Here is a 71,331-nt window from a genome sequence, read left to right as displayed (position 1 = left end):
GGGGGCCCTTGGGCGGAAGCTGTCCCCGGCCTTTCTCTGCTGTCATTTCTCCAGTCTCTCCAGAGTCACTGATAGCTCTGCTTAGCCTCAGGCTGGAACTTGGAAGTTCCTAGATATTAAAAATTAACATCGGCCACACGGGCTTTTCTTAAAGCAAGAACAAGCTGAAACAAAATTCAAAACCCAGCTCTGGCCTGATCTTTCCTCCTGCCCCACGCTCCTTGCCTTCTGACACCGCACAGGTGCTTCCAGAGCATCTGCTACCTGCCTGGCTCAGGTTTGAGGGTGATGGCACCATTTAAACCAGTGTGTGTTTCCCTGTTAACATGTGTACACCTGCCACCACCCTGCAGTGCAACCCGCAGCTGTCATCTCAGGAGAAAAACCAAAAGCATGAAATTAATATGAAACACCTGAGCAGAGCCAGCCTGGCAGCAGGAGAGGAGGCGGCTTTGGCCCCGACGGCTCCTACCCTTGAGTCCTGGGACCAGGGGGCAGGGGCTAGGGTGTGGGGAGGGCGATTAAGGAGCCCACAGTAAGCCAGCCTTCATGCCTGCCCAGCCCACCGGTCACAAGGCAAAGAGACAGCACTCCTGCTTCCCAGCAAGGAACTTGGTGGCCCCAGAAGGTTCTGTTCTAGGGCAGGAGGGCGCCTAGGAGCCTTCTAGAAGCCCCGGGGGAGCTTGGCTTCAAGAGGCGATGGCCACCATCTCCATCCTGCCACCTGGGCATCTTCAAGGCCCCGTGCAGGTAAAGGTGAGTTCTGAAGCAGCATGTGATCAGTGTGTCCAGAACTTGAGGAAACTGGCAGAGAAGGTCACTCGGGCACTGCCTGGCCATGAAGAGACACAGACCTGCCCAGTTACTACCAGACACAGACACTGTTTTGATGACACATCAAAGGAGAACATTTTTCTCCCTATCCAAGTGCAAATCAACCCACGGCCCTATCAAAGGCCCCGAGAGAAGGTGGCCAGGGCTGAAGTGAATTAAATGGCTGCCCCAGGAGGGCCCGTGGCGCACCCGCAGCGACGGAATGTGCTGGAAGCAGGGTTCCCTGCCCGGACCACCTCGTGGTCGCTGTCTTCTCCATTGTTTATACCTTTGAGTTACAATTTAGAAGTTTTAATGTCTCCAGTCTTTGAGAGACAAAAGGAATTGAGTATTCAGGAGACAAAGGTCAACAACTGAGAGAGGCGAGCGTGTGGTGACTGACAGCAGAACCCCGTAAGGGCCCCGTGGCCCCAACCAGAAAGGAGACTTTGCCTCTAACAGGAGTCCAGGGCCAAGAGTCAATATTTTCAAGGCTCCCTCCCCCCCTCTGGGAAACCCCTTTATTCTCTGTAGTTTCAGTTTCCAGCGGGCCTTGGAGCTGAGCTCCAATTGGGGGCTTCCCTGGTGGCGCAGCGGGTTGAGCGCAGCGCTGGGAAGCTGTCCGCATGGTTGTTGCAGCAAGCAGGCTCAGAGGGAAAGTCAGGTAAGGGTTTTCCTTTCGTGCTCTCTAACTTCTAAAAGCAACTTAACTATCTAGTCCCAGTTGCACAGACGCTCGTCATCCCTGTCTAAATATCGTCACAGAAATGACAAAGCACCAGATTCAGCATCGTGGTACCCAGGGGAAGGGAGGGAGAGAGAGGGGATTAGGATTAGGAAGGGGCATCGAGAACTTTGACACCTTAAACTTGGTAGGGTCTTTACCTCTTTTGGTGCCAAATATTGTTTTTAAAAGTTGGGAGGGGCGAAGGATTAGGTTGGCATCAGGTGAAGAAGAAACGAGAGGGTGCTCGAGGAGGAAGATCCATGAGCAAAGATGCTGAGGGGTAATCAAGCAGGCAGAGTAAGGAAACCAGGGGAAACATGGCATTAAAGATTGCATGGAGGGGCAGTGGTGAGAGAAGGCTGGAGAGGCAGCAGGTGGGCGCAGACCATGGGTAGTGTTGAGTGCCCTGCTAAGGGGCCAGGGGCGGCTGAAGAAGGGCATTCTGGAAGCAGGAAGCCTGCAGGAAGCTGGGGAGAGTTCAGAGCAGCAGCGAGGGGGCTCTGAGATCGAGGAGGGGCCAATGGGCGGGAGGAGCTGCCCAAATGCTAAGTGTCCAAAGTAGATTTCAAAGGATCTCCACGCCTGTGTTGGGTCCACATGGAAATAGATGACTGCTCCGAGTGTCCTTCAAGCTCGCAACACAAAGGCTCCAGCCATCCCAAGAGTCTGGAGCATTCCGACGGCAGGTTCCAGCGAGCTGGGCGGCGTGCTGCCAGCCCCGCCTCCTTGGCTCTGTGTTGATTGGTATTTGGACGGCATGAGGTGCCCACATGTCAGGTGGCTGCTGAGGCCGAGCGACAGCCGTGCTGAACCAGTTTTCCTAATCAGCACACACACTTGAGCACCTTGAGCGGTGGGACCCCGGGACAAATGCCCTTCCAGCAAAACAAAGCACTCCAAGGAATTCCTGGTTTCTGATTTTCACTAACAGGGCTGATGACTCTGGCAAGGGGATGTGAAATTTTTGTTTCCAAATGGCTGAATTCTTTTTTTTAAAAAAAGATTTATTTATTTTTACACAAGAGCTGGGGATAGGCCAGAGGCGTGGGAGGGTGAGAGGATTCACCAGAGACAGAGTAGGGAGCAGAACAGGCCGACAACTGATATATACACTGCTGAGAGAAGCTGTGGGTGTGACAGGAGAGGTCTGCTGCGCCATGTGGGAATCTCCCTGGCCGGCTGGGAATCGAACCCATGCTGCAGAAGCTGCGGACAGCTTCACAGCGCTGCGCTCAACCCGCTGCGCCACCGGGGAAGCCCCCAATTGGCTGAACTCTAAACAGTGATGACAAGGCAAAGACAGAGAACCCCTGACACTCAACACTAAATATTTAACATCAAGCCCAATTCCCTTTGACAGATGAGAACAAAAGACAGATTAACTGACCTGCCACAGGCTCCTCATTGGATTCGTGGCATTCAGTGACAGGCCACAGCCTTCTCTGGGCGCCAACTATGTGATCTCAGCTAGGAGCTGGGGCTCTGGAAGACAAGTCCATGACTCATGATTATACTTGCCCCCCATTTACTGGGTGTTCATCCTGTGCCAAAGACTTCAAGTTCATTACATCATCTATTTCTTACAACAGCCCTGTCAGTGAGGTATTGTTCCCCCATCTGACAGATGAGGAAGGCAAAACTCAGATTCGTGATAACTTGCTCAAAGGTGTATATAGCCAATAGCAAGGTGCTGGTTTCTTTCACTCATTCAATTTGCAAATATTTAATGAACAACCATCCTGGGCCAGACCATAGGGATAAATGGTAAACAAAGTGTAAAATATATAGTGTCATAGGGAAGATAGATAATAAACAAATAAACACACAATTACTAAGTAATTGCATTCACAATATATTTACTGAAGAAATTATTTGTCAATAAAAATGTGTAATAAAGATCCTTTTGTTTTCTATTTTATTAATGACTCCTTTATATTTATCATTTTCTTCCTTTCTATAATTGTATGTTTAGCCTCAAACCTTTTTCCTAGATGCTTGTGTTGAACACTGAACTCATTTATAGCCAAGGCTATAAATTTTCCTCTGAATGCTGCTTTTCCTATACCCCACCAGTTGTTATATATCCTTCTGTTATTCTTGCTCAGTTCTAAATATTTTTTAATTACCATTTTTTTCTTCAATGTATGAGTTATGTTGCAGAATATTTTAAAGCTCCCAAGCACACTTCTATCTTTTCACTGTTGTTTTTTAGCTTGATTGTTTATACTTAGGGACACAATTAGGGTGATGTTCATTTTTTGAGACTTTATTCAAAGATTACTACTTGATAACATTTTTTACTATGCATATACATTTAAAATAACATATATGACTGAAAGGTTAAATATATATTCTCTCATGAAACAAAATAAATCAATATCTGTACTAACTTTTGGGTCTACTTGATTAATAGAGCTGTGCTAATCTTCCACTTCTTATATATTTCAAGACTATTTTTAGCTTTCAATTTCAATATGCATCATACTGTAGCATCTTCCTGACTCATTATACCTTTTTATAATTTAGACCCCTAATAATTTTTTTTTTACTTCAATTCTCTGAACATTTCTACTGCTGACAAGCTTTCTTTGGTTGGCTTTTTGGGATATATGTTTTTCCACTTTTTAACATTTGACCTTTCTAAGTTTGTGATTATTTTACTTACAGCTAATGGATAATATAATGGCTAGAGTTTATATTTTTGGTAAATGTGACACTTTTAATAAATTATCAATAGCTTAATTCATTTAACTTACACAGACTACTAGTGTGATCAAACTAATACTAGTATTTTTGCATGGTTTTCCTTCTTTTCCCCTCACCCTGACTTCTGATGCGGTCATATTCTATAGTTACCCCATCTTTTTGAACTCGTTATTTAATAACTTTAAATTATTATAATTTTGATGCCTGTCCTTAAGTCTTAAACAAACTTACTCATCTATATACTTTTCTGACAAAGTAAAAATATGTATAGATTTCTACCCTCCCCAGAATACATCTCAAATACAAAGATGCTTTCTTAACTTTACCTTATTTTTTTTCACACAAAAAATAGAAGCTTTTTCCCACAGTGAAAACTTAACCAGATTAATAAACTGTTGTCTATTTGTTTTTACATTTTTTCTTATATTCCATTTGTCCCATGTCCTGTCTCTTACATTTACCTTTCTTCTTGCTGAAATACATCATGTGTCTGCTCCTGGTTTTAGTCTTTATGTCTTAAGATGTCTTTATTTTCCTCAGCTCTAGGTTACTGCTTAGCTGAGGATAGAATTCCACACTTGCAATGACTCTCTCTCAACTCTTGTGAGTTATTACTCCATTGTCTTCTGACAACTATTGATACTAAGAATCCTTCTGCCAATCTAATGATATTCTAAATTTACCTTCTTTGGGGGAGATTTTTCAATGTTCTGTTCAGCGTTAGTGTTCTGCTATTTTCTGTAGTGTGTTTAGATGGGGATTTATTTTTATTTCAACTAGTTCTCACAGTTCACTGAGTCTCCTCTGGGGACATATAGCTTTGCTCATTTTAGGGAAGGTATCTGCTACTATCTAGTAAATATTTCTTCCCTGTTCTATTCTTCTGTGACGCCGATAGTCAACATTGGAGCTTCTAAATGCATCCTCCATTTTTCTCACAGTTAACTCTTTGCTTCTGAATACTGTATTTCAGATAAATTCCTTAGTAGTAGTGTTACAGGGCAGGGAGAGGGGCACCCCAGACCCCGCAAACCTGCCTGCACTAGATAGGGTCTGCCATCTGCCGCATCAACACAAAATATGTGATACTTTAATGGGAAGGAATTTTAATGCAATTAGGAAACAATACAGGAAAGGCAAAGAATATAGTTTCTAAATCAAGCACCCAAAGTGACCCGTCCCCTCGTGGGTAAAAGTCCACCCAAGCAGGATTGACCCAGAACAAGGCCTGAAAGCTTCCCCAAGTCTAAAGCATCTTCCAGTGGGGACCCACAGAAAAGGGTCAGAAACAATCAGACAAGTCTGGGAGGAAAAGAGCAAAATCAACATCAAGATAAAAGCTGCCATTGTCACCTCCCCACGAGTCTCACCCACATCTGTGTCACCCAGTCCACGACCAAAAGGCAAGTGCAGTTTCTTCACGTGTCTCTCTGCTCCACGGGCCTCCTCCAGGTCTCCTTCTGGCTCCATCCTGCTTCCTTCCTTCCTCAGTCTCCTCTGCAGCTTCTCTCTCTGCTCAGCTCCACCCTCCCTTGGGTGGGGCAGGGAACCTGGAAACTCCCCTTTTTCTGGGGCCCACCCTGTTACAGTAGCTTCTCATCTCAAATTCTCACCCTAGAGCTTTTCTTTTCAACTGCCTAATTTTTTGTATTTCCATGATTTCTAATAGGTACTTTGTCATATTCTCTAGCTTCTTTATTTTTACCTGTTTTTGTTAAAGAGTTTCTTCTTGAGCTTCTTAAACATATTCATTGTAAAGTTTTTGTTAGACTCTTTTATAAAATGTATTTGATTTGTAATAGTTTCATACTTCTGATTACCAAAATTACTGATTGGTATACCTTAACCTCCGATCCCTTCATGATTTTTAAAATTCATTTTTTAAAAAGCTTGTGCTACATTCTTATTTTGAGGGGTGTCTCCTCATCTTTTCTTTCATCTTTGTTCTCTCTCCTCTGTCTGGGGTTTCCAAGTTGCTTCCAGCAGCAATTCATGTTCCCAGTGCAGGATCCCATTTTCTGGTGGCTGTCAAGAGCCCTGCCCCATGGTGGCACCTCAGGGTCATCACAGAGTCATCTGACTAAGGGGCCCTTGGTGCAGGCCCTGGCCAGAGGCAGGCCCTGAGTGCTCTCTCCAAGGCTTCTACAGCTCAGCACACACCACAGCCCCATAGACGCACTCACGTTCTTGCCTCAGCCTCCTCCACAGGGCGTGGTCAGTGTCCCTCCGCACAGAGGCTCCTGCCTTCCAATCTGGGCGTCCAGACCCAGGTCCCAGCGGGATGCACGGTCGCTGGCTTACAGGGCTGTTCTCTTTTTGGTCCTGGGAGATACTTGCCTAAGTTTGGAGTCTGGATGTGCATTTGTTTTCTCTTTTATAGTGACTGCTGTTGCTGCAGAAGTGAAACCTTCAGGGTATTTAAAGTAGAATCGTACTTGGCCAAAGTCTTTTTCTTTTGTTGGGCACATGAAATGAAACAATAGCAGTGACTGGCAGTGGGAGAGGGTAACTTCACAAAGTGAAACGGTTAACCAGAAGAGAGAGGCCCTAGGCCCAGCCCCCTCCGTCCAGGTAACACCCAAGAGTGAAGAGTGTCCCGGCCCCTCTGAGACCCCCACCCACAGCAGCACCGCCACCTCTCTGTGAATCTTCCCTTTTGTAGACCCCAGTGTAGACTTTTCTCTGAGTGCTGAGAGCCACTCAAAATCACTGACAAGATCTCACCTCTTGCAAAGGAGCTTAGAGAAACACATTTTTGAGGCTACTTCTGTTCGGAAGTTTAAAAGCAGGCCCCTCGGAAGTTGTTCAACAGGAAGGCTTTGAGAAACGGAGCAAAATGCAGAGAGCCCAGCTCCAATGTCGCAGATTAATTTTTCTGCTTGGCTAGACACAGCGCTCCCAGACAGCGCTTGGATGCTGTGAGGGATAAGCTTGGGCCCCAGGTGGACCCTTGGGGTATTTTCAGATGTCATCTCTGTTCATCGCCAAGACATGCATCATCTTAGAGGAAAGGGCAGGGAGAAGCTTTAGATGAGTAAGCTCTGGGCTGTGTAGACAGTGAGTGATGGGGTAGGAATTCACACTCAAAACTGCGGGTCAAAACCCGTGCACTTCCATTCTGCTGCATGACTGTGTCTGCGCGGGCCAGCTTCCCCTGGGAGCTAACGGAGGGCACCCCGGTATCAGTCACAGACACAACCACAGACCACTCTGGTCACTCGGTGGAAGGGTCCTCTGCGCCCCTCCACATGCGCAGAACCAGACAGCACTGTCCCCAGGCCCAGGCCCACTATGACCTTTAGGTCAACTCCAGTAAAGAAACCAGCGAGAGGCAAGGATGCCTCAGGGGACAGGACGACTCCTGCCCAGTGCTGCCTCCTCGCCAAGAAATTGACTAAGAAAAGCCAGAGAGAGGAAATGAAGTAGCTGGACATGGCCTTCTCCACCGCACGCCTGCAGTTCATTTCCCACTCCGAGCTGTGCAGCGGTGAGAATCCTCCCACAGGCTTCCTTGGCGTGACCTTGACAGCGTCTTTATGGCCCTTGCACCAGGACAGGGTGGCTGGGCCCAGAGGAGGGGAGCAGAGCAAACTTCTCCAGACTCTGCCAGCGGCTTCCTGAAGCAGTTGTAGCCCCTGCTCTCTCACCAGCGCTGTGCTCCTTCCCCTACGTCCTTGCTTGTGTGAAACCATCAGGCGTTACCATCTTTTGCCCATCTGATGGGTAAAAAGCAATCTCATTTTAATTTGTATGACCCCAATTATTATATGAGAGTGTCTTTTCGTATTTTTAGTCATTTTTATTTTTTCTGTGCACTGTATTTGCTCCTTGCCCACTTTTTTCTACTTTCTTGAATTTGTAGGATTCCTCCATATACTCTGAATGATGTTGATTTAGTGTCCTGAGAATATTTTCTCCCAGACAGCTGCTTGTTTTTAACCTTGTCGGTGATTGCTTTGCCACACCAAAGTTTTACTTTAACATAATCAAATGTAAAACTTTTCTAGTTACAGTTCAGGTCGAAGCAATCTTTCCCAATCCTGCAGGCATAACTCCATTCTTCAAAGCTATGTTTCCAGAATTTCATTAGCATATTCTGGAAATTCAGCAATTCAAACAGTTAGATGAGGGTTGGCAAACTTTTTTGGGAAAAGACCAGATGGAAAATATTTTAGGCTTTGCTGATCCTACCATCCCTTGCAACTTCTCAGCTCCGCCATTGTGGTCAGAAAGCAGTCATGGGCGATGTGCACGTGAGAGTTTCGATAAAACTTTATAAAAACAGGTAGCATGCAGATTTGGGCCCCTGGGCACTGGAGCACATTTCCTACGCTCTTTGTGGGTGCCCACCACATTTGTTTAAGTTTGGATGATTAGATTTAGAATTACACATGAGAGCAGTTACAGAGAAGACACACCTACTTTTACTTCTCTGAGCCAGGGGCCCATCTTTCATAGGCACTTGACATCTGCTCCAGCAGGTCAGTTGGTAAAGCCATGTGCTAACAAGACCAAAGTTAAACAATGAGGTCTTCTGAAAGCTAAATGTCTGAGACCACCAGTTCAGGGCCACCTAGGAAAAGCAATTGTGGCTTCAAACTGGCTGTGCAATTTGCAGGACCCAGTTTATAAGAAAACGCAGAGTCCCTAGTTAAAAAATTATTAAGCCTTTGAAGACAGTGACTGTGGAACATTAACCCAAGCCTGGAGCCTGCGCCCACCCACGAAGCCCGTTCTGCTTGTGCACTTGGGCTGGGGGCTGGTCCAGGGATGCGATGTCAACCACCATCATGACCTTTGGAAAAACCATTCAAAGGTCAGACCAGTCGGCATATCACCAGCAGCAATTTAGCCCATAGATCGGGAGGTTTGGACACCAGCTAGTTCCACTGAGTCATTTCATAAAACCTGCTGCATGTTTATCATGTTAAAATATACATTTCTGAAACTCTCAATTTTCCCATTTCCTTTTGACTGTGGATTTGCTTCAGCTGAAATCTGAGGCCCGGGGATGTCTATTTTAAGCTACAGTCCCAGTTTTGCAGACACATGGTGTGTCCGGCGTGGAAGAGCACCGAGGAGCGTTCAGAGAGAAGTCTCAGCCTGCTGCAGCTGTCTTTGGTTAACACAGAACAGCCTTGAAAAGAAACCTCTCAGGACTGAGGAGTAAATGGTTTCTGCTTCTGGGGTTTTGCTGTGAAACCCAGAAAGGAATAAATAGCATCACTCCAAAAACACTCCTGCTTAGACATCTGATCTCAACCAGGCAGTCCTGGTGGGGTGGGCTCCCCAACCTCCCTTTGTGGGTGCCAGTCATGAGCTCAACAAGCACAGGCTTACTTGCAATTCTTCAGGACTGGAGTGACCATAAAACCAATCAGCACAACTCCCTCAAATGACAGTAGAGGCCCAGAGAGGGCAAACGACTCGCCTGAAGGCACACAGCACATAAGTGGCAGAACAGGGCCTTGTCCCTCCCAACCAGAAACCATCACCTGCTGTGGTGTGTTGTGCCTTTTGGGGACAATTTTATTCCCAGCCACTGATATGAGGGAGGTGCTCACATGAGGCTGCCTCAAGAGGCCAGGTAGCCAGGGCGGGGAAACAAGAAACTGGTACTTCCTCTTACTGATCTTTTTTTTGTAAGAACTGCCCCGTCTAAAACTGAAATCGGCAATTTCTGAGTCATAGAGGAGCAGGCTCTTGTGGAGCATCTCATCCCACACCTGCATATGAAGTCCTCAGAGACCCGTCCAACGGCAGCTCAGCCCTGCTTGGGCACAGCCGCGGGCAGGGAGCTCACTCCCAGGGTGGGGCCGGGGAGGAGGGAGGGGGTCCGCCCAAGGATCACCTCCTGGCCTGCAGGTCTCCTTCAGCATTCACACACCCTGGTGGGCTCTTCCTTCCGATCAGAGGACCTCAGGAAGGCAGCTCCAGGGCTGCCCCTTCACTGCTGTCCTGCCCACCCAGGATAGGTGCCCCTGCAGACTTGCCTTACAAATAATTCTGGTTTCTTTTGAGCCAAAATCTGCTCCTCTGAGATTCCCGCCACTTCCAGTCTTTATTTTTTAGGGCTTGGGGCCTCACAGAACCACTGTCATCCACAGGAAGTTCATGACTGGTGAGGAATGGTCACAGACCCCTCTCCTCCCAGCTGAACTCACACTTCTTCATGGTTTCCTCAGAGGCCCAGGCCCACCCTGGCCTCTGCTGACAAACCAGGCCTCAGTCTGTGTTCATGCTTCCTCACCTGCAATGTCTGTGGGCACAGACAGCCTAGGTGCTGCTGGGTGGGTGTGTTTCTGTGAGTGTAAATGTGCCTGTGGGAGAGCTGAGTGTGTGTGAATGTGTGTCCATGTGAGTGAGTGAGGAAGTGTGTATGTGCGTGTCTCTGTGAGTGTGTGTCTATGAGAGTGTGTCTGTGTGAAAGTGTGTGTATGGAGCATGTGTGTGTGTGTGAGGGAGTACGTGAACGTGTCTGTGTTGTGCGTGTGTGTTATGAGGGTGTCTGTGTGAGCTGTGTGCCTGTGTGTGTGTGTGCTGTGTGTACACAGGCCTCTGAGTCCTTCCCTAGGCATCCCTCAGAGGGCGTGGCCTCCACAGGACAATCGCACTCACGAGCAGAGACTTTGCCTCAGCAGCGTGAAGCGGAGGCCCAGACGCCCGGAAGTGCTCGTCATTACTCGGCCGTCACTGTCACCACAGGCTGGGCCTCCAGGGGACAGCGGTCTCCCTGCTGGAGTATCCATTTCCTGTAGGAAGGGAATCACAAAGTGGGGGTTGGAAATGTCCCTGCTGTGGCTGAATGTTTCTGTCCTGTCCCTCCTCGCTCCCAATTCACATGTGGAAATCCTGCCCCTACAGAGGTGCTCCAGGTGGCCTTTGGGAGGAGATTAGGTGGGATGGAGCCCTCAGGAATAAGATTAGTAGCCCAATAAAAAGGACTCCGTGGATCCCCCTTGGCCCTTCCACCTTGTGAGGACACAGGGAGAAGGCAAGACCCCTCCCTCCTGTGGACACCCTGAGCTCAGACCGCCGGCTCCCAGAACTGTGAGAAATACACTCCTGGTTTGTGTCGTCCTCCCAGGCAGAGGCAGCTGCCCACCATTTTGTAGCAAGTGCGGTTCCTAGAAATTGAGAGACCCAGAGATCTGTTGAGAGAGCCCCAGCAGCGTGGGGACGTGTAGGCCACGGTCCACTCTATAGATGGGGAGAGCAGTGGGAAGATCCCACAGGGATTTCATGGCTGAGGGGTCACTGGCTGGTCCTCTCAGGGGCCTGACACGCCACCACAGAGGCCCGCATTCACAGTGGCCACCTTTTGACTTGTCCCTGAAGGACAGGGCCAGGAGCTGGGAGAGTTAAATGACCCTCCCAGAGCTCAGTCAGCAGTGGGGTGGGCCCCACCCACCTAGACCCTCGTCACTAGGCTGCCCTGAGACTTCCTGACACACCAGCTGTCCCCCATGGGTGACAAGGCTGCGGCTGCCCTGCCTGTTGGGCAAATAGTTGCACAACTTGTGAAATGGGAAGCAAGATCAGCCTGACCCCTTGAACTTCTTCCGCACTGAAGGCAAATTTTCGTTTCCCTTTTTCGGATGTGGTGGGCCCTTAACTGGACGTTTGACAGGGAGCCAGCTCTGCTTGGAGGGTCAAGGTCCCAACACAGGACACCAACAAAATGAAACAAGGCAATGAACTTGGGGGAGTTAGCAGACACCACGCAGCATCGACTTCCCAAAAGTGCAGGTGGGCTCATGAGGTGGGCAACCGCAGAAGAGAGGGGACACCATGAGCTGGCACTTCACAGAAGAGCCACAGCGGGTGGGAAAGCCTGAGGGAGACACCCAGCCCCCCAGCAAACCAAAAAGGTAAATCCAAACTGAAGAGTGTTGCCTTCTCCTCAAAGACTGGCACCCATGCTACCTGGCCCAGGTGAGGGCACAGAGGCCCAGGCCCCCCCATTCTTAGTCTTCCTGAAGACAGCGCGCAGAGGAGACCTTGAAGACGCACTCAGTTTGACCCCATAATATTCTAAGGCCTTATCCTAAGGGAATCAAGATGCAGGCAGAGGTGAGGGATAGTCATGCTGTTACTTCTAACATTGGAAAACCTGGAAAAAGTCCCCTAAATAGCTAATAATAAATAACTGTTCTTGGAAATTAGAGTCAACCCCTACAAAGGGCTATGACGACACTGCTAGAAACTCCACGGCAGGAGGAGCTTTGGCCCCATCCCAGAGGCCTCAGGAGGGGGCCGCCTCCCCCGACTGCTCGGATGTACCTCCTCCTTGCACAACTGCGAATCCACGAGGATGCAGCCCCTGACACCATGGAGTGATGCAAGGTGGCTCGGGTTTGGGAAGAACTGGCCCTGTGGGCCAGAACATTCTGCTGTCAGCCAATTTGCAGCCACAACTTTTCAAGTACGAGGCTAATTAAATAACTCCACCTTGCATTTTCACGCTTGCTTACTTCACCATCAGTTCTGCTCCGCCACCCCCAAGAAGGCATGTGGCCCATATAAAGGAGGGTGCAAAGAGAAGGCCCCAAGGCCTGGTTCTTGGACCCTTCCAGCTGTGTGACCCTGGGGCTCTGGGAGCCCCTGCTCCTCCTCAAGACTGCACCACCCTGGGGCCTGGCCGAGGCGGGCCCTCCGCAAGCAGCCAATCTGCGCTGGCGCTTCTGTCATCTTCCCTGAGCCCCACAGTCCTCTGGAGAAGCATCCTAGGAGGCTGGGAAGAGACCATTTTAAACGCGGATGCTGACTTGAAAGAAGAGGGATATGTGCCTGCCTACTGTACTGCTGCCCACTGTCCACGCCTCATCACTCTCAGTGAGCTGCAGGGGTCTTAGGTCTGCGAAGTGGCAGTGTGGTCAGCCCCCAAGCCCCGCCCCACTTCTCACAGAGGGGCCCAGACAGGCAATTAATGCAGGCCAGGCTTGTCCTCCGGCCTGTGAGGTTCCTCACTTTGAGGGGCCTGAGTACTTGGATACTTTGCTGCATTTGGTGCCCCAGCCAGGCCCCCTCTACCTGTCCACACAGTCAGACCCCAGAGCTGTGAGGGGTGGCTGATCACAGCCTCCCCCTTCTCAAGAAAACTGACCTTTGCCTGGGAGGTCCCCGAGACCCAGGCCGATGTGGGAGGGGATCCCCAGAGTGAAATCCCCAGCCTGGCATCCTCCAGGTGACCCCACACTGACTCACAATCACGCTGCAGAGTTCCCCTCTGTGGGATCAGGGGAGCAAGTGTCTTGCATAGCTCCTTGTCCTGCCCGTGGGCAGCCCCTGGGGCTGCAGCACACGTTAGGCCAGCCTGTCTGCTCCAGGCTCTGTGTAGGAACCAAGACCAGCTTTGTGTAGAACCCCCAACAGTTCCTAGACGCGTCCTCTGAAGGATGCTCTGCCTGGATCCCAGTGAGAAGAAGCCTTGTACCATTCTAGAAAGTTCTATTCACTGCATGTCCTTGGGTCACTGGGTCACCAAGGCAACCTTGGTCAACATCTAGCTCCCGGTGTGTCTACCTAGGAGCTGCAAGCCCCCGCGGGGTGAGAGAACAGAGGGGCTCGGCCTGCAGCTTTACAGATTGCTCTGTCGAGCTCCCTAAGGATCCTATTGGTGATGGAAAGTGGGGAGGGGGGTGTGGAGGGGTGAGAAGGGTGGAAATAAATTACAGGAGACCCTCAGGTCCCTCAGAGCAGGAAGCCACACAGGCTCGAGGAAAAGCCTGTGCTGCCCTTTAGCTGCCTGCCATGGCCCCTTAGGGAGGGACTTGGGGAATGACCACACTGCCCCTTCACCAATCTAAGGCCTTCTGCAGCTCACTGAGAATGACTGAGAGGTGTGGACACATAAATTTTCACATAAGTTTAAGGAATTCTGGTGGAAAACCCCTCGGTCTTTAATATGCAGCTAGATCCAGGACCCCAGGCAGCAGCCTCAGCCTCAGCACTGTGGATCATTCTCCAGGGGGGTCCTGGCCCTTATAGGGTATTTAGCAGCATCCCTGGCCCCCACCTCCCAGAGCTACCCCCTTTATGACAAACAAAAACAAGTCCCCAGACATTGCCACCTACCCCCAGCCTGCAGAGCCAGCTGTGTTGAAGGAAGCGTTTGTCCTCTCGGTCCTTTGGTTGGGGCTTTTAACATCTCTTGGGACTACAATTTTGAAGAACACAGTTTAGAAAATTTCCATCGTAACCAACTTCCGTTTTATAGTTGAGGGAACAGTGGCCAGGAAGAGGGGAAGTTCCACCCACCAAAACCAAGGGACAATCAAACCTAAAACTCAAACCCAAGCTCCCTGCCCCTAGGCCCTGCCTCTGGGCGTGTCTTCCCAGAGAGGGGAGACTTCGGAAGCTGGGCCAGGCAGCCCAGGAAGGCCTGGTGCAGAAAGAGCTGACCCGGGCAACCAGGGCCCCTCCGGCCACACCTTTTCTGTTTTCCCGACAACCTGATTCTTTTATTCCTTTCCAGACTCAAGCGTGGCCGGTTTGCTTTGTGGAGAAGCAGCTTAATAAAACCTTCCCTGAGTTCTGGCACAATCCTGGTGAGTAAAGGGAAGAGAGAGCCACAGGAAAGTTCTGGAAGACAGAGAGGACAGCCAATTGGAGTCCACACCCACTGCTTGCCTCACCTCCACATGGACGGGCTCAGCCAGGCAATGGCCAGCGTGCACCCGTCTATAGTTCTGTTCCCGCATGAGGAACAGCCAACAAGCTTTCAATTATGCGAGAGACTGAGCTCAAACCCCAGGAGGAGAAAACTCATTAATGGACTCAGTCCAGCCGCTGGCTTCTCGCTAGATTTTAAAAATTGTCGTGGGTGTTTGGGTCCCTGTCATCGCCCCCCTGCTCAAGATGGTTTTTACAAAAACAGCGGGGCTTTTCTTCACCTACCTTGGAGCTGAAGTCCCAGGAAGAGCCAGCAGCTCATTCATCTCGCATGCTGAATTATTACAATCGGAAGGCAACGTCTCCACGGTGCGGCTTTAAAAACATCTGTGTTTTTCTTTTGACTTTTGGGGATAATTATCCCAGCTCATATTGTGATTGCTAATTACTAAGCTAAACTAACCTGCTGAAGGGCTGAGGGGAGGGGGCCTCCTTTCAAAGCTTTTTTCCCCAGAGCATTAAATCATCCGAAAACGGAAACAGAAAATGCAGCAGCTCGGGCGGCCCTGCACACACGCTCCCCGGCTGGCAGGTGTCGAGACAGGGAGGACCCTCAGGCTGCAAGGGAGGACTCTTGGGCTGCGGGCCCCCTCCTCTGGGACCTGGGCTTGGGGGACATGTTGAGGGGCTCACATTTAATCAAACTGCTGGGTGCGGGTTTCTTTTTATGAACAAATTACTGGTCTGACTGAGAAGTTTTGCTTTGTGCAGCCTAGACCAGTTGGAATTCCAGAAACTCAGCAAACCATATTTTATAATGAACCAAGAAAGAAAAAACAAAAATGTCTGCTATTTTTATCCAAAGCCAGAGGTAACATTGTTTAAAGGATGAATATCTAGTAAATCTTCTTGAACCAGAAACAAGAATTTCTTTGCTAAAAACACCCATTGGAGCAAAGCAAGAAGCTCCATTCATTCGCTCAGCCAAGTGAGGTATCAGGTACATGATGGAGGCCGGACAGATGAGTCCCTGTCTTCTTGGAGATGGGAGCCTAGTGGGCGAACTCTGAGAAGAAAGTAGGTTTTTCTGAGCCAGGCCAAGAAGTGCCTGATCCGGGGGAACAGGCTGTGGCACTGGGAGGGGCCCTGCTCCTGGCAGAGGGCCATCAGGTGAGCAGGGGCAAAGCCCGCCCAGGGGTAGGGATGAGAGCGGCATGTGCAAAGGGCCTGCGGTAACAGCCAGAGGCCCCTGAGCAGAGAGCATCGCCCACTGGGTGTCATCCCCAAGAACCAGACCTGTGTCTGATGAAAGGGAGCCGGTGAGGGCTCTGGACAAAAGGCGACCAGGTCACAGGCCCACTGGACATCACATATTTTCCAAACGAACTTGAATTCAGACCTGGAATTCAAGTATGGTGAGCCCTGATCGTTGCTGGCTCTTCAGGCACGAGGGAGAGTCAGTCCTATAAAGAACCTCCAGGTGGAGCAGCCTCCAGATCTAGGGGTGTCCACAGGCAGAGGGTAGGGGCTTCGGAAAGCCAGCGCCATCTGAACAGTCCCTGGGGCTCTGACTCCGGAGGCCCCTCCCCAGGGACGGAAGGAGCCACGCAGGCTGGGAGCCAGGAAACACCACTGACTTACTAGCCCAAGGGGCCACGCGCCATTTAGGAACTTCACACGCGGGGCAGCGAGAACCACGCCGCAGTCTGAAGGCCCCCAGCGCCCGGCCCGCCCAGGAGGAGACCCGCATCTGTGTGACCAGGAAGTCGAGCCGAGGCGGGGGAGAAAGGCACGCGGCACAAACCAAGGCCTGACAGGAGTGCTGGACGCAGCGGCAGGGGAGGAGGGAGCAGGCAGCCCCAGGCTGTGCCGAGACAGAGCTGTCTGCGCCAGACAGGTGCGGGTGCGGGGAGGGGGCAGCACAACCTGCTCGAGGGAATCTGGGGCGACATGCTGTGCGCAGTTAGCTGCCTCTTGTGGGGCCCCAAGGAACCCCTGTGAGCACCTTCCTCGGAGAGGGGGAGACTTCCAGCTCCCCTGCCCAGAAGGGAGGCCGCGCCCAGTGCCCTCGGGCCCAGCCGTGCCTCAGCTCTGACCAGTGTCTGCTTCTTCCCCCTCTCTCTCTGTCCTCCCAAGGTTTCATTTTCAAGAGGGGTCCCATAGGAGGTAGCCCCCCTCAGACCCCGGGGTCCTAGGAGAGCAGCAGGCGGATGGGGGTCCCCATCCCCACCACAGTGCCCAGCGGGGACTTCCTCAGTCCCTCCCTGGCATCTCAGGGGTGGGGTCCCCTCCAGAAGCCCCGCATCCCAGAGGCCCCGGCCTGGCCGTCCTCACCCCAGCCCCGTTCCCTGTGCCCCAGTTCCCTTGGCTCAAGCATTTGCTTTTTAGGCAGAAGGTTCTGCGGCAGCCCGGCCCCTGGGCACGAGCTCGTGGGCTTCCTGTGGGGTGTTGATGGGGCTGAAGGCCGAGCGCCGGACTCAGCAGTCTGAACCCCACAGCCGGAGAGACGTCTGCTCAATGCTTTTATTTCTGTGCGGGGATGGCAATGCCTCTGTCCCTGTATCTGCTCCGTGGCCCAACACAGGGCTCGCAAACCACTCCAAAGTAGGGGTGCTTAGACTTGAGCCCCTGGCTACAAAGTGCCGCCCCTGGGGGTACCACCCACCCCACTCTACCAGAGTTAGCCACCTTACAGCAATGGACCGGAAGCTGAGAGGGATGAGGCGCAGCCGGAAGCACACAGGTGGCAAAGACCAGGTGAGGGTCAAAGCCCCATGGGCCCTCGTCCATCCCAGCCCCCTGCCACCCACCCCGGTCCCCCTGGAGAAGGAGCGCTGGCTTTCAGCCCAGGCATCCTGGCCGCAGAGCGCCATGTCCTGATGGGGATAGCGCAACCCTCCCCCGTCCAGGCTGTGAGGAGACCGAGGCTGCCCACTATGGCTCTGGATCACATCCAGGGGGACACATACGTGGCACAGTGACAGGCAAGGGGTGGTCCAAAGGGGGTGGGGTGGTGGTCAAGGACAGGGTGGCAGGGACTGATCCTGCTCATCAGGAGAACGGCAGAAGCTGACCTTCCCCGGGCCTCCCGGGACAGCGCTCCTCCATGGGGACATGGAGTCCTACTACAGGGTGAGTCCTCCCTGGACGGAGAGCCACGGGGGAGCTCCCTGGGGGTGTCGGTGGCCCTGCAAGTCACAGACCACCCAGGCTCAGCCCTGGAGCCAGCAGGGTCCGACTATGGCGCTCAGATGAACAGGGCCCCCCTGCGGCAGGTGGACGGGCTGTGTTTAAGTGTTTAAGGTTTAAGTGTGTGCCCTTAAGCCTCATTTCAGCCGCATCCCCACCAATGCTGGTGCCACCCACCGTCTTCTCAGCCCTGCGGAAACTCCAGACCCTTCACGACACCGCGCAGCTGTGAATGCTGTTTCTAAAAATACAGCTGGGGAGGGCTTCCAGCTCCCGTGGCTGATGTCGCAGTGGGGCGCCCTGTGCTGTCTGACATGGGGGCTGGGAGGGTGTGTGCCAGGGTGTGGCCGTTCCTAGGGAGGGGCTGGGGCTGGGGCGCCAGGGACATGAGCCCTTACGGTGCCACCAGGCGCACCTGCCCACATTCCCACTGGCACCCCGAGGCTGAGCTGCACCCTTGGGGTGGGGACATCTGTGCAGTGCAAACTGGTGTGGCTGTGGGGTCACAGAATAAGGTCCTTCACCTTCCTGCACACCTTGCATGGGGGCAGTGATTTCCCAGCGTCCTGACTTCACACGAATTGCAAAGAATTCTCTAGCAGGTCAGTGTCTCTGTCGCTCTGGTGCACAGGGTGCAGGCTGAGCCTAGGGGGGCATGCTCTTGTGTATCGGGGAGGTAGTCTCTGCTTCCCTCCTGGGGCTGCATTCTTATTGCCCCTCCTGGGTTTTTGACAGTGTAAATAAGTCTGACACCCCAAAATGTCTTTTTGGCAAAAGCTTGATTTGAGGGAGGCGCTCTGGGTGGAGGTTGCCTTTGATATTTATACGCAAGCTTCTCTCTGAAAGTCTCCAGGAAGACCTAATCTATCCTCTTCTCCCAGTGGTGGAGGCAGAACTTAAATGTGCCCGTCTTGGTCTCCTGTGCACCCCCCTCCCCATGAACTCCCGCCCCTTTCTCCCCGTCACTGTCCTGTACCAGCCGAGCTGTTGAAGGTGGCATCTGTCGTCCCACAGATGCAGGAGGTTTTACATGGATTAATCAGAGTTCTTTTCAGCCTTTTTTTTCTCTTGCCAAACTGTCTGATGCTTGATTATTTTCCAGTCCAAAAGAATCCAGAGGAGTATGGGGTGATTTCCTTTGGGCCCCCATAGCAGGTCGTGAACAGCTCCGCCCTGCCTCCCTGGCCCTCCCAGTCAGGACCTGCAGACTGCCAGGGTAGTGGGGTGTGCTCAGAAATAGAGACACCATACGCAGAAAGGACTCTGTTGCCATTGAAAAGACAGCTCTGGGATCAACATAGGAGGTAAAGGGGTGACAGCTGCACCCCAACTTTCTCCCTCTGGGAGGACTGTGTGCACAACAGAAAGGAACCCTCTAAAGGAACCTTCCTGGAGCTCGCCTTCTGCTTGGGAAATAGCCCTGCAGCCCTTGACTTTCCAGAAGCCACCCCTGGTCACCTGGTGAAAGACATTAACAGGTCGACCTGCTAACATTTAAGTCAGCACATTCTTGGCCAAGACGCCCCTCCTGGAGAAGACAGCGGGCGGGGTCTCCAGACGGCCTCTCAGAGAGGAGACCCTGGTGGGGACACGTTATGGAAATGAAGTCGGTCTTTCCACCAGGCTGGGACGTAACTCCATAGCCCGGAAATTCTCCTTTTCCAGCAGAAAATGCAATTAAGCAGATTTTGATTACATATGAAATTCTAAAATGGTCTTGCGGCCTTTTTTCCTCCTTTTTTTTTTAATATATAAGCAAATGAGGGCCCCTCACACCTGGCGGTAGAGCACACAGCAAGGAGAAGGCCCAGAATCTTAACTCATCCAGGCCCACGAAGGGGAAGCCAAGGCGGGGGCCGGAGAATCGGGGTTCTGCAGGTGTCTGCCAGTCGCATCCAAATTTTAATCTGGATACAGTTGGCCTTGAGGTGCTCTCAGGAAGGAAGCAGCACCAACCAGAGACAGGACTCTGTCACCATTAGAAAATAGTTCTGGGGATCCTCGTAGGAGGAACAGGGGGTACACCCCAAGCTCTCCAAGCATTCCTAGAGTTCTTCATGCCTCTGCTTCCCTTGCAGGGGCTTCCAGGAGCCTTTCCCGCCTCTAAACTGCCTCGGACACTGTCAACCCGCTGTGAGGCAAGGCCGGCCCCAGCCCTCCTCCGGAGGCCACACTTTCTCAGCCCCGCTCCCAGGGGCCTGGGCCCTTGGAAGGAAGCACACTGGGACTTTCTCCGTGCCTCATGCCTCCACTCCGGCACCCTCACGCATCACAGCCAGGATGGCTGGGGCACACAGGGGAAGCCGTGCAGCCGGGAGGCCTGCTGGGAGCAGGATGCAAACTCAAGTGTCCAACTCAAGGTTTTGTTGCCAAGCCTCTGTTCCCGCCTCCACACGATGCTGCTTCCTCAGAGAAGACTCAGAGAGGAGAACGCAACAAAGGAATGACTCTCTCATGGTGGAACTTCCGACACAGTGACTCTGGTGCTCACAAAGGTGGTGCGGAGGTCAGCCGTGGGCTCCTCAGATAAATTCAGCTGAGTCCAGGGTGTCTGTGGGAGGCCTCAGTGCTGGCCCAGGCTGTCTCCTCTGCGGGACAGCCTCTGCCAAGAAGATCCCGGGGCCCCCAGAAGAGGGAGGAGTGCAACTCTCCTCCTACATGACCAACTGCCCAGCTGGGCCATTCGCAAAACCAGCTCCTGCCCTTGGGCCCACGGACCCTCCCAAGAGCACTGGGGGCCAACGGTGAGGCCCGCTTTGTAGACGAGAAAAGTCAAGTGGACAAAGAAAAGCGTAGTTTGAGCTGAAAGACCTCAATTCTTCCTGCTCCTACACACCAAAACAAAAACAAAATTCTTTTTGACTAAAGTTATCTCCAGCACCAGCTTCATCAGCTGATTTATGTTTCCTAAAGCATATTCTAATGTTTATAAGACTGACTGATTTTAACTCCCAAGGACTCAGCACCAGACATCAAAAACTGTGTTTTCATAATACAGGAGGAGGGTGCTGGGGGGATCCACTTACATTTTAAGGGTTTGTTGTTTTTCTTCCCCCTGCAGCCAAGCGTAAAAAGTTGAAGGAATCTGTTAACATATTGGTGGCTTTGAGCGCTATTTTAAATTAGCTTTCCGTTCCCCTCCATATGCTTTTCCATTAAATTTAAATAAATTAAAGTTCATGTCTCTGCAAGAGATATTCTGAGGCCTCCCTCAGATGTGAGATGAGTTTATCAGCCAGGCCCGTAGTGTCAGAAGCTCATCAGCAACTATTGTCAGCAGCACCAGAAGGCAATCCCGGCGACCCGCTGCCCTCACACTTTGTGGAGCACCGATGTCGCGGCCCTGGGGACCCACCTCCACACACTGGCCCAGAGAGGCTTCAGGCCCCTCTGGCCAAGAGTTGGGTCCCTGCAGCTGCAGACCCGCTGGCCATCTGACCCTGTCACCAAGGTCACAGCGGCCTCCAGCTGTGGTCAGGTTCCCATCCCCAGTCTGAGGCTACCTCACCCCCCAGAACCCGCGCAATCAAATGAGGGTAGTAATAAATACTCGCTGAACACTGCACGCCTCACTGCTCCTTCCCTGTGCATCAAAACCCTCCTCAATCAGCTTCACAAATAAGCGCCTTGCATGAGACCAGGGCAGAGACAGCGTCTGGCTGGACTGCGTCCAAGGGTCTGTCTGCCTGTGTCCGCCTCTCACCTCTGTCCTCTCTCCTGACAGGCCGTGAGGGTTAGGATCTGCTCTGCTTGTGGAGGGGCCTCCATCAGGCTAGTATGGGACAAAGGCCACGTGGCCGCGAGGTCCCCTCTGTGCCCTGGACAGCCCAGACTCCAGGTCTCGCTCAACACCCGCGTAATGGAGAAATCTCCTTAAAGATGAGAGGTTCCAGGTTCCCTGCCCCACCTCATGAGGGGCAGAGTTGAGCGGCCGGGAGAAGCTATGGAAGGCTTGGAGACACAGGAGGAGGGATGTGAAGAAAAAGGGCGCCCTGCTCCGTCCTGGACTTGCACCAGGGCCTGGGGGCCTTGGAGAAGACGTGTGGAGGAGAGGCAGCAGGGAGGCTGTCAATGCAGCCGAGACCTTGACCTGTACCTGGATTTTGCTCCTTTTGAGACAGTCTAGCCCGGTCCCTTTCACCCTTTCCCAGTAGTCCCTGCCAGAGGTGCCTTAGACTTGTGACAAGATTCTAGGCCTCCACGGCCCTGCTTCGGGCCGACCGTGGGGCTGGGCATTTACCTACAAGGGGGCAGGAAGCTTTGGGTCTTCTATTGGGAAACTATATCCTGTCTCTCCTTTCCTCTCTAGGCGCTATCATTCTCTTAAAGATCTTTCACACCAAGAGGATGCTTTGTATTGATGCAGTAGATGGCAGAAACCATTTAGAGGGTGCAAGTTTGGGGGCCCCAAAGGGCCCCTCATTCTGCCTACTCAGAACACAGAAACAATCACCCAGTCACCTCTGTTGACCATGAACCTGGGAGTGAGAATGTGAACCAAGTCAACAACAGCAGGGACACCTCTGAGGTCTCTATGATAGATGGGGTGGGGGGTCCCCTAAATGGGGTAGCACCCCAGAAGAAAACCATCACAAGACAAGGAGTAGACCTATTGGTCAGCTTGAGCAGAAGCCCAGAGCATGGAGATTTGTGGTTTTACTGTAAACGTGCCTCATTTTTATCAGGTGGTGAGACTTTTTTCAGACATAGCAAAATAGCATTTGGGGCTCATCTGCAGCCTGCAACTAGCCTACCTGATTTTCCAGAGCACAGAGAAAATCATCCTGTATCCCTCTGGCTTCTGCTGGGCTGACAAATAAACAGCATCAGACAGATTGATGAGTGGAAAAAGCCAAGAAGTTTAATAATAACATGTATATCCATGGGAGACAGCCAGTGGGGCTGAGTAACTCGCCACAGGCTCCGGCGCCATCTTAAATAGCTCGGCTGAGACAGGGACGAGGAGACAACCGGGAAGGAAGGAGCCGGCCAGTGAGAGCTTACCAGGAAGGCAGTAAACAAAGATGCAGATTTAGGTTCTGCCCTCTCCCCTGAAAGAGATAAGGGGATTAAGTCTCCCCGGAGAGGCTCTTACAGACAGAAGTTTACCTAAAAATGTCTTTTTCAAAGGCAACCCCCATCAGCCTTTGCAGCCCCTCTCATGAAACCAACCTTTTTCCCAAAAAGACATATTTTGGGGTGGCAGATTTTTACACCCCTGCACTAGAGTGTGTAGCTCATGTTCCAGTCTTTGGCTGCACCCTCATGAGAGTGTGTTTGGCAGATGAAAGGATTCTCCACTCCTCCCAGCGCCCCACATCCAGTGCAGGGTGGGCCGTGCGGTCAGCCGTCTGCAGTCGAGGTTGAGCTCTGGGGTCTCAGCGGGGTCTACTCTGCAGGGGAGAGGGGGGAAGAGCAGGGAGGGAGGCAGGGGACAAGGAGGGAGGGGGCAGGGCTAACCTAAAACTAAAAAGTTGCAATGAGAGGCGATCGCGCATGTATTTGGGACTCAAGAATTGTGATTCAGGGTACACAGTTTCAAGTAGAAGCCTAAAATGTGCCCCACAAAGGTAAAAGTTGTGGGGGCTGATGGGGAGAAAGAGGAAGATGCGGTAAGTGGTTAGAGAAAAGATTTAACTAGTGTTGACAAGTTTCAGCTCTTCCTGGTAGCCCTACTGGTCATAGTCTCGCAAAAGTCCACAACCTTGAAATGCCCTTGTGACGGGGAGGTGGGCTCTCCTGCTGGGGTCCCCAACAAGACTCCTGAGACCCCTGCTGCTGGCCCCTCCAATCAGACAATAGACAGTCCTTCCATGCGGCAACGCTGGCCTGATTTTAAAATCTGCACCAATTACATCTGTTTTCACAGAAGAAAAGATATAGACACGCACCCCCCCCCGCCCGCCCCCGATTATTTAGAGCCTTATCTTTGAGCCCACAACTTTAACACAGCATCGATTTTATTTTTCCAGTTTATTTTTGGTGTTTTCTCCCCCTATGCTGACTTCGCACACAGGTCTGAAGAGTCGCCATTTTCGAGGACACCAGGCTGTGCGTGCTCGGGGAGCGAGCCCAGGCGCTGTGGCCCGTGCGGGGGGGACAGACTCTCTCCTTAGTTTGGGACCTTCCTTTCACTTCCTCACCCCGACTCCTCGCTTTGTGACGAGCGCACTAGGGCGCTGTCCCTTCCCACAGTTTCAGAGGCTGGACTGTCCCGGATCGGGGAGGCTGCAGGGCTCTCGCTTCCCTCAGCGTGTGGCTCTGCCATCCTATGGGCCCCGCCGAGGGCCGATGCTGGCAGCGTGTCATCTTAGCTTCAGCGGACACCAAAGCAGGGTCTTCCAAGGCCGTAGCAGCATCTCCATCAAAGGGGGAGGCACCCTGTTCCCCGCCCACTGCCATGCAGCCCCTTCACGGCTCCTGGGTCGCGGGGGCTGAATGAGCAGCGGGCGAAGCTCTGTAACACGGCGGCAGGTGGGCTCCGGGGCAACGCGTGGAGAAGGACCCACCTGCTTCCCGGCTCACAACCTGCACCAGGGACTTGGGGGAGACCCTTGGAGAAGAGTCACAGATGAGGGGCCCCGGGGGGAGACCGACAGTGGTCGTGACCTTGACTTGTACTTGGATTTTGCTCCTTTCGTCCCAGACTTGCCTGCAACCCTTTCCTACGCTCCCCGCCAGAGTGTCTTAGACTTTGCTGGGCCGACCCCATTTGGGGGAGCATTTACCCATGAATGGGTAACTTTGGGTGCTTTATTAGGAAAATAGTGTCCTTTCTTCTGTCTCTATGCACACTAATTTTATTAAAGTTCTTTCACACTAAGACTGTTTTGTTTTTGTGCACACGGATGGCCGGGACCCATTAGAGCGTGGAGGTTTGGAGGTTGAGGGGTACCCCTTGGTCTGCACACTAGCAGCCCCAAGTGGTATCAGCATCACCACTTTAATTATTAGCAATCTCTTCTCCCACGATGAATGACTTTTGTAGCTTTTGCTTGGTTAGCTTTGGGAGTCTTGCTGTTTTCATAAATTTGAGTGTGTCCTTTAGGTATAATTTAATATAGTCTGTGAATTCTTTGTCATGTCTTGAAAACCATGTTATTTTCATTTTTGGTGTGTTTCCCCAGGTGTTAGCCCCTGAATTTTTTTCTGTTACAGTCATCATTCCATATTCCGTTCAGCCTGCCTCCGTCGAGGCTGCTTCTACCGCTGTGAGATAAGGAAGTCACTCACCACGCTGATAAATATTCTATTTTCTTTTCTGCTCGTTTATCTCAAATGCAGTCTTCCATCTGTATTGCTTGAATCTACCTGGGCTTTGTTGGGTGTGTGGAGTTGCTACGCGTCCCACCTAATCCTTTATTCCAAATGACTGCCTTATTGTCCTACATGATGGAAGCCCACTCCTTGCTGAGGGCTCGCGGAGGAGCATGGACTTCATGTGAGCGGCCTTCTTCGGGCTCGGTTCTGGCTCCCGGGCCCCCCACCTCTCCTTTGCTTTATGTTTCTGGGGGCGGCAGCCTCAGCACACACCCCTGTTTCTCTCCTCACTCTGATGTTCTTAATTTCAAAAACATTCTTTGAGCTTCTTGCCTGCTCCTATTTTTCACCTGGGACTTCAAAGCATATTGATTTTAAAACATCTTTGGGGGGATTTTGATTGGAATTGCACTGAGGCCATACATTAGGAGAGGCAGCCATTCAATGTTTTCTCCTGCTGACCAAGAACATAGCTTATTTGTCTGTCTAATAAACTCCCCTCAAAATTAGCTGGAATAATTCAGCAGGAGGGGCTGTGTTCTTTCCCCAGCTCTACCTCTATCGGGTGGAAGAATTCAGACGAGAACTCCTTTGCCAGCCCCGACAATGAGGGGAGGGAACAATTTAATTGCTTAGAGAAGCAGCAAACGCATGTTTTCTCTCTTACCCCAAGCTTCTGCGGCCACAAATAGGTTGACTTTGTCTTGTCCTGCAGGGAAGCTTGGCTCATGGTCGCCCTCATTTTTGAAACTTGCCCTGGACCATGGGACATGTTCCCTCTGTCGCTGGCGCCCTGAGCCACCATCTACCTCATACCTCAACTCGTTAGGGTCTACCTGGATGATTCACCTGACCCAACATTCCTCGACCCTCTTGTCTGCAGTGATTTGACTCTCAGCCACCGGCTCCCTCACAGCCCTGGGGCTGCGTGGCTCGGACAGCACAGATTTCCACCCTGTGGCGCCCACTGGCTGACAGGGCCTCAGCCAACGGCTCTGCCACCTCGTTGAGATCCCCAGCCCCGGCCACTTCTTGTCTCCATATCCAAGTGGCCCTCCCTGGAGTGACTCCCCTCACTCGAGTGTCGGCAGGGTAGGCTAGAAGCTGCCGAGCCACACTCCGGCCTCAGCCCTCCCTCCCCCATCTGCACACCAAGGGCTTCTTACTACAAGGCCCCCCGGTAAGGCCTCAGTCAGTCTCTTGAGCCCCCTCCTCCATGCTATGGACTGAACAATGTTCTCCCAGAATTCAGGAGTTGCAGCTGTAACCCCTGTGAAAATTAACAAAGGAAACTTCACCTAAAAGTGAGGTAGGGAGGCCTAAAGAGGCGCTCTAGAGCGACACCCTCGTCGTCCTCCCTCACCTGGAAGGAGCGAGCTCTCCGCCTCCACGCAGGGGAAATCCACTCTTCCAGGGAGCCTGACGCTGCCCAGCAAGAGGCCACCGGTCAGTGCTGTAGCCCAGCCAAGGAGAAGCTGCCACTTCCCCAGACTCTGTCTCTCCTCCAGTGGACATTTCTCAGATCAGCCCCCCCAACTCACCCCTGCTTGGACGCTCTGCTTTTGCCTCTGGTCAGGCAAAACCTGCTTTTCCCCAGTTGCAATTCCCCGCCTATTCCCAAATAAACCCATTTCTCTGGTAAAAATGAGTGGCTCTTTCATTTTTTAGATCAACGACCCCCCCATGTGAATACATCTGGAGACAGGCTTTTATGACTTAAATAAGGTTCGCCAAAGTCAGAGGGCGAGGCCTTAATTCTGGAGGATTCAGGGCCGTAAGAGAAGCCCTCTCTCCAGGTGGCACAGGCTGTGTGGGGCCAGGGGAGGGAGGCTGCCTGCGAGACAGGACTGGGACTCATGGGGAACAGGTCAGCTGACACCTCGACCTCGGACTTCCGGGGCTCCAGACCTCTGAGAGACAAATGTCTGCTGTTGGTGCACTCGAGTGTGGTATTTTCTTTATGGCATTCCAACCACACCGAGACACGCTAGAAATATATTTTAAATGACATTTTACAACTGCAGTGGTAGAAAGGCAAATATATTACATGTTAGAACATTTTCTTCAACCTTAAAGTTGACTTTTTCCCTTTCTAATTAAAAAAAGAGGGGGAAAGCTTTTCATGAGCCCTAAAAGTATCTTGGGTTCCAGGCACTGTGCCCATCGGGCCTCACAGGTAAATGGGAGCTGCCTCCAGGCTGAGGTCTCAGCGCAGGCAGGGTGCCCCCTGTGCCCAGCAGTTAGTGCTCCCAAGGGCACCTCCCAAGTAATGATGGGAGGGACTTACAGGTCAGTGGCTCCAGCCTCCTCCAGCAGCTGTCATTGGCGCACCCTGAGGTGCACCCTGTGTGGTCTCCCCAAAGTCCACCCAGGGCCTGAGCCCAGTCACCCACAGCGGAGGCCGGTCCTCGGCCCATCTTGAGCAGCTTCTTCCCTTTCTTGTCCCGCTTCCCCGTTCCTCTGTTTCTGGGTATCATCTCCCAAGGAAATATTTGCATTGCATGGACTGAAATCCTTATCTGAGGGTCTGCTTCGGGGGAACCCCGTCTCAGCTACAATCATTCCCTTGCAAAACGGTGACAGCTCCCGTCACCAAGCTCACTTCCAGCAGGGATGAAGGACCGAGTGCCCGCGCTGCTGTCCCTCCATGAGGTCACCTGGACCTTATAAAGCTGAGAACGCTCTCAGCTGGGGGGGTGGGGGTGGCGGAGGCTGCTTCCCAGTGCCTTGCCCGCTTCTCTCCATCAAGATTTGGCAGTGATGGCTCACCTGTTTGCATCCATTTTATTTGTTACTGGGTGGTGTCAGTTTAGGCAACATGATTTAAGTCAACGAAACCCCACTGTAAGGAAGAGTTGTTTCTTTTCTGTGTAAACAAAAGGGCCTGCGCGGATCAGACCAGGTCAGGACAAGCTGCCGCAGCAGCTGTCAATCACCGAGACGCGGTCGCCACCTGTGAGGGCGGGAGGAGATGGTGAAAGCCTGGAAGGAGTCTGAGCCGCGTTGCTTAAAAGTCAAATGAAACTAGAAATGGCAGAGAACGCACTCGGGGATGTGGTAGACACGGGGGCAGGAGAAGGAGGGGGTCAGCGCCGGGTGAGGGGGGTAGCGCCGGTCTCCCGCTCTCAGGTTTCAAGCCCATCATCCTCTCGCCCAGAGATCTGGGCCAGGCAAGATGCACAGGGGACGCACGCCGTGTCCAGCTCTCATCCTCTGCCTGCTCCCGAGTCAGTGAAAATCCAGCTCAGCAAGAGAACATCAAAACCCATCACGAGACCCCAGTGAGTAACAGCTCCAGACCAGAATCTTCCCCTCCTGCTGAGCCAAGCACCCTGATGTCCGTGTCCATCTAAACAGGGGGAGGGAGAGCCATAGGAAGAATCCAGACAGGCACCCACCGTGTAGGTAATGTCACCCTGTCCTCAGGGACCTCCTCCAGCTCCCCCTGGAATGTGGGGCCATTGTTCTGCCTGGCACCGCATCTTAGTCCCCTGCAGCACAGCTGTCAGTGAGTGGCCCCCAAGACCATCTAGCCATGTTCTCCTGGGAGAGGGACCTCACCTGCCTGCACCTCACAGGCACCCTCGTGCCTAGCACAGTCATGGCACACAGCGCCTGCTCCACCAATACCGCTGGGTCAGCCATCGAGGGACGACAAGGCCCCTCCCACTCAGGCCTCTGCGCTCCTGGGATCCCTCCAGCTTCCACCTCAGAGGCAGGCCTTTCCCCGAGCCGGCTTCTCCCCGAGGCCCCGAGCCACAGGATGTGAGTTGTAACCTCTGGGGCCTCAGAGCAGGCTCCCAGCTTCAGAGACCAGCAGGGGACTAAGTCCGGGATGAGTATTCGTCCTTACCAGCCCCTTCCCTGGCACCTGACAGCTGGACTCAGCCTTCCCATGAGAGTACAGTGGAGGAGCTCACCTGCGGAGGTGGCAGAGGTAGAGCCCGGCGGTGCCTTCCATGCCCTCCCGTAGCCCAGGTTTCCTCTGACCTGCCTCAGCTCCAGAGGTGATTCGTGACCTAGTTATTGAGCCTTTGGACTTGGGCCTGGCTGCCCGCGAGAAGGGACGCGCCACAAGGGCAGAGGCCACGCTTGCCTGGTTGTTTTCCTCCAGCACCAAAGCCCGCAGGGCACCTGACACAGTCTGTGCTCGGGGAACACGGCGCCCCAGGGCCGTGAGCAGGAGCCCCCCGAGGCCTGGAGGCGCTCCTGTGATGGCTTTTTTTGGAGCTGTGCTGACTAGTGAGGAAGCCCCAACTCTTTGACCAAATCCACAGCACATTTGGAGCCGCTGCATGGAGATCATTTGAAATGTTCCCAATACTGTCGTAAAAATTAAAAATTCATCTCAAGAAAGATAAAAGGCAAGTGTAACTAACAGGAAGGTTGGCTCAGCTGCCTGAATGGCAGTGAAGAAGGGCTTCATGGCCACGGCCGGAGAGGCTGCTGCAGCCTCCGCAGAGAACACCCACTGCTCAGCCTCTTACCTGAAAGACTCATCAATGCGTTCACCACCACCCACCACCCACCAGAGGAGCGAGCCCCAGCTGAGACCTGGCTCTTCTGCTTAACCCGGAGGATGCTTTCGACTCAGTGTGCCCGGGGCAGCCCGCCAGCTGGGTCTTCCTTCCAGCTGCTTGGTGGGCAAACCCTAGGTCACGTGACTGGGTTGGACCGTTAAGTCTCCTTGGCTGACCCACCCCTTCTTAGGAGCTGGAGATAGGGCGCCCCCCCACCCCTGCCACCCAGTCTCATACTTTCAAGGTGATGGCCACGCAGGGCGGTTGCATCTTGCTTGGGCAGTGGCACAGCTTGGCACTAAAATTCAAGCCGCACCAAAAGCCCCGCGCACTTGGTGTCCCTCTCCTGGTGTATAGATCCCTTGGTGTCCCTCTCCTGGGAGTGTATAGATCCCGAGCAAAACACATAATTGCATGCGGGAGTCACTGTCCTCCCACAGGGACACGCGACCGCGTCCACTCAGACCCCCAGAACCTTCTGGCCATCGGAAGCCGCCCGTGAAGAGAGATGAGTACAGACTGGACTCGGGGCCCAGTCCCCGCTGCATAATGGCCTCAAATGGAGAGAATGTACCTCCCTGGCCTTGGACTTCAGCATTGGCCGGAGACTCACTTTTCCAAAAGGCTATTGTTATCAGACTCAGAACCTGAAATGCCTGCGGGGGGGGCGGGGGGGGGGTTGCTGATACAGCTACCCCGCCCCTTCTGTGGGCCAGGGGGACTCATGGAGCAGACCACGTGCCCTGGGGGGGATGTCTGACCTGTGGGCTCACCTAGTCACAGAGCCAGAGGCCGGAAATCCACGGCTGCGCAGCTGAGTGCAGCTGACCTGAAGACCATGAGAACCATGATAAGGAGCTGTCCTGTGCCCCCAGGGTTGGGGCGGCCTTGCTCTGACTGATACATGCTCCAAGCTCATACAAAGTCTGCACCTACCATCCACACATGGACTGGCCTGCGGAACACACACTCACGCCCTCAAAGAGCAAACACACACTCACTCCTTCCGACACCACCCACCGCCCCCTTGCAGCCAGCATCCCAGGAGCCAGGACACCCCGCCAGCCTACCAACTCTTTCGCAGGTGCTTTCAGCCCCACAGAGGGCCCAGCCTTGTCTTTAGAGGCCTATTTGTCTTCAGCATCCCCAGCTACGCAGCTCAGGACTCCCCACCTTTTTCTTGTCAAGTTATTCTCACGTCCTTTCCACCAAGGAAGTGTTGCTTTTGAGGCCCTGGCAGCTCGCTGCTTCTCTCCCTTCCCACCCCAGTTGTTGATTGCCTGTCAGCCTCATGACATTCCATCCTCCCGAGGGGGGAAATTATAGCTGCGATGTATGCAAACGAATGCACCCACCTGTATCTTTCATGTTCTTGCTGCCGGCGGCCCCCACCGGGCCTGCTCTTGGCTGACATCACCGCTGCTAGACAGGACTATAAACTGATCCGTCGTTCTTTCATCGGAGGGAACAGGTGCCTCGTGCTCAGTCTCAGCCAGTGGAGGAAGAGGGTCAGGACTGGAAAGGGCCCCTCTCACCTCAGACCCGGGGATGACAGCCAGGGCCCCTGCCAGTTCATGTGAGGTACAGGCTCCCCAACTTCCTGCCATGTACAGCTCAGCATGCAGGAGCAGCAGCATGAGCATGCCGGGAGGGGCCCCACAGAGCCCCCACGCTGCTAAGGACTGGGTGTGGTGTGCCCAGGGTCCCCAGCCCAGTTCACTTGGGGAGCATTTGGCTTAGTGCCCTCCCAGGTAGGAGCAAGCCATGACCATCAGTGTGTTAAGTGCAGTTGGGCACACATCCCCACCCACCCCAGGAAACTCAGGGAGGGCTTCTCTGAGAGGTGATTTTATTTTTTTAATTTTTTTAAGATTTATTTATTTATACATACAAGAACTGGGGTGTAGGCCAGAGGTGCAGGGGTGGGGGTGAGAGGATTCACCAGAGACACAGTGGGGAGCAGAACAGGCAGATCCACTGAAATCCACTGCTGAGGGGAGCAGCAGGGAGACAGGAGAGGTCTGCTGCGCCATGTGGGTAGCTCCCTGACTGGGGATCAAACTCGTGCTGCAGTAGTTGGGGATAGCTTCATAGTGCTGACGCTTAACCCTTGCACCATCAGGGAGGCCCTAGGAGGTGACTTTTAACTCGAGGCTTAAAAGATGAACAAGGGGCCTCCCGTGGTGGCACAGGCTGTTGAGCCCCGTGCTATGAAGCTGACTGCAGCCTCTGCAGCACCAGTAAGATCCCGGCCGGCTGGCGAGGGTCCCACATGGCGCAGCAGACCTCTCCTGTCTCGCCCGCTGCTCCCCTCAGCAGTGTATTTCGTCAGTCTGCCTGTTCTTCTCCCCACTCTGTCTCTGGTGAATCCTCTCACCCTCCTGCACATCTTTAAAAAAAAAGAGAGAGAGAGAATAAGGCTTGAAGGGGAGACACGGGGAAAGGCAGCCAGGAAGGGAATGGCATATGCAAACCACAGGAGGATGTGAGTCTGATGCTTTTGGGGAAATGCGAGGAGTTCAGGGTAGGGCTCACGGTGCTTAGGAAGTCAGCTGAGACTGCACCATTTGCAGTTGGACTAATGGCTTGGAAGTTTCTGATCGGTAATTTCTCAGGGAGAGGAGACAAGGGCCTGGCCTGACATGGAGCCTCAGCAGTGGCGGGGGAGGGGGGCAAGCCTCTGCCTGCCTGCAGGACCACTTCCATGCCACGCTGCCACCCCAGAGACAGCCAGGCCACACGGGCATGCGTGCAGGGGGTGCGTGCCCCGCGAGCCCAGGCCCTTGGGGATGCACCTGGACTTCAGCTCGGGCCTAAGGCAGCACAGGCACAGCTCGCCCTGGGGGGCCTCCCCCCAGCAGAGTGAGGGTCCTAAATGCCACAGACCTGGACTCCACCCAGAGGAGAAAGTAGAGGACCCGGCCCCTGGCCTTCTACCCACCAGCCTCCCGGCTAGCGACGGCGCCAAACCCCCAAGCCCAAGAAGCAAAGAAGCAAAGCGAAGACCATTTTCTTCCCACTGCACAGTCAGAGCTCAGCGCCCACCTCTCGGGTCACTCGGGGATGGCTTGCAAGGAGAGAGGAAATAGTTTCCAGTCCCTGCCTCAGCCCACAGGGGCTGTCAGTGCACATTAAACAGACAAGCTGCCGCCGAGCATGTCCTTTCGGGTAACTCGGTCAGGACGCTGTTCCAGGCTAAACTCGGGTGCACCACACTTTCACTCTTACTGTGAGCCCCCATCCCTCTGGGGCTCACCCAGTGTCCAGGCTCACCCACTGCAGGCTACTAACGGAGGGGAGCCTCGGGGCCGGAAGCGGGGTGCTAGTTAGCAGGCAAAGGGTCCTAACATACAGTCGCTGGTCGGAGCCTCTCCACTTGTTCCAGGCCCACTCACCCGCTGCCACAAATGCAAACAAAAGATTCAGCAAAGGAGAAAAATCCACACAACCATTTGAACAGGGGAGAAGGAGAAAGTCCACTTACCGACTGGTGGTGCGAGGTAGGGCTGCAGCCACGGGAGCTGGGGCCTGCGCGACCAGGCCAAGGTGTTCCTAAGTCCTGCTGCAGAGGCCAGCAGGGTGTGGTGGAGGCTGGCTGCTGCTGAGGCTGCTGCCAAGGTTGGGCCCCAACTTGGGGCCCAGTAGCCCTGACAACAAAAAGCATCAGCCCACACGCATCTCTGCTTTTGCAGGATCCCAAAATGGCCGCCCCTTCCCAGCGGGCAGCGGCTCAGGATGACTTTGCAGAACCAGACCATGGCACCATTTGGGTGGTGTCCAGATGACAGGGGTGGAATCCAGCCCCTCAGCCTGGCAGGGAAAGAAGAGCATCTTTTGCCCAGCCCAGGGGCGCACAGGGGTTCCCCGGGGTGCACGGCTTGGCTGCCCAGGCCACTCCAGCGCTAACAGCTGTGGGCAGCACACAGATCTCGCGAGGAGAGCCGGCTGGCTCCGGGAGAAGCCATCTTCCCATGGACGCCTTGGCAAACTCCCCACTGGCTCTGGAGGCCAAACCCACATCTCCAGGGTGGTGATGCAGACACATCATAGAATTTTCTGGGACTCCCCCTCGCCCCGTCTGCCAGGCATGTGAGTGGCACATGCCTGCATAGACTCAAAGTCTGGATGGGCACAGCCCGAGCAGGAAGGTAAACCAGGCTTGCAGCCCCACTAGTGCCCAAGGAACCAGAGAAAGCAGCTTTTGCATCTCCACGGTGTGTTCTTTAGAAATCAGAGAGGTGATGAGACCCCAGCGGTTGCCTTCCTCTGCCCACGAATAGCATCCGTCTGTCTTTACCTGCCCCTACTTACATGCGATAGATTCAAACTTGTGATGTTGGAAAAAGTTCTGAGTAAAACGTGCTGGCTGCCTCTCTAGTTCCCATCCTCACTCTTGATTCTTTCATAGTCTCACCTAATTTTGCCTGCCCTGATTTAGTTAAGTCGACCACACATAGGGAATGGCCACTGTCAGAGCCACACTCGAGGGGCCCAACTGTCCAGACCCCCACGAGTGACACCTCCCACAGCTGAAGGTGCCACGTGCATTCTCACCTGGGTGTGTCCAGCTGTGCCACGAGCGTGCCCCCTGCCCCCACCTCACTGTGAGTGGACCTGGCCCACCTCAGAAGGGTCTTCCTGCTCCACAAAGCAAGTCTGAAGTCACCCATCTTGTGCTCCTCTCCCCACAGGTCCAGTCGGAGATGTGTATCCAGTAGGCCCGGAACTACTGATTGTTCAGTCACCAAAGAGGCAGTTCAGATGGGTTGGCCGATGGGGACGCACTAATAAAGGACCTATATTTTCATTGCTTTAAAAAGATGGTGGGGTTGGGGCCTCCCTGGTGGCGCAAGGGGTTAAGACGCAACCTATGAAGCTGTCCGCAGCCGCTGCAGCACAAGTTCGATCCCAGGCCAGGGAGCTACCCACATGGCGCAGCAGACCTCTCCTGACTCCCCGCTGCTCCCCTCAGCAGTGTACTTCAGTCAGTCTGCCTGTTCTGTTCCCTACTCTGTCTCTGGTGAATCCTCTCACCCCCCCACACCTCTGGCCTGGACCCTGTTCTTATATGCATAAATAAATCAATCTTTAAAAAAAAAAAAAAAAAGATGGCGGGACAGGCCGGGGACATAGAGGGCAGAGAGCCAACGGACTGTGGTAGAGGGCTGGGGGCTTGGCGATGGGGGTGGTGAGTGACACATATCAGAAGGGGTGTCACCCTATAACCCTAGGTCTTCCATAGTGTTGTAAATCACCTCAAAAAAGTGCAATTAGAAAAAATAATAAAAACTGAAAAGATTGCCTCTGCAATATATGGTGATTACTGAAATACTAAAATGAAGGGAAAGAAAGATCGTCCCTCTGTGGCACAGTCAGTCCTCACTTCACACCCGCACGGGTCCTTGGAGCTGACTTCAAGTGAAACTGTAACCAACCAACCTGAGTCTCACTCAGGTGGCCAGAAAGCCAAACTCTGAACCACGAGAATGGTCTTCACACGGAGGAGTTTATTCAAGACGGCAGCAAGGGCATCAGTGGGATAGACGCCCCAAGACGGCCCACTCCCCCAATGCTGGTTGATGAGGGGGGACGGGAGTGAGGGAGTGCAGGCTCCCCACGCCCAGGTGCGAGGAGGGGCGGGCGGTCTAGGCAAGGGCATCCAGCGTCTGACTTTCCCAGCGGGGCGTGTTCTCAGCGACCCACCCGCGCGGCTTCTGGCACCGACTGACCCACGCAGACAGACACGGGGACTCAGCAGGGAGGGAGCACGGGCCATTTTCCAGGGCCCCAGGAACGCAGGTGGAGCCAGTTGCTGGTTCATCCTAGGAGGGCGGGGTGCAAGGCAGTGGGTTAGCAGGGAGTGCTGGAGAGGGAGGCCGCCTCCGGGTAACGGTCCTGAGGACGGGATGCAAAGGGGTGGCTTGAGTTCACGTCCACTTCATCCTCATTTTTAGCCCAGGGGTGTTTTCTCTTGCAAAATGGAGGAGATTTGGCCACAAAACAATGAAAAACAAAACAAACCAGACCCAGAGTGAGGCTCCTCCAACCAGTCTCAGGAACATGGCCAAGCTTCTAAATCAAGACCTAAAGTATTATTAATATTAAGTAATGATTATATTCATTTTCCTTCCAGCTTATTCCAGTTCAGGTCCAGAGTGGCCACAGTCTCTCCTGGTAGGAAAGAGTGGGGCAGAATCCACCCTGGGCAGGATGCCCTCTCTCCCAAGACAGACAGACAGACAGACACACACACACACGGCGGAGACATGCCCGTGAACCTCAGGTGCACCTACCTCTATGGGATTTGTGGGAGAAACAGAGAAAACCCACGCAGCCTGGGGGTGGGATGGGGTGCAGGGGGGGGTGACCCTCCACACAGACAGTGGCCTGGCCAGGAGCTGATTGTCATTTCCCTGCTCAACACTTGAACTGAATGACACTGAACAACACATTATTGAGGAGCCGCCGCCGTTTGATAATACGTCCTCCTGTTTCGTCACTTTACAGAAAAAAGTGCCTCCTGGACATCTTCCCAGAGGCTGCCGTTCTCCTGCGACACCATCGTCAGGGCCTGGCGGGGCCTCGCCCTACCAGTCACACAGCCCACTCCAAGCGCCGGCTTCCAGTGGGTGCTTTCAGCCCTGCTATTGTAAGCCACACTTGAACAAACACCCTTGTGATCCTCTCCACACACACCTTGAATTCTTTCTTTCAGGCAAATTCCTAGAAGTAGAAGGAACGGGTCTGAGGAGAAGTGCATTCGTCAGTATTGCCAAATTGGCTTCCAGAACGATGAGAACAGCTTGTGCTCCTACCTGCTGATGAGCGCAAGGAGGACATCTATTTAAATAATAGCCATCTTCTTGGCTCTTTCCTATCCTAAAAAAAAAAAAAAAAAAAAAAAAAAATCCCTCCAGGAGCCTGGAAGGTTAATGAATGTGTTCGCTTCCCACGGGCAAGTCGTTTGTGAAACTGAAACATCACTCAGGATGCCGCCGATGCTGGCGCCTGAGACGGGCCCAGTGGGCAGGTGAAGTCACCTGCTGCTCCTCACGGACCCAGCTGGGTTTGAGTTCGGGGACTGTGAGAGTGTGGGGACTGGATCTCCCAGCGTCTGATGTTGGTCAAGGTAGAAAGACCATCTCAGAGGCCTGCCCCAGGCCTGCTGGTGCCCCATGGCTGGTTCCCACTGACCCTACCTTTATGAATAATTTGAATCACCCCAAATCAGCAACCCAATCTCACATAGTCCTGCCCCAAAATCCACCATGAGAAAGGCAAATGAAAAACCATAACGAGCTAACCCTTCACACCTGTTGTTGTCCAAACACACGGACAACCACTCACCCGTGGCCAGCATTTCCCTGTGTCCCTCACGCTCTGCACCCCCCTGGGGCCCAGAAGGCTCCCCCTGTGCTGCACACCTGGCGAGCTCCCTTGCCTTTGGCTTTGGCAGTGGGGGAAGAGGGCGGAGCTCAGTGTAGAAGCAGAGAGGCCAAAGCAGAGGGGTCATCCATTCTCTTTCCTGCCAGGTCTGAGCGACACTGTTTATATTACTAAAACTATAGCCCTTACCAGGGTACCCTTCCTCCCTTGTCCTGCGAGTCCGGAAGTGGCAAAGGCTTCTTTCTGCCCCTCCCTCATGGCCTTCCTTTCATCCTGCCCACAATTCTGTGAACAGGCCCCCCTCATTTAGCTCTAACCCCGACCAACTCACTGGTCTGAGCCCCTGGAGTCATTGTGTTTCCCTGCGAGACCCACCCCCAGCAGGCGTCCTGAGCTCCACTCCTGGGCTTCTTGGAGATTGGACACCAGCTCTTGGACACAGTCCCCAGCACTTTGAGCCTGGGGGAGGTGGGAGAAGAAAGACAGACAGGGACTCAGTGGCCCATGGTGTGTGGGAAAGGTCACCAGTGCTGGGGGGCGGGGTGTAAGGATGTGCTATGGATGGAGGAAGCAGGATATGAGGGTGGGGGGCAAGCTTTGACAAATAGATGGATTTTGTCAAATGGGGTGATAGGTGAACATTCCATCTCCATCCATGAAAGAAGCTGAGAAGGACATGCTGGCGTCCAGTCTAGGGGGACCCTCGACTTTCTTTGTGGACAGTAAGGAGCCAGCATGATTTTGGAGGGCAGGAAAGCGAGAGTTGTTTTAAAGGGATTTTCCCTTCATCTAAGTGAGGGTATTTTTGCATAATCTAAGCAGTATAAATCGAGGTAGAATCTCGTATTTCCTCAGAAGCCCTATAAAAGTGTCAATACTTCATCTTTCCTTACAGTTTATAGGAATTGGAAATCAACTATGAACAAACTGTGGCTGAGACTATTTCCTTTTTTTGATTTTTTTCAAACATATTTTGTCTTCTCTGCTTCCAGCAGGAAAATAGCTAGAAAGAGACCTCCGCAAGGCCCATGCCCTTCACCCCCAACTCTGAGGCTATTTTGATCCTTGATCAAAGAAGTCTGCTTCAAACAGAGACAGCAGATACTGGCTGTGTTGAAACAGGGATTGGTTCCAAAGCTGTAAATTCCCAAGACCCAGGGGCCAGAGAAAGCAATTAGGAGCCGAGAGGAGGGGGGAGGGAGGTACTGGCAGCTGCAGTCAAGACATCAGACTCATCTCATCAGACTCGCCATCATTTTCCCATTTATGACTCTCCATTGACACAGACAGCTTGAGTGCCTTCAGAGGGGAGGCTGGGCTCTCCTCTCGGAGGGCTCCCTCGTCACCTAAGGGTGGGCAATGAAGGACACCAGCTGTCCGTGATGTGTGGGAGGACAGGCACCCTCCAGCCAAAGGCTGCAACTCATGCGGCGCTCTGCGCAACTAGCCAGCTGGTCTACCTGGGGCTCCCTGTCACATGGACAGATCACCTTTCCACGTCCTACCGACTGAGTCTTATAGTCCCAGAATCTGAGGCCAGAGTAGTGGGGTGAGGCGGGGGGAGATCTAGTCATACCTTCCCCCAATTTACAGGCAGGAAAGACTTTGCCCAAGTCCCCACCAAGGCTTTCTCTGCTCACCAACAACTTTCCACCAAGTGCTCGCTTTCTGTGGGGGCCACAGTGCCAATAGCCACTGGCCCTGTGCCCAGGCACTGCTCTTCTCTCTGGGCCCTGCAGGACAACTCTGGAAAGGGCATCACCCAGCCTTTCATGCACTCAAGGAGACTGAAGCTTAATGATCAAAGCTCAGAGAGGCCACTCAACTTGCCCAGATCATACAACTGATCGCTGTTGCAGCTGGGATTCGAGCTTCACCTGGATGTCACCTGGCTGCTTCTGCACATGGTATGGCCCGTGACCATGATGTCAGCACACATGTGTCTTACCCGAATCCCTCATCTCCCTTCGGGCCCCTTGCCGGTGCTGAAGACAGAGAAGTAGCCTCCAGCTGTGAGATGCTTCGTCTCAGCCCCAAACCTTTGCTGTCTGGGCCCCCTGCTCTTCGCATCCCCTCCACACTGGGCTGGAGACTGTAGGCAGCAGTCAATCTTGACTCTGCACCTACCCAGGTAGGCCTCCACGTGCGTGCCCGCAGGTGGGCGCCAGTTCCTCCCTGCAGTCTGGAGACCCTGCTCCACCCCCAGAAATTAGCTGTCCTGTCTGATCTGGTTTTTCCCCCAGTGGCACTGGACTTAGTCATCCCCCCTCCTTGGGGCCCCACCACAGAGATTTCACTCTCCTGTCCTGGCAGGGCCCTGCCCAACAACACTCAGGACAGCCAAGGTGGGGAGGGAGTTGGCACAGCGCATGAACTGCTGCTCTGGCAGGTGTTGGCTTTGGGAACCTGGGCTCATCACCCCACCCCCACGTCTGTGCTTCTGACCGCAGGAGGCCGTGGCACCGAGAAGGGAAACGACACGGGCAGCAGCGCTTTGGTCCAGGACAGGGCCCCAACTTCAAGTCCCTGCTTCCTTTTCCATCCATCTCGAAGGCACGCAAAGAGGACTGAAAGCAGGCGTCGAGACCTGACCCCGCCCCTGGGGCCCCAGATGGTGGTAAACAGGGCTTCTCTCCTTTCTCCCCATCGCCCTGTCGCCATTTTATTTTTTATTTTAAGGCAATATGGAACACAAGTCCGTCTTGGAGGCTGGGGCAGGGGAGGGAGCGGGCGGGTGGGCCTGGCCTGGGCTGGGCCATGAAGCAGCCAGGCCTGAGCCTCTGAGCAGATGGTCACCAGTGCCCAGGGGCGCCAGGCCACTCGCCATCTCTGCGCATCTTCTGAAAAGCTTCCCCCGTCTCCCTCCTCCCCTCAAGCTGCCTTTGCACGGAAGCCCTCTTTGTCCACTCAATCATTTTAGACTCTTACTAGAAATAAAGCCCAGGGCAGCAGACACCTGAGAAAGGTAGCTCTGGGGTAAGAGGCAAATGGAGAGAGCAGGGCTGGGGCCTACTGTCAAAGTTCCCGCATCCAGGGGGCTGCGAGAGGGTGGGCAAAGCCGTGCCATGAAGTGGGTCCAGCAGGCTTGGGACCCTGGCAGAGCCTGGCCCTCTGGCTCAGCGCAGGCCCTGCCTTCCAGCTCGTCTCCAGCCCTTTGGCTCTTGCCCAGGCTCTTCCGCAACATAAAACCGTTGACTGATATCAAAATGGTCACCTCACTTGGGCCTTCATCATTTTTCAATTTTCCGGGTGGCTGCCTCCAGCACGTGTGTTACAGAGGACAGCAGCGACACGGGGCATCAGAGCTGGGCCCGTGAGCCCTGAGGTTTGTCATCATCCAATTCCAGGCGCTCACAGCAGGTCCGCTTCAGTTGTTAACAGCCTTCCTCTGGAAGGCAGCTGACCCGGGGAGTGAGGCATGAGGGTTTGGGAATCGTAAGGCCCAGGGCAGAGTGCTGGTGCCCCCACAGGAATGCCATGGGCACCTCACTTCTTGGCCTCTATCTTGTCATCTCTAAAATGAGGAACCAAACTCCTGGGGTCCTACGTCGCATGCAAAGTTGTAACCTCAATAAAAATAGTTGAGAGAGAGAGAACGGCCTCCTGCACCCAAAGGTGAAACCCAGGGCAGGACAGGACAGGGGAGGTTTATGAAACAGCACGGCTGAGCGAGGCAGGGCCCTGCACGAGGGCGTGTGGCAGAGCAGTGCAAGCCTGGCGGAAACCACACAGGCAGCTCTGCCCCTGCGCAGGGAGGTGCATGGTGAAGAGCCGGCTTCCCAGGCAGAGGCTCCATCTTGGCCACACCCGTTCCCACTGGAGAGCTTGGGAGCCTGTGCTGTCCTCTGTTCCTCCCCACGGGAGGAGTGTGATAACAGCAGCTGTCTCACGGGACACAGGCAGGACCAACAGACCAAGCAGGCAGGACTGATTGACCGAGCACACCAAGCTCAGCCCCAGCCCCGAGCAGACAGGCCAGGAAATGTCTGACTTCTACTGCTGTATCCCCAGTGACAGAAAACTCACCTCCTTTTAGAAAGTTCCCTTGTAGCTTTTGCCTACTGGTTGGAGTCAGCTCAGCTGAGTGTCCGGTCTGGTGCCCTCACAGCTGCCTCAGCAGCAACTCGCCAAGACGTGGCCCCTGACCCGGGAAAACACAGGCAACAAAATGGCTGCCGATCAGGGCGGAGATTGCGAGGCTATAGAATCGGGAACCTGGGTCTTGGTGGATCCATTAGTTTAGTAGAGAAAGGAGAGAATATCCTCAGAGGCCCAGAAGTGAGGGAGCCCGGTGCATCCACAAGGCGGGGATCTCCCCCGCCTGAGAGGAGTGTCCCAGGCAGCAGCGGGGCCGGGTAAGCTGGTGAGCTTCCGGCCTCCACTGTGGGTCCCAGAAGTGCTGAGGGTGGCCGGGGACGGGTGCCATGACTGTGTTCAGAGAGAACACTGAGCGCCTGGAAGAGGGGTCACGGGGGAGCAATAGCGGGGGTGAGGACGTGGCCCGGGAGGGGAGCAGGCAGAGTGGGTTGCAGGCCATCCGGGGAGGCGCAAAGCGAGTAGCTGCTGCACAGCTGGCGCTGGGCCCTCCCCCCTGCCCAGGCTCTTCGGGGGCTGCCCAGGCAGGCGAGTGGGCCGGAGCTGCTGCACGGAGCCAGCGGTTTCTCCATTTCAAGCCTCCCCTAAGCAGTCTCTCCATTTCAAGCCTCCCCTAACTCCAGCCTTACCTGATGGGACCCCAGGCGGGAGCTGGCCATTTTAACTGAAGGGATCACAGGCTGTGCCCACGAGCCCTGGGGCACCGCCAGCTCCGGTGCTGTTGGCTTGGCATTCTGGAACCCTCTGGAAAGGAAGACGGATGCAGGCCCAGTAGCTATCAGGTCTTCAGCCTCGTTTCCCACACAGCAGACCAGATTCCTCTCCTCATGGGCCAGAAATCCTCAGACCTGCTCTTGGCTCATTCCCCTGGGGCCTCTGCTACCCTCTTCCATCCTCAGATTCTTCTCCTGTCCATTGGGATCACCAGTGTCCCTCGCATTGTGAATGACCCCAGACTCTCCCTGAAGGCAAAGCACAGTGATTCCACCTCCCGGTACCCTGCCTGGACCCCCACAAGGTTTCCAGGGCGGTGGGTGCTCTAAGGGGGGAGAAGAATTGCTCCAAACCCCACCAGCTGACTCCCGCACGCCCAGCCTTCTCCTCCCACCCCGCGGGATCTACGGCTCCAGGGAATTGGAGCACAGCGAGCAAAGTGCAGCAGCCCAGACCTCAGCCCAGACCCGCTGCCCCTTCCACACAGCCAGGAAATGGACCGTGATGCACGTAATGTTACATTTTAATGGTCTGCAGCATCAAAGGCAGAATGAAGAATCACTCCTGCAGCAGCAGCCGCAGCAGCAGATTTAACCCCTTTTTCTCAGGTCTCATTTCACCTTCTAGTTAAACAAACTGGGGCCACAATGCATGAGGGGTGGGGTGTGGGGGGGCAGCAAAAAATGTCCAGACAGTATGGTTTGAAAGTGAGTAACTGGTTCGCTCTAAAGCTGCTGAGATTTCCCTTTTTCACTCTATCTGATCAGATCCAGCACATTTTCTTTTCCTGGACTCCTTCAGAGTTTACCTGGAGCTGGAGATCACCGCCCCAGTGCCACCTGGGCGGGCACTAATCAGCCTTGTGAGACAGAAGTCTGCGGCGCCTGACCCCCAGGGGCACCTTAAAAAGAAGCTGGCCCCCGTAGCCCCTAGGGCCAGAAGGGAGCCCAGAGGCCAGGCGGCCCCAAGGTCCAGATTGGAGAGGACAGTCTCCCGCCGGTCTGGGCTGGGGACCAGAGCAGGAGAGATGTTCCCTCTGGGGTGATGACACCCGTTGAGCCAGAGGACCCTTCTGCATCCTGTCCCTCACAACGGAGTGTGGACAGGGAACTCTGGGGTGAGAGTCGGGCGGGGGGATCCCTGATTTGCAGCGTTTGCACCACCAATTGTCCCACGCCCCCTGCATGACACCGCCAGAGCCGAGCTGGGAAGGGGCTCAGGGTCCCTCGTCCGCAGGGTCTTCACCTCACAGACACACTGTGGAGGCAGAGACACCCCCAAAGCACAGCTCACCGTCAGGGCCGTGGGAAGTGAAGATTGCTGAGTATTTATTGCCTTTGTTTTTAATATAATTCATTTAATTATGAGATCATTTAATTTTTGAGGACAGCTGTTTTTAACAATCAGCTCTCATAATTTCCTGAAAATCGAACCATCCCCCCTCATGAATTATCTTGAGCATACTGCTGACCCCACAGCTAAAAGTCGGTGACTCTGGGTCACTTTGTTATTCTGGACACGCCTGAGAAAGGCCCCGTGCACTGGCGGCTCGGCCCCAGGGGGCTCAGCTGCTGAAATGTCATTGGCCGGATCATCATCATAGGGTCAGTTTCAATTCAAGGCAGCCCGGTGTCCAAGTAAACTTGGGGATCTTGAGAAAGTGACAGAATGGGTAGGCAATGACCAGTTCCTTCCCCAGGGCCAGGTGACGGCCTCGCGGTTCTTCAGCCAGCAGACATGGCTGCCAGCGGGTCTCTCTGCTGCTCCGGAAGCGCTGTCTGGGCCAGGCTTCTGTCTCCATCACTTCCTCTGAAGCACGCCCCATATTATCCTCACCCCAGCATGTTCTGGCCTCACTTCTTAATGATCTGTCCCTCCCTCTGAAAAACAGCCCGGGACACAGCCAGGGTTTTGCCTGTTGGTGGTGCTGGCAGCTCCCAGTTTCCTGAATATTTGCCAAGGGAACAAGTGAGCCAAGTACCAACCCCGCGATGCTTCACCCCAAGGGGTCACCATTCACACGAGCGCCCCAGATTGGGAACCAGCAAGAAAACTTTTGCACACCTGTGGCCTCAGCTGCGACCATTGCAAGGCCTCTGCAAGGAGACACCTGCCTCCACCTGGCACTGTGGGCCAAAAGGCATTTTCCACAAACATCTGCTTTGGCACCAGCACATTTCCTGACACTTAAGGAATCACTGTATCCCCCCTCCCAAAAAAAGGACATCCTTCTGGGGAAAAAAAAAACAAACACAGAAAATGCCACTGTTTCTTGAGCCTTCAACTTTCCCCGGGGAGCCAGTGCCTGTGTGTGCACAACAGCCAGGACCAGAGGAGGCATGTAAAACATGATTAATCATGTCAAACTACTGATCCGGGCCGGGGGGTGTGCCTTACTGTTGCCAAACTGGCTTAGCAGTCACGTCCATATACAAACCCCGTTTAAAAACAGAGAAGAGTAACGAACCCCTGCTAGGTGTCTGTGGAAAGTACTAACGTTGGGGGAACTCACCAGTAAAAAGAGGAACGATTCTCACAGAAACAGACATAGAGAACTAAAAAAAAAAAAAAAAAAAAAAAAACAAAGGACGATGAATAAATAAAAGTCATGGGAAACAGAAACTATGAGCAAACTGCTCCACCTGTTAGTAATCAAACTACTTTGACCTTCAAGCAGACAAATTTTTTTTTCTATTTTATTTATTTATTTATTTATTTTTATAATAAATTTTATTTTTATATTCCCCATACAATTGTAACCCCGTTATTTTGACCCCAGTCCCTCCCCTCCCGCCCTCTACCCCCAAAGAGTGTCTCTGGTTCATAGTTTTTTGTTGATTTTGATTTTCACTTTCTTATAGTTATTCATTTTCCTGGTCCCTTATTTAAGTTTTCTAGATTCCTGCTATGAGTGAGACCATCCGGTATTTTTCTTTTTCTTTCTGGCTTATTTCGCTGAGCATGACCCCTTCCAGCGCCATCCATGTTGCTGCAAATGGCATGTGTTTATCTTTTTTGAATGCTGAGTAATATTCCATGGTGTATATGGACCACATCTTCTTGATCCAGTCATCTATTTTTGGGCATTTGGGCTGTTTCCAAAGCTTAGCTATTGTAAACAGTGCTGCTATAAACATAGGGGTGCAGGTGCTCTTTGGAATGGATGTTTCTATGTCCTTTGGGTAAATACCTAGGCGTGGAATTGCTGGATCCTATGGAAGCTCTATGTTTAGTAGGTCCAGAAATCTCCACACAGCTCTCCATAGTCAAGCAGACAAATTTTTTTTACGTAACACACTCGCCAGGAGGTGTTGAGATCAGCGGTAGCTCTCACCTCTAGAGGAGTTTAAATATGTAAACTTCCCTGAAATGCAGTTTGGAAATATGCAGCCAAAACCTTAAAAAAAAAGGCACAGTCCATTTGTGGCAATGATTCTACTTCTAGTAATTTATCCTAAAAACAAATTATTCATTTATCCCATAAATCTTGCCAGCCTGCTTGCTATCTGCTATTTGCTATGCTAAACACTAAATATTGTGGGTGAATAAAAAAGACACATACCCTGCCCCATAGAGCTTATAATTTACTGAGGAAATAGATAATAAATAAGTAAACAAACTAGTAAATAAATAAACATGTTATCATTGCAAAGAAGGAGGTTGTTTAATAACAGCATTACCGACTAGATTTCCTCTAAGACAGTGATCAAAATCTGAAAGCTGAAGAGCCAGCCATGAGAAAAGAGGGGGACCTGGGTTCCAGGTAAAGAAAATGGCACAGGTGAATGTCCTGAGTTGGCAAAGGTCTTCCAGGACTCACAGAGCCAGAGAGCACAGTGTTGCTGCCCAGAGCCTGGCCATCCAGACAGGCAGGAAAAAGAGCTGGGAAGGAGTCAGAGCTGAAAGCAAACTTGAAGGCTGGACTTTATGCTGCAAACAGTAGGGGATGTTTGAATGTTTCTGGCCAGGGGAGTCACAGAATAACAGCTGTTCTTCAGGAAGCTCAAACTAAGCATTTTATAAGACAACAGAGGCAAAGACTGCAAGTCAGAAAGCTTCGCAGGAAGCCGCTGCCATCCAGGGCCAACAGTCGGCGAGGGACACATAGAACAGGCCTTTTGAGGTAGAAGCACATGAGTTGGCCACTGAGTGCTGGGTGACAGCCAATAGGAAGAGTGGAGATAACCCTACAGCTGCAGCCTGGATCCCTGGGAAATGGTGCATCAATGAATAACAATAGGATGCAGAACGAGAAGGTTTGGGGCAAGGAGGGTGGGGGCCCAATTTGCCCTCCTGAGCCACAGTCCGCCAAAAACACGGGCCTCCACTCCCCTCAGCCGACTCCCACAGGACAAAATGGAGCTCGTGAAATTCAGTCCAGTGGAAAGACCAAGAATAAAACGAGAAGCCAGTTTCCTTTCCTTTCAAATCCCTCCCTCTTCCTGATCATGATTTCAGTTAAAAACTCGATCATCAAGGTCAAATCTTTTCCTCAGGAAATTTCTCTGGTAAATTTTCCCACTGAGAACACTGCTTCCATCCCCTTCACCGGATCAGGAAAAGGGACTCTCGTAAGTTGATATCAGGATGGTCTTTCGTGGAGACCCTGTGGGTTTTCTCAAGCTTTTATTGGGACCCTCAGCTTGACAGCGTTTTCCGCAAAGGGTCACCTCACATTTGCTAGCAGTTCTTTGTCAGAATTAACTATTCCACTTGTCATTGAAGTCTTTTTTTGTTTTTTTTTTTTTTTAAGGAGGCCAGTGGGACTCTCCTCCAGGAGTAGAGGCGTGGGGAAGGATCCCCTGAGGCCCAGGGGGCTCTGCTGGGTCCAGTCCCCTCCCAGCGGTGGCAATGAAGTGCGGCTGCCAGGGCTAATTGCCCATCACTGCTTCTCCTCACATAAAACAGGGTGTTAACGCAGCACTGGTTTCTCTGGAAATCTTGTGTGGGCCCGAGGAGGTAATGGTAATATATGCAAGCCCACTGCCGAGAATAGAAATGAAGGAATGTGTCCAATGGCCGGGCCCACATTAAGCACGCTTCAGAAAACAAACACAGCTCACCAGAATGCGGATGCTGGCAGAGCAGGCGGCCTCCCGAAGTGTGCTCGCGGCCTGGCGGTGGACGCGAACACCACCATCGCCTTGAGTCGGCCACTTTGGTAATGAAAACTTTTCCTCACAGAGGAAAATTGTTCTGAATGAAGCAGTTCAGTAACTCAATTTTGTAACAGTTTTCTTAGGTCCTATTGAAACGGGAGGCATTAGGACTGCACAATAAATCAGTTTATGAAAATACAATTTCCTGTCAGCTGTTCTAAATAAGGTTCTTTTCAGACCATTGTAGAGTCAGGAGGAGAGATGATTCCCTCTTGCCTGTGGAAGCATTTTTGGTGGGTTTTTTTTTTCTCCCTGGGGATTTTAAATCTTGTGGATGGGTGTAGAGTAAGAAAATGAGATGTTTACAGCATATTGAGAAGCAGGTTTTTAATACTGTGAGAGTCTTCCTATCACAAATTCAGGCGACTGTGGGAAGATTTCATTAAACTCCAAATTTCACACCATGGCAGGTCTGCTTCCGAACTGCTAAGGATGCCCATTTAAAGAGAAGAAGCCTTCCCACTGCAGAAGCCAAGACAGCTATAGTCTTTAATAGAATCCCTTCCCACAGAAAGAGACTTCCCCCATAGAGGCCTGGCCCACAGACCCCCGGAACCACATAAAAGGAACTGAAATGTGTTATTTTCTGGGGAGTACCCTGAAGCAGTGGAAACAGCCATCTTTTTTCTTTTTCTTTTTTGTTTTTAATTATGAAAAATTTCAAACATACAGGAACGTATAGAAAAATGTATACCAGACTCTGCCCCACCAAACCAAGATCAAACATTTGCCATTTTGCTTCTGATCTCTACCCCGCTCCCGCCACATCACCACAACTGACTTAAAACTAGCTAACACCCCACAACTAGCTAATGCCCCACCTACCCAACCCCCTCCCAACTGTCCACTGCCCTGAAATGGCGTGAGTCCTTCACGTTCTGATTTTTGTCTGTTTACTACAAATGTTTGCATCCATTAACCACAGAGAATTGTGTGTGGTTTTCAGTAGTAATCACTTGGTATGTATCCATTTTAACTTATTTTTTTCCCCTCAAAATTTTATTTTGGAAGCAGAGACATACCATGTTCTTGTCTAAAGAGATCCATTATCATAAATATGTCAGTTCTAATTTACAGATTTCATGCACTTACAATTTTAAAAATATCACCAAGTTTGTTTTATTTTTTTTTTCTTTTCCCAGAGCTAGGCAATTTGATTAAAAAGTTTATACTTAAAAACAAAAAAAAAAAAAAAAAAAGGAAATCTAGTCAGAAGAACCCAGAAAAAGAAGAGCTATTTGGGAGCAGGGTTACCGCACTCACACATACCATACAGCCTATAATTAGGAGTCTGGGATTGGCACATGAATAAACAGAGACCCATAGGGCCCAAAGAAAATCCAGAAATAGACCCAACTGTATCTGGAAAGTTATTGCATGAGAAAGGCAGCTTTACCGATCTGTGCAGAAAGATGATTTTTTTTTTAATAAGTGGCGCTGAGATAATTGGATAAACATATGGAAAAAGTCAAGCTCGGGGCACATACCACACACTGGGGTAAAATCCAAAACGAGCACACATTTCAGTATAAAAGCTGAAACCCTGTAGGTACTCAAGGAAAACATGAGTGAAGGTCTGCATGACCTGGACGTGGAAAGAATTTAACCAGAAGCAGGAAGGGAAGAGACTGTCGGATTTGAACACATTAAAATACAGCCCTTTTGCAGGGCAGAACCACTATAAATGTAGTAAAAACACAAGTAACCCCAGGGCCGACCCTGGCGCCCTCCCTGGCCCTGCATCATTCCCGGGTCCATAGCAGCTGGATTCACTTTCTAAAGTGGAGGCCACAGAAGTGGCCCAGTTGAATGCCTGGGTCTGGCCAGTTCCTGGTGCTGGAATCTGACCCCACCATGTAGTAGCCAAGTGACCCTGGGGAAATTATTTAACCTCTGTGGGATTCAGTCTTCCCATCTGTAATAAAGGGGTAACACCAGTGCCACACCATGGGGAGGTGAGATGGCTGAAGCTGATCTCAGACCTCGCGGGGGTGGGGGAGGGAGTAGGGGGTCACCCAGGTCTCACCCTCCAGCAGCTCGTGGCCTCTGTGGGTCATGGATTTCCCAGGGTGCTTCCCAGGCTGGAAGCCCTGCCCCTAGACCTGCACGGGTCATTTCAGGGGTTCTCCTTCCTGACAGTCCCAGAAAGGAAACTCTCTGAACCCCAAATGTGAATGCAGAGCCTGACAGGTGATGTGAGACCAGCTACGAGGACATGGCAGAGAAGACCCGGGAAATGATTCCATCTGGACCACGTGGTCACTGCGTGGAGCTGGGAGGTCCACCGCAGCGAGCTCACCTCTCCCCACCAGACTCTGCCTCTGACCTCAGCTGTCTCACCGGCACCTCCTGCGTGTGAGATGGACTCAGCGTCCAAGTAGCCCCATCTTCAGAATGGGAAGAAGAACAAGGATTCCTGCTTGGAAATAGGGACAGAGCAGGGGCAGGAAAGCTGCCTGAGAGCTGATGGGTAGGGGTGCTCATGGGGTCCCCGAAGCCTGTTGTCATGAACACGGCAGTGATTGTGCTGATGATGACAGAAAGGTAGCCCCGGAGGTGGAGGAGCAGGAAGGGTCTGAGCAGGCAGGGGCAGGCACAGAAGAGAACATTCTGGAGAGAGATTGGAGCGGCATTATGCAGGGGCAGGGGCCTCTGGGAAAGCAGTGTTTCATCCTAAAAGAAATGGGCACATGGAGGTTTGGGAAGCAGGACTCAGACAGGACACCGTGAGAAATTAGTCCCGCACCGCCTATAGACCACGTGGGATGTGACAAGGAAATGGAGTGTGGACATGAGGGACTGTCAGGCGCTCTGCGGCTCAGGGATTTGAGAAGGAAGGGGTGGAGCAGGGTGTCCAGTCCAACGCGACAGGACCCAGGCTGGCCATGTCACCACGGGCACATCATTACCCAGATCACAGTGACCCTCCAACTTCAGGCACCCCCATAGCAGCTTACCCAGCAACCTATTCCTGAAAGTATATGTGGAGCACACTATTATTCATATTTTATAGATGAGAGGGCTGCAGTAATGAGAATTTGGCATCAATTTCCTGCATCCAGAAGCTCAGTGTAATTCGGTGCTTAGGACACAGGGATTCAGGTTTGAAGACCAGCCCCGTAATTTTTTGCTGTGTGACCTTGAGCAACTCACTCAGCCTCTCTAAGCCTCCACCTGTAGAGACCAAATTGAAATAACATGTAAGTGCTAAGTGCTCACAAGCTCCCTCCAGGCACACAGCGAGCTCCCTAACAGCTACTAGCCGTTGCTGTCACCATGACCGTTATTACCAAGGTCACAGCCAATGTCAGAACTTGGGCTCTGTCTTTCATTCCCTGGCTTGTTCCCTGGGGCTCCTCCAGAGTGCAGGCTCTCTGAGTCAGTTCCTCCAGGTGCTTGGAAGCCAACCCCTCTCCACATCCCAGTGACTGATGATGTAACTGAAGGGGACAAGCTGTTTTTCTAATCACTAGCAATGAGCTTGTAAGGCCAGACCTTGTTTGCCAGCTAGATCCTGATTTCCCTGCAGCCAGTAGGACTGTTTCGGCCCCAAGATGGAAAAGGAAGCAGATCCTTCGAGCAACTCTGCTGCAGACTCTGCTCTGTGCTAGGAGGACAACCGGTGCCTCTGAAATTGACAGGCTCAGCGCCCTGCTGGACACCCACTGTCTCCATCAGGGCTCACTTCTGTTTAAGCGGATGCAGATTCCAGACTTTAAATAGAAATGATAAATTATTGACTATCATGGTGATTGATTCTCAGACTGTCTGCTGACCACCAAATTGCTCCAATTGTCTCCCGAGTGAAAATTCCATAAGTCATTAACTTGCGCCCACACCGACATCCATCACCTTAACGACACGGCTGCAATCACGCCTTGACACTAATTACCTTTTCCGCCTAATTTTGAATGCGAAATTTTGCTAATGACTGAGACCCACTGCAAAAGGTCCCATTTTCTCCAAGTGTTCTATAATCTATGGCACCTCCATGCCCACACTGCAATTATTAACACCGCACGTGATCCTGCCTCCTCAGCGCGTTGGCAGACTCATCGTGGAGAGCCCTTTACACCAAGCTCCTTGACATAACATCATTTTATCTAGAGAGTTCCCTGAAAGTGAGCTTCTGGCGAAGCACGCCCACATGGATAGATTTCTAACGTGTAGACAATTATGAAAAATGATCCAAGATTCTCCGACAGCTGGGGGTTGGAGCCCAGGCCTGGCTGTCGCACACGTCATCACGTGGTGCCCCGATAACCCACGACGCAGGTGCTGCAGCCCCTTTCCCAGGCCAGTCCCTGGCGCCTGGAGCACTGACGTGACCCATGTCACAGCTGGTGAACAGCGACCAGAGAGACTGGGATTGGAGGAGGCCACCTGGACACTGTCCTCTGGGCTGGTCCCCTCCCCCTGTTACCCCCTTAATGACACTTCGCAAATGAATAGACTACAGTGAGCCTGACAGGAGCTCACTTCAGAGATTCAGCTACAAAATAACTCTGACTTCACCCATTGGTGCCCCCACCCCTCCCACTGGCTAACTCCTCTGAGGGAAGATGGCTGCCATGTTGTGCCTTCCTGGGGGAGGAAATGAGGGACCCCCAGCCAATGCCCTGGAGGATGTGACCTCAGAAGAGGCCACACCCGATTTCCAGCCTCCACGAGACCCTGAGCCAGAGCATCCAGTGAAGACACCCAGATTCGTGATCCATAGAAATGCTGAGGTAGGGCCTCCCCTGGTGGCGCAGGTGGTTGAGCACCGCACTGTGAGGCTGTCCGCAGCCTCTGCAGCGCCGATTGGATTCCGGCTGGCGGGAGAGTGTCCCACATGGTGTGGCAGACCTCTCCTGTCGTGCCCGCTGCTCCCCTCAGCAGTGTGTTTCGGTCCTTCTGCCTGTTCTGTTCCCCACTCTGTCTCTGTGAATCCTCTCACCCTCCCACGCATCTGGCCTGTGCCCCGGTTCTTGTATAAATAAATGAATAAATAAATCTTTTTTTTTTAAAGTCTCAAAAAAAAAAAAAAAAAGAAACGCTGAGGTAAAAATATGGGTGGTTTTATGCCCCTGGGTTTGGGGATAATTTGTTACACAACAATAGCTAGCGAAAACAAGGAGCAGACATAAGGCCGGAATAACACCAGAGCCTTTGTTTGCTTCTTTCTATGTAGTTTTTTAAATCACAGAAGTAATATTCTATTAATATTAATACAATCATCTGTATTAATTAATTCTTTGTTTGGAATTCAAACAAAAATAAATAAAATTAAAACCAGAGCTTCTCTTTTCTCCTCCCACCACTCACCATTATTTCCTCCCCAGAGAAACCACAGTTTATACTTGTGTGTATCCTTTCTGATCTTTCTTATGTATTCATATACAAAAACATCATTTTGTCAAATCATAAACAGGCCTTCTTGTACACTTTTCTGGAATCTGGTTTTTCACTTAAAAGTAATATCCTGGATGTCAATATTCAACCCAGGAGCCTGGCGTCTCCAGATTTTTCTTACCCAAGGCCTGGTCTGGAGATCAGCAGCATCAGCTCCACCTGGGGAATTGTTGGAAATACAGAGCCCTGGGCCCCATCCAGATCTGCCCAATCAGAACCTGCATTTTGACCAGATCTCCAGGTGTACCAAGTCATCAGGGCCCCGGTTGGCCAAGGTAAGAAACACTGCCTGCCATAGTCAGCTTCGGCACCATTGGAAAAGTGATCATTAATTGTGCTTTGAAAGTAGTGACAAGTTGTGACCATCCTTTTTGGACTCAGCTACTAGGCATTCTGGAGCCTCAGATGAGGACTGGAAGTGGCTAAGAGACTGTGCGTGAGCTGCCCAAGCCACAGACCTGGCCACGGAGGGACACTCAACTCTACGTGTTGGGCTGTGGTCAGCTCAGGCTGGGTTGAAACAGGCATCCATTCTCGGGTTGAGCTTCCAGACTCAGGGAGAAAGCCCAGTGGCCATCTGGCTACTGTCTGTTGCTATCCACTTCTTCACCTACCTAGAGAAATGAGAAAGAGGAACTCAGTCGCTTCAAACCTCCCTGCAATGGCCACATGAAGGCCCACAAGGCACCAAGGTAAGCAGAGGAGCTCATGCAAGGTTAGAAACCCAAGAAGCTACATTGGCATCAGCTCATGTCAACAGGAGGTCGGGGTAGAACTGGAACACAGACCCTCTCCAAGAAGAAGGCCCTTTCCCAGGCCTTCGTTTCCTTCTTCCTCCTCCTGCCCCTGCAAATTAACTGGAGACTTTGCCCCTTTCGTGCCAGACAAGTTTCCAAATATAAAACAGGTTGGTGGCCCATTTGGGGGCTGAGGTGGAAGGCTGCCAGTTTCAAGCGGGGCCTAGAGCAAGAAGGGGCCCACAGCAGGTCCCTGTGGCCCAGGTCACTCTGCCGTGTGCTCCAACCACCTGAAGATCCCTAGCCCAGAAGTGTCCATGGTAGAAGAGGAAGCAGCCAGAAAAGTCTCCTGTTTTAAGTTTCTGCTTAATCTAGAGAAACTGAAACAGGTTAAAGAATCAGAGACAGTGGACTTCATATGAGACTCGAGAGGACCAGATAGTATGAACGGGGTGTGTGGCAGACCCTAGGGGTGTCTCCAGAGAAGCAGAGCCTATAGGAGATGCTGCATCTTCAACACGAGCACAAAGCCATTCTTCCTTCCTCATAGTGTTGATGAGGATCGAGGCCCGAGGTTTATCCATGGAAAGTCCCAGCTCTGGGAAAACACAGGAAGAGCTCATGTCAGAGTTTGGTATGATATAATGGGAGACGTGAAACCACAGAGGATTTCCCAAGAACTTCCAGGAGCCAGGTTTTTATTTATCAGCCTTTCTAGTCCACAAACGTGGCTTGTCTCCTCCCCCCACAAAATCCAGACAATTTTCCAAATATTTCAAGATTGATGACACCCCTGGTCCAAGCACCAACAAGTCAGCCACCCAAGCCCAGCTCTCCCATCCCTTCCACCCGCCGTGCTGACACCCTGCAGCCCGACCATGTGATTTCTCAGCAAGACCCACAAAGCCAGTGGGCGTGGACAAGAAGACCTGTTCCATTCCCACTTTCCAAGGGGCTGCTATTCAACTCCCTTCCCCCATTTCACCCAAGAGTAAATTACAGGTGTCATCAGCTGCTGCTCGTTGGGATGCCTATGGATCTGCAGTGTCGCCCCATCCATCCTCAGCACTGGATCATAGTCGTTCCCACCTGGAGACCTGCAGGTCAGTTGATTAGTCCTCAAGGTTGTTCCCAGAACAGTCCACTCCCCACACCGGCTCCCAAAGGACTTGAGATTTGTCTCCATTAAAGCTGGGGAGGTGGGGGGAGCTGGGGGGAGCTGGTTGTCCCCAGTTTGAGGTTCACGTTCCGTAGCTGCTGAGATAGGTCGGAAGTGAGCTGCTGGCTATGAGCCTGCGGTTGGATGTGAAGGTAATGATTTTCCTTCCTTATCACGCACACACCATCCTCCGTGTCAGTAAACAATGAGGAGCCCAAAGGAAATGCACTTGCAGTAAACACCCAGACTGTTCTAATTAATGGAGTATCACGGATTCTGCATTCTATCTGGATGAACACATTTTTTAAACTATACTGAAAATCAAGCCGTGCAGAACAGAACCATTTCTTTCCGGAAAAGTCAGCAGGCCAAGCTGAACCTCCAGGGCCAAGCAGTGAAATCAGGGATTGGGTCAGGGCAGGACAACAGCGTGCGGGTTACCGAGAGTCCGACTGCCGGGACTGAGCCAGCACACCCTCACTCTGCCCAACACACTCTCCAGTTGTTGTGAAACGGGGCCAGGGCCAAGTCTCTCTGCGCAGCACAAAGCTCACAGTCTAAGGAGCAGCCAGGCAGGAGGGAGGGGCCCAAGATGGCCCCCACCCTGGCGACTTCAGTGGGAGCTTTGTCCCAAATGGGGACACAGGGCAACCCCAACCTGAGCAGTGGAGGCCAAGGGAGGGACTAGAAGGAAAACCTTTCACCGAGGCCCGATTTGCCCTGCACGATCTTAATCCTTCCCTTGTCTGAACTCCTTCCTTTGCTGACTCAGCTAATAAGGACAAAGCACTCTCTTCCCGGCACAGGTGAGCATTCACCTACATCCTTCCAGGCCCCAGGGCAGACCAGTGGGTTTGTACCCGAGAGGTCCCCCTGCCTTCCCCGCTTGCCTTCCTGTGCTACAGAGTCAGGGGCTACAGTCCATTTCCCAAGCTGGGAGAGCCTGGGCCAGTCTCATCTGCTCTGTGCCTCCGTTTCCTCGTGTGGAAAGCAGCTGCCACGCCGAGGGTGGTTGTAAAGAGACCGGCGGGCGCAGAGGGCCCTCGGCAGCGCCGGCTGCGGCGGGGCCTGGGATTCTCATCAGCCCCGATTGCAGGCGGCAGTGAGACACCTGCCCTGTCTGAGCCTTGCTCCCGGGCTACTGCATTCTAGCCAACAAGATGTGAGCCAGAGGTCCCCGGCGGGGCCTCCCTTCTCCTTCTTCTTTCTTATTCTTCCGACTAGAACACAAACCAGAGGCTGGGCGGGGCAGCCATATTGAGGTGTGTGGCACAAGCGAGGAGAAAAGTGAACAGGCTAAGAATAGGGAATGAACAAAATAGCAAGAGCCCGCGCCATGGCCCATGGGAGTCATCGCTATACCCCTGGCCCTTCTACTCCAACTCCAGGTGAATTTTTATAGTCTTTTTTAAATTTTTTTAAGATTTCTTTGTTTATACAAGAACTGGGGTACAGTCAGAGGTGCGGGAGGGTGAGAGAATTCACCAGAGACAGAGCGGGGAGCAGAACAGGCAGACAGACCAAAAACATTGCTGAGGGGAGCAGCGGGGAGACAGGAGAGGTCTGCCCCACCATGTGGGTTGCTCCCTGGCCGGCCGGGAATCGAACCCACGCTGCAGAGGCTGCGGACAGCTTCACAGTGCTGCGCTCAACCCACTGCACCACCGGGGAGGTCCCTCCAGGTGAATTTTTAAAAAGCCCTTCTTCACCTAAGTCCACATCCACTGAGTTTCCACAAGGCCCAGTGAAAAGTGTTTCTAACCCAGATGAGGAAACTGAGGCTCGGAGAGAGGGGCTGACCCCCTTAGTCCGCCTCGGAATGAGTAGGGGACTAGGACTCTCGTGACGTGATGCCCCTGCAGTCACTGTGCTCCTGTCGCTCCGTCCTTCCGTGTAGCCTGCAGCCCCAGCAAGGAATCCGCCACACAGACTGTGCCAGCCATCTCCACGGTCACATTTCTTGAATGCAGTAGCCCGGGAGCAAGGCTCAGACAGGGCAGGTGTCTCACTGCCACCTGCAATCGGGGCTGATGAGAATCCCAGGCCCCACCGCAGCCAGCGCTGCCGAGGGCCCTCTGCGCCCGCCGGTCTCTTCACAACCACCCTCGGCGTGGCAGCTGCTTTCCACACGAGGAAACGGAGGCACAGAGCAGATGAGACTGGCCCAGGCTCTCACAGCCAGAGAATAGCCGAGCTGGGTTTTAGCCCCTGACCCCAAAGCCTGTGTGCTGAGCCCCGCGGGGTGGCAGGAGCAGCGCAGCAGCTCAGGGATGAATCCCCAGGCCCCTGCTGTGAAGGCCCCTTGACAATCCCAAACAGACCCACGACCCCTCATCCAGCCCCTACCCCCAGCATCCCAGCATGACCAGGCTTCTGCCAGGACCATACCTGTCGCCCCGTCAGAGAGGCACAGGGGACGGCAGCCAGCAGGTGGCTTGACTTTGCCTCGCTGGTCCTGGCTAAGCGATTTCCCTCAGACCAGCAGGGACGTGTCGCTTAGATTTGCCTCTGATTTGGCTCTGGTGTCATCTGGGCAGCCAGCCCGCCCTGGGACCTGACAGGAGCGGCCGCCCAGCGCTGCCCGGGTGTGCCTGAGGATGGGCAGCAAAACTGCTCAGCGAGCGTCAGGTCTGGGCTGATCCAGGCGCGAGGACTGGCTAGGAGCCCATCCCCGTCCCAGGCTTGTAGCCGCCACCCTCGTCCTCCCGGGAGAGGCGCTCGCGTCGGCAGCTCTCGGCAGCCGGGGCAGATTTCTGAGCTGCACTTTCTTTGTTTTATTACAACAATAGGACTTTCTTCTTAGCTTTCCAAATATTAAAAAATGTCCACACGTCGAGTGGACTGATCCAGCAGCGTGTGGCACTGTTCCCCCGGTCCGAGTGCAACACGCGCACAGAGGTTAACTCGCTCCACCCGCCAGGCCGGCGGCCGCCTCTGTGCCCGCTCCCGCCCTCCGCACCCTGCTCCCCTCCTGCCCTCCCCGGGGCCCTGCGCCCCCATCTCCGGCTCGCATAAAATCGCTCACTCTCCCCGCAGGGGTTCACTCAGAAATGACACGCGTGATAACACAGCCCGGGAAAACCACCCTCCGTGAGGGAACCCGCAGGCCCCCCACCCAGCAGAAGCTGCAATTAGTCAAGTTTGAGATGGAATAAAAAAAAAAAACCAACCCTGATTTATGAAGCAAACCTCCACTGTGAGCATCTGAATGTGAAAGAATTGATCTCTATGAAAATAATTTCAGCAAAATGGAAAAGGAAACATCGGAGATGCTCTAACCGGGCTGTACAAAAAATGGATAAAGGGACTAAGCCGGCTTCATGGAGTTCTCCGGAGAATCCTGGTGCTTTCAAATGAGCGCCCCTCACTGCTGGGTGATGCTGATTAAAGTTCGTGCTGCCCCGCGCCCAGGCCCCACCGCCACGGGCTCCCTCCTGGGAGTGGCGGCGAACCCCGGAGAGCCCGTCCTGGGTCTCTGCGGTCCCGCGTAGGATCGGACGCAAAAGTGCTCAGCAGAAGCTATTTTTTTCTGAAAGACATTTACCATCTTTTTGTCTTTCTGACCGTGAGTGCAGAACAGCCCAGGAGGAGCTTTTGGAAAACACAGAAAAGCTGCCGGGAGCACCTCAGCCCGGCTCCGAGCTCAGGGGCCGCGGGGGCCTCGAGGGGTGCGGCAGCAGGCCCGTGGGGAGCAGGAGAGGGGCCTCCCTCTTCTTCCCAGAGGGGCCCTGGGTCCATCCCACAGGGCTGCCAGGGGTGAACCAAGGATTTCCAGGCAACCGTCACCCCATTTGACAGATGAAAGCCCTGAGGCCAAGCATGGGTCGCTTGACCAGCCCCACGGCTAACAAGTAACAGAACCGGGAGCCACACCTCAGCTGCGGGACACTCGGCGCCTTGGCCACGTGGGCATCAGCCGAGAGGGGGGAGGAAGGAGAGGGCAGGGCAGGGCAGAGGAGGGAGAAGAGGGCAGGAGGGAGGCGAGAGACACATGATGGGGACGGAGACCCCGCGTCACTGCCCATGGATCGCTGCCCACAGTGGGGGTCCCGGCGCCCACACTCCAGCTGAGGATGCCCTCGCCCCTGGCGCCTGACCAGACCCACAGCGCCAGCCCCCCGGTGTCCCCTAGGGCCATGCACACACTTGTCACCCCAGGTCGGGAGCCGCCTCTAGGGAGCAAAGCAAAAACAGCTGCTCTTCTTGAAAGGATATTTTTATAGAACAATCTCTGGTTTCCTTCAGGAATTCCAGCCCGAAGCCTCCTGGCGATGTGGTTTCTGGGGGTGTCCTGGGCACACAGCCTCTGGTCAGGCCACTGGAGTGGTGGGGTCCTCCTCCCTCCCGCTCCTCTTGCCGCAGGCACGCCCTTGCTGCAGGGACATCTGGCCTTTTTGAGCCCATTTTCATCCACATCACCCAACCCTCACTTCTTGCCACAAGATTTGGGGTGCAAAGACACAGAGAAGCCAGTCTTCAGGGGGCACACAAATGAGCCCAGGTTGCCCAGTGGGCCCCTCAGCAGTGCTCTCCCCATCCACAGGCACGTCTGCCGTCTGCAGCCGGGGCCCTCACCCCACAGCCGAGCGGTCAGTGACCAGGCTCCTCCTGGGCTTCTGGGCTTCAGCTCCAGGTCTCAAGGAGCCACTGCCCGCAGAGGGGCTCCTGACACAGCCGTGCCACTGGGCAGGTGTCAGCCCCACGAGGCATTGGCAACAGAGGAGGGCAGTGCTCCCCCCGCCTGGCACCTCAGTTCCAGGCCTGGCACCAATAACCGGCACAACTGGGCTGGTTACCGGTGCAACTGGAAAGGGAGTGTCATCCCCAAAATACAGTCAGGCCCTTGAGTAACTCAAGACTCAGAGAATGAGGAACTGAGGTGCAGGTTAAAGGAAAAATTATTGCAAAGTGATAGCGCAAGAAATAGAGCTCCAGAGAGGCCTCCTTAAACAAAGAGAAGCTCCCCGAGGCACCAGGGCAGGGGTCTGTGCAGGTCTTAGGGTGGAGTTGGAGACCAGCGTGATCCTCTTGTTCCCAGCTGTGAGCTCCAGTGAGAAGCAGCTCACTGGGGAGCACCTCCTGGGGGACCACCTCCTAGGGAACAACCTCCTGATGGAGCACCTTCTGGGGGAGCACTTATTGGGGATCATCTCCTGGGGGAGCATCTCCCAGGGCAGCACTCCTCGGGGAGCAACTTCTCAGGGAGTTGCTGTATGTCCACAGCTCCAGTCTGACCCAGTCTGCTCTAAAGGTCTGTAATTTCTACTTCAACAGGATAATTTGATAAGCTGCAAAGAAATAACTCAGGAATGCACAGACTAGGGGGAAATTTGAGAAAGGAAAAAACAACAGCAGTATGGACCAAGGAAATTTATGACAGCAGGTGTTTGGGTCCAGAGTCAGATTTATCTCTTGTTTACCAGCCTGATAAAACAGTGGAAACAGTGACATTCTGTCCTGAGTCTTGTCTCTGTGATAGGCAGCCCAAGAGCTGCCTGTCTCCCAGCAGCTCTTGGGCTGGAGGCCCCCCAAAATGCCCCCACCTTCCCCATCTTGTCCTTCTGACCCTCCACCACCCTAGAACCACATCTGTCTGACTGGCAGGAGCCACCCTGTGGGGTGCTGGCCCTCCTGACCTTCCTCCTTCCCCAGGGAGGGACCTGGGGGCAACTTGCAGGAGGTGCAGCCCTCAGGCCAGAGCGTCCATCCCTCCATCCCATCCCCGCCAGCGAGGAAGGGCGGACCATGAAGGGAGAGGATTTGGGAGATTGTCGGGGCCACCTTCAGCAACACTCCGGTGCCTGACAGGAATGAAATGCTAAGGATGTGCCTGGAACTCTGGAAGTGCACTCACATTTAGTCCTCAGTCCTGTGATGAGAGCCATCTTCTCCCCACTAGATAGTTGAGAGAAGGGAAGCTGGGAGGGATTTGGGTTCTTGGTGGTCGAGGTGGTCGAGGCTGCGCCCAGGACACTGCATCCCAGCCTCCTGCCAGCCTTCCCGGGAAGCTGCAGAGGGCTGCACGGGGCCAGGCCAGACACACACCCCTAACCAGGCCTTTAAAAGACGAGAGTTTGGGCGAGATCGTCTTCCTGCCTTTCCTGCCTCGGGAACATTTAACACTGAGATAACTTTGCAGTTGACAAAACAGAAGACACATTTCTACAAATTCCCATTTTTCATGCCAGCTAAAAACACACCTGCAAAGAGCAAGGAGTAATTCTGTGTTTGGCTAAGGCCCCTGCCCAGAATGTTCCAGAATGTACACATGGGATGCAGGCAGGTGAGCGGCAGACCTGATGTGGAAAGAACTGTTGACGGACGGTGCCACACTCCGCCCCGAGCATGTGCGAGCAGGAGTTGGTGACGCGCTCTCACACTCCAGGCTTCCGAGTCTCATCGAGTGAAATGTGATATCGAGTGAAATGAGTGTGTGGAGAGCCAGTCTCCCAGAGGTGGGTATTTCCTGGGTCTTGGTCCGAAGAAGGGGGTTAGAGCACCCTCCTCAGAGCAAGAATCTGCCACAGGGAGACAGGCCCCCTACCCCGAGGCTCAGCAGCGATGGTGAATGGGGGCAGGTGGGGTACCTTGGGAGCAGTCACAGCCCTGGTTCCACCCACCTGGAGGCGGCCCCTGGGCCCGGCGGCTGGGCTGCTGTCAGAGCCGGGCCAAGCTCCATGCGCACAGCCTGTGGCCAGGGCCTGGATGCAGGTCAACGGAGCGTGCAGACGGTGCGTGCAGCCCTGCCTCTCCCTGCTGCATCAGGCACCTGCTCCAACAAAGACAAAAGGTGGATGGGCACAGACGGAGGGCCCCAGACCCGGGGGGTGGGGGGGGGCCAGACACACCCAGAACTCTCCCAGTCTGTGCCAATCGAGAGGGCTCCCGATTCAAGTCTCTCGCATGTGGGTGTGGACTTGGAAAGGATGAAGGATGGAATTTCTAGGAGGTCAAGCTCCCTCCCAAGGTCCCAAGGTCCTGGTGGAGTCAGATGTCACCAGAAGCTTGGAGTGTGCCAAAGCCCACACGCCACCCCGTACCCACTCTGGCCGCGACACCTCTGCTGGCTGAGGACACTATTTGTTCCAAAGCGCAGCGTCAACAGCTTCATTTGGAGAAATGTGCAAACTTCACAGACACAAACAGCTCGGAAAATAGGTCAAACCCAGACAAGCGCCTCTTTGCAGTGATTCCCTCTAAAATGAAATTAGCAATGTATGCAAATGAGCTGCAAGAATTCATTACGTTAATTTATCCAATTTTGGAGGCAAACCTGAAACAAACAGCTCCTCATTCCCGACACTCTGGGCCCCGCGAAATACTGATTTCTGCATTTTATTAGCCTGATGAAGGCCCTTTCACAGCCCGCAGACGTGGGCTCATCAGTTTGTTCATGAATACAAATGCCCTTGCTCTTAGCCCCTGGGACATGGTTTGCCAAGGTCATTGTGGGGGGTGACCCCATAACAGACCGCCCAGAAACTCGGGGGGCTACGGGAAGTGCTGGGGACACAAAGCCACCCGTGCCAGCCCTCTGTGCCTGGGAACAGTGGGGGTCCTCCCAAGGCATCATGCCATTAAGAGCCCAACACCTTCTCGAGGGTCTCCAAGGCCACGGGGTCAGAGGCAGCACTGAGCTCACGGCAGCGGGCCCAGGACCAGCAGTGGAGCCTCTGTCATCTTCTCAGTGGCCGGGGATGTCTGCAGCACCATACGGCTCACCGTGAAGAACCCCAAATAACCCCCGTGTTAGCGGACCCTGCTCGGGACTGAGAATGAGCTTCATCCCGCCCGTGGAAGAGGATCGTGCACAGCCAGGCCCAGCGGGCACGGGCTCTGGCCTCACATGTGGGACTGCCAGGGCCCTCTCTTTCCCCTCCATGCCACTTTACACCCCTTGAAGCTGGATTCTCCTGTACCCGCAGTCCCAAGCCTCCAAGGGCAAGAATGACCTGCCTTGAAAATGGCACCCAGGCCAGGGTGGACCAGCCCAGCCCTCAATGTCTGTTTCCTCCACAGGAAGATGGAGATGCCGGCCTGGCGGGACTGGCTGAGGATGGGCACATATGTGCGTGGCCCACAGAAGATGCGCCCCAGGAGGGGCTGTTTCCGTTGCTAGAAATTCAGGGCACAGGAGCTCCTGTGGGGGACTAGGTGGCAAGTGTGTACCTGACCTTTACAGAGACACGCTGGGCACTGGGCAGTCAGGGGACCCGCTGACTGTCATGGTCTTGAACATGGCAGTGAGATGTGTTATTGTTTGGGGATCCCGGGCTCCCCCTCGCACCCCCATGGCACATCTGCACTCTCCTGCCCCATCCACATTGGCCTTGGCCAAACGGCTTGGCTTTGGCCGATGGGCTTTGGCGGAACTGGCAGCGCCCCACTTCAGGACCGTGGCGTCTTCCTCCTTCCCCCGAGGACAGCACCCCCAGCCAGCGCGCTCTTCGTCCCGAGCCCCAGGACAGATGCAGCCACGGCCTACTTGGAGGCGAGCAAGCTGGGGGAGCGGACTCCAGCACTCCGTGACAAAAACTCAGAGTAGACACTGCATGTCCTGTTTCTATCACCAGCCCCGGTTTTAGACCATACGCTCGGCTGGAGGCCCCCCATGGCTGCCTCCCCATCTTTGGGCTCTGCCTGCCCAAACTCTCCCTCAGCTGCTTCCTCCCTTGTGTTCCAGGCCCAGTGCACTCCTGGTCCTCGAACTCTGACCCCACGCCCCTGGAGTCCCTCCTGCTCAGCCCCTCACACAAGGTCCAGCAGGCAAAGAAATGGCGCAAAGGCCCCCAGCAGAAAGCAGGTCCCTCCTGGAGCCCAGGCCGTGAGGTCCCGGAGCCCGGCCTTTTCACTCGACCCCACAGTACCAAGAGTACCAGGAGTCCGGGCAGATTTTCAGAGCAATCCCTTCTGCTGAAAGGGAGATAGGCAGCACCCTAGTCCAATAACTAGTGGGTGAGCCATGTGAAGTGGCTATTTTTTAGGTCAAAACAGTCCAATATAGGCAATGTCACAGGTTTGCCATCTCTGCAGCTGGTGGAACAACCAAACTCAACCCGACCTCTGCTGGTCAACATTCAGGTCCAGTTTCCCTCTGGGGTTCACAAAGATCTCAGGAGGGGCCCCAATGGCCTGCAAAATTCCACACTAGCCCATGTGTGACCCCGAGAACAAAGGAAAGCGGCATCACTCTGGGTCACTGGCAGCTCACTTTCCAGCGCAGGGACCCGCCTCTGCCCTGTCCGGCAAATAAACAATAGCAAACTGCTTTGTGATCCCCACTTTCACGCGTTTTATAATGTGTCCTGGGACTGATGCCCAGGAGGAGCAGTCAAACCCCAGCCCGGCAGCCCCAGACCCGGAAGCCCGCCCTGTCCCCTGAAGCATCAGGAGGCTCAAGGTTGCAGCTCCTGCGCTGCCCAACTGTTAGAGATGATGCCCACCCAGATTCTCTCCTGCTGGCCTCCACCCTGGCTGGAGCCCCCAGAGAGCTCACCAGGCCATGCAGCCTTCTTCCCCCTGATGTGCCTACGTAATGGGAGGAAGAGACAGATGTGAGCAACCCATGGCCCACCAGCTGCCATGTGCAGAGGCCTATTTCCAAAATCCTCGTGTGGCCCTGGTCTGGGGGGTGCTATTGGCACAAGCCTCTCCGACTCCAGGCTCACCCGCATTCTTATGCAGAGGCCCCAGTTACCCAGAAGGAGCTATTATTCTGCAAATGCCCCTCAGTTCCTTCCTGCCAGGAAAGGCTGCCCTTCCCGCTGGATCTGGCCGCTGCTAAGCCAGACCCCTGCCCTCCTGGCCCGCCCACCTGGCAGTGGGTGGGGGTGGTCAGCACCTTAGCTGCCAAGGGCAGCCTGGTCCTAACTTCACAGCGAGATTTGTGAAGTCTGGGGCCACAGTTCCTGCCCACCCCTCTCCGCCCCCACCCGGCCACCTAAATGCCCTTCCTGCCTTCCTTCCTACGCCGGGGCAGAGCATCCAAAATTAAACTGCCAGAAATAGATCTTCTTGGATCAGAAGTGGCAAGAAGTGCTCCAAGCCTTCTGGAACCTCTGCACTGCCCGGCTCCCCTACCCCCACCCAAGGGAACTGCAGATGCTAGTTACGGGCAGTGCAGACCGAGACTGAAGAGGCCGCCAGAAGGGAGCCCTGTCCCCCGTGTCTCCCCCATGTGACCCTCAGGGTTGGACTCTCAGACTTTCCGGTGTTTTGCGTGCACCTCACCAGACCCGCTTGGGCCTGGCCAGCTGCCAGCAGAAGCCACTTCTGGTCCCTGCACAGGATGTCAGGGCCCAGCGGTCATGAACTTAAGTAACTGGGCTTCCCCGCGGCCCAGACACACCTTCTCACCTGTGGGGCCCACCCACGGCCCGCAGCCCACCTGACGAGGCTCCTGACCACTCTCCCGGGTCAGAGTAAGAAAGAGACCAGGGGAAAAGGAGCCGGACAAGCGGGTGGGGACTAACCCTGGGGGCGCTGGGCCAGCAGCCCAGGATGACCAGTCAAGGCTTAGATGCTGGCAAATGTGGGTCTTTGAAAATGGGGGCGTGGCTGCAGGATGGAGGGAGCCTTGGGGGCTGTGGGGAAGTGGAAGCTGTGCGCGGGCGTGAGGGGCTGTGCTGGGCTTCCCACTTGGTGTCAAAGGAAGAGACACCCCCCCCCCTGGCTTCTCCTAAGTCCACATCTGCCGCATCTTCCTCAGACCACAGGTAGGGCGCAGCCACGAGGCAGGGGACCCTGTGCAGGCCACCCCCATTTTCAAAGACCCACATTTGCCAGCATGTAAGCCTTGACTGGTCATCCAGGCCAGAGGTGCAGTTCTGGAGGCCCTTGGAGATGTGGGACACTGATGATGGTGGTGGAAAGTGGGTGGGGACAAGACAAGCAATGGGGAGGAGAAGGTGTTCAGGACGCACCCCCCCATAAATTACAGAAGGGAAGCAGCCTGGGAAGGCGCTAGGCCTTTGCATGGCCTCTTCCCTGTACCTGGAAGCTCTTCCCTGCCCAGCCCCCCATCTCCTGGCCACCACCTCAGCTCAGAAGGACCCGAGCTCACAAGGGTGGGACACTTGACCCAATGCTCTCCACTGCCATCTTGAAGTGGTCAACAATTTCATTTTTGAACTTGCATTTTGTAGTGATGTCGGATGGGACAACAGTCACAGGTCTGTGCACCAGGTGCCCACCCTCCACCCACACCCACCCACACCTCCCGGTTGCGGCACCTGTAGCACATGCACCTTGCACCTGTCTCCATGCTCAGAAGGGCTCCGGGACTCGTTCAAGATTCTGCTGTTTCTATCTTAAAATTCTTAATTTTACCTTTGAATGTAGGTGAACGTGAAATCCCACCGGACCATGGTGCTACGCTTGAGAAGGGAAGGGACATGCCACATATGTGTCTGTGTGCTGGGAACCCCGGGGAACCCACAGAGTATGTGGGACTCGAGGCTGAACCAGGTGAGCCTGTGAGATCTGCAGGCGCGACGACTCCCAGCTGGCCCTGCGCACACGCACACACGCGCCCTGGAGCCAGGTGGGGCCGGCGCCCTCTCTGGTCCTCGCCACCCATGTCCACCCCTCACTGGCCAACCACAGAGGCTGAGAATGATGACAGAGACGGAAAGGGAAAGCCAGGGTAACCATAGCTTCCTCCCCTCCTTCCTCATTCATCAGACAAGGGCAGAGCTTGTGCGTAATGTGATTTCATCAAGAAGCAAAACAAGAACAGTGAAGCGTTTCCACTTTTCGGAATGATCTCCACACGCACACAAGAGCTCTGAAGGCGACTGTGTTTCAGCGATTCTGCACACACGCTAGGCGCCCTTCAAGTGCCCTTGAAAACTGGCCTTACACAATATAAAGATGAATGGTGACAAGCAGCCTAGTAAATTAAATTTTAATTTTTCTTTATTCGAACATCATCAAGTAGCAAATTTAAAAGTCCATGCTAAGTCAAGAGAGTGTGGAAGAAACAAAAAGCATTATCTCTAGAACATTTCCACATGTTTTTCTCCTGTGTTTTGAACAAGTGTCCCATATTTTCATTTTCATTGAGCGCTGCACATTCTGCCACCTTCGCCACCAGGACAGCTCCTTCCTGCTCATCCTTCTAGGCTCTGGTAGATGCCACCTCCTCCAGGAAGCCCAGGAGCTCGGCTGTGCCTCCACATGGGCCCCTCTCCTGGGCCCCCCTCAGATGTGGATGCGTGTGCTGGCCAAGTGGCAGGTCCTTGAGGGTGAGGCCCCAGATTCATCACTGCCTGGGTCCTAAGGGAAGCCGGAGTCTCGCTCAGACTTAGAGTCGTCACTGTTACCGAGTGAACTTATACAAGAAGCATCAAAGAGAAGACCTTTTGACCCAGGGCCTGACAAGTCCATTGCGAACCAAGGAGTGTCCACCTCTTCAGAGCACCCAAATTTATGTTCTTCTAAATACACTCCTGGGAAATGTCAACTTCATTTTTTACAGGATTAAAAATGAGAAAAGCAGAGATTGGGCATTGGCAAGGGTTGGGTAAGAGTAGGGTTAGATTTAGGGCTTACAGGGCTAGGAATAGGATTAAAATTGGGGTTAGGGCTGGGGATAGGGTTGCAGCGAGGACCAGGTTGTTGGATGATGGGGCCAACCTATCAATCTTCAGACGGGGTCGTTACAGTGGGCAGTGCACACTTCCAGGTTGGGCCTCTGACAAACTGTGATGTGACATGTCCTTTGGGATGCGTCTCCTTTGGTCAGTGTGTCGTAGAAACATTTTTGTAACCCACTAGCCCCTTTTCTTCCTTTAGAGCTCCAGAAACACTACATCTCCTGTCTGTCTTGAAGTAAGTTAAGGCCCTCCGACTGGTTCCTGGCCAAAGAGATGTCAGCAAGTCACTCACACTTTTGATAGGAATGACCATAAAAATCGTCTGCAAGGAGGTCTGTTCTCCCCTTTACATGACACTCCATAGATCAAGTGCTGGAAAATGTGATGTCACAGATGGAAGGATCCTAGAGTCCCGCGTCACTGCTTCAAGGAACATGGCCAAATTAATAGCAGACTGTAATGTGATAGGAGTGGGAAATACAATGTCATTTGTGTTTAGCCTCTGAGCCTTCATCGTTATAGCCGCTAGCATTATTTATACTGACTAATACTGAATGCCAACATATGGCAGGCTAGGAATGCATCCAAATCAAGTAAAAGGAAAGTTAACCAAGATATGGCAAAATAAATATCAGGCAATTTTTCTGCTTAATAAGAAGTTTAAAATAAGCAACCCAAGATTGATCACATACGCAGGCTCTCTCCTTTTTTTAGCTATTCTTGGTGTGTTGGCATTTGTCCTCATGCTCATCAACTCATAGTCACAAGGTGGCTGCTGTACTTCTGACATTCCATTTGCATCCCAGGTGGGAAAAAGAATGGAGCAAAGTGCTAAGGGACCACACCCATTAAGTCTGTCCTATCTAACCAACTTTCGCTTGCATTTTATTGACCAAAGCTTGGACCAATGACTGGCCGTGGGAATGATGTTATTATGCCTTCTTTATAGTCTAATCTTGATTCATCTCCCAGGTTAGGGTAGGAGTCAGCCTCTGAGAGCAGAACTGCAGTTCTGTTAGTGGGACGATAGGAGTGAAATAGACGTTGGGCGGTCAGCATTGCCACTCTCTCTTGCCTGGCCCCCTCCAAGTCTCTCCTCCTTCTGTTACACCCCTTGGTTGTAGCAAAACTCAACCAAAGAGATGCCTAGCTGGATCCTTTCAGTTTGGCTCTGCTCAGAAGTCCATTTGATCACCTTGCCCTGCGGACTGACTCCCAGGTAAGGTAGCAGGTAAGCGGTCAGTAATTCACGCGGAAGCTTCCAGCTTTCCCAGGGCCCTCTGGGGCCCTTTTTAGGAGACCTCTGATCACCATGAACTGACCCTCAGAAACTGGCAGAGCTAGTTAGCAACTGGACCAACCCCGTCTGGCGAAGGCGCCATCAGTGCGTGAGGCCCCAGGCTGTCTGCGGGACGGCAAATGCTGCGTGTGTTTGGACAGCAATATGGCAGGAGGGATTAGGAACCTCAAATATATTCAAACCCTTTGATCGAATAATTCCACTTCTGGGAATCTCTCCTAAGGAAATAATTTGCATACTGAAAATTATTGAAGAAGCTACTGCAGAAGCTTTTTGTACCAAGGTATTTGGTACAAAATTATTGAAAGAAAATTACTAAAAATTATTGAAGAAGCTACTACTGAAGAAGCTTTTTGTACCAAGGTATTTCTGGCAGGATTACTTATAATAGCGAAAATCTAGAAATAGCCAAATAGCCAGGCATTGGAGAATAGCCACTGGTATTATCATACACAACATATGTCTAAATATGTACTAGCTATAACATGTAAATATATGTTATATGTGTAACATAGATTTAAATAGCATACATTTGACATAGAATATGTATTTAATTATATATCTATGAAGCCAATATAGAATTTATTCTATGAAGTAGAGGTGCAGTATGGATGGTGGACAGATGGATGCTGGGTGGATGGACTGTTAGACAGATTCCACTCAATGAACCATATATGTTCACTCAAAGTGATGGCTGCACAAAGTAAAATGCATTTGGATCCAAGACATGGGGAAATAATGGGCCAGGTATGATGGCTGGTATATGAAAAAGGCTGTACAACCAAAAGAAATAATCCAAAACTTACCCATGCATGGTGAGGTGGGCTGATTTTTGTTCCTTTTTTTATGCATTCTTAACTTTTTCTTTTATAAGCATGTACTGTTTTTAAAATAAAGATTAGATTAAAAAATACGAGAGTGCTAGGTGAGCCTGGAAACCGGCTGGGCTTGAGGAACTGCAGAAGCTGAGGCAGCATTTGGGAAAGTTCCTCACCCTGGCCCCGTGCTGGCAAGCACTGTGCAGGTGCGGCCAGTTACAGGTCTTTCTCTCCAGGCCTCTCCCTGGAAGCGGGGTCCTCTCTCTCCAGCCATGGTAGAGCCCACACACACACACCCCCACACTACACTGGTTTTCCAGGTTTTAACACTGATGCATGATGACTTTCCACAGGGCTGCCCTTCCTCCCCCTCAACCCCCACTTTCTGGTCACTTTGACGCCACTGGGTGAGTCCCCACGCCCCAAAGGAGCATCTGAGTCTGGTTCGGTACCGAGATCGCCTGTTCTGTTGAACACCTGTTCTGGTCTCAAAAGCTTCTGCCTTGGGCCGAGCCTGCCCCTAACTCGCAACGCACTTTTGAGGTCCGCTCCAGGCCAACGAGGTGGGAAATCCCCGACTTCCTTCTAGTTTAATTCAAATCCATTGCTAAGAATCCTCCCTATTTTTGCCCCCCGCTGCTACTCAGTTCTGAGCTCCTTTGCCATCCCCGTGTGTAAATCCACGATTTATTTACCCATTTCTCCATTTCAGTTGAAAGTGGGCTGTTCCCACTACTTTGATACCAGGAATAGCGCTGCCTGCGTGTTCTGGAGCAGGTCCAGGGAAGAGGCGCTGGGATGGAGGGTTTGTGATGGTTCAGCGTTAGGAGACGTGCCAAGCTGCTTCCCAAAATAGCAATGTCATTTTGAGGGAAAAAAAAAAGTCCAAAAAGTTTGTACGGCTACTATCTTCTCGAATTTTCTATAAATATAAAACTGTCCTTCAAAAAAAAGTCTTTTAAAAAATTATGCAGCATCATGCCTTTTTTAAGGTTAAAAATGACCAAAAATTTAAAATATGCATTTAGATGTGACAACGTGAAAAACAAGGGAACAAAAACCACAGGTGGACGGACACCTGCGCCCTTGGGTGCCCAGGGGAACGCAGGGGTGTTGCTGTCAGGGCTCCAGCTTTTTCATGGGAGGATGACTACCTGGTGTTTATGAGATTAAAACAAAGGAAGAGGGGAGGGGGGCGACGGAGCGGAAGGAACAGGGTGGGCGGGAGAGCGGGGGCTGGAGGGAGGGGGGCCCGGAGGAAGGGGTCTTGCAGGGGAGAGCTGAGCCTCACAAGCAAGGATTGTGCATAATCCCGCTCCATACCCCGGGCCTCGGGGCCTGTCACACGCAGGGGAGAGGGGCTCTGAGAGGTGTCTGCACTGGCTTAAGAGAACAAGGAGCAGCTTTGTCGGGTGTGCAGCTTGGAGTGTGCTAGAAAGTGGAGGCCCAAACGCCAGCCCCATGGCGTGGTGGCCCCGGCCCAGACCGCCCGCTGCAGGCCCTGCTCCGCATCACCAGCCACCGCCAGGCAACACGAGTGCTCCCTAAACCTCGCGCGCACCGCTGCAAGATGGGGGAAGCGAGCTAGAGTAAGCCCGTGCTCAGACCAGAGAAGACCCACACGGGTGAAGTGCCCAGTCAGTGGGCTGCTCCCTCCGCCACACCCCTCGCCAGCACCCTCCTGTGCGCCTGCCGGGTGTGGGTGTGCCTGTGGGTAGGAGCACTGGGTGCTCGGGACTTGCTGCTCTGATGGCACCAGCGTCTCTCAAGCCTTGCCCCTCCCTGGCCTGGCTTCCCTCTGGCCACATCACCCCTGCCTGCTACCTCTGCCACCGGGAGATTCCTGCGTCAGGAGTCAGGCCACTGCACAGCCCTACCCAAATCCCCTAGGGCCCCACAGTCCCTCTGCCATGCCACCCTCATGCCCCGCTGGCCTCAAAGCCATCTGGCCCCAGTACCATCTGGCCTCACCTGCACCCAAAGTCCAGCACCAGCCTTTGCCTGTGAATTTCCAGGTGCTGCTCCCACTGCAGGGAACCCCACTCCCGCACTCCTGCAGACCTCCCCGTCCCAGGAGCTCCCCCTTAGCCCTGGACCCTTTATCTCGGAGCCCCCATGCCCCATCTTGCACATGCCCAGGAAGC

Source organism: Talpa europaea (genome assembly GCF_964194135.1).
Source record: "Talpa europaea genome assembly, chromosome: 10".
Classification (NCBI taxonomy): Eukaryota; Metazoa; Chordata; class Mammalia; order Eulipotyphla; family Talpidae; genus Talpa; species Talpa europaea.
This window is presented reverse-complemented; position numbering follows the sequence as displayed.